This window comes from Ranitomeya imitator, chromosome 2, assembly GCF_032444005.1.
Source record: "Ranitomeya imitator isolate aRanImi1 chromosome 2, aRanImi1.pri, whole genome shotgun sequence".
Taxonomy (NCBI): Eukaryota; Metazoa; Chordata; class Amphibia; order Anura; family Dendrobatidae; genus Ranitomeya; species Ranitomeya imitator.
In genome coordinates, this window is record NC_091283.1 from 366,312,390 (window position 1) to 366,373,337 (window position 60,948).

General features: G+C 44.3%; 1 protein-coding gene and 1 non-coding gene across 2 annotated transcripts; both read right to left on the reverse strand.

The window, feature by feature from the left end:
• Positions 1–3,305: 3,305 nt before the first annotated feature.
• Positions 3,306–3,387, reverse strand: TRNAL-UAG (transfer RNA leucine (anticodon UAG)). Its single transcript has one exon. It is a non-coding gene; the product is annotated as a tRNA-Leu (tRNA).
• Positions 3,388–4,931: 1,544 nt separating this feature from the next.
• On the reverse strand, positions 4,932–60,737 carry LOC138663885 (oocyte zinc finger protein XlCOF22-like). The gene is made up of 8 exons (XM_069750254.1): positions 60,694–60,737; positions 60,308–60,393; positions 17,758–17,901; positions 17,449–17,628; positions 17,243–17,366; positions 17,062–17,159; positions 16,773–16,863; positions 4,932–7,841 (listed from the first exon to the last, which is right to left on the reverse strand). Exons 3-8 carry the CDS (start codon positions 17,833–17,835, stop codon positions 6,799–6,801), a joined length of 1,614 nt encoding a protein of 537 aa, XP_069606355.1. The 5' UTR covers positions 17,836–17,901; positions 60,308–60,393; positions 60,694–60,737; the 3' UTR covers positions 4,932–6,798.
• Positions 60,738–60,948: the final 211 nt, after the last annotated feature.

The following is a 60,948-nucleotide window of genomic DNA, read 5'->3' on the forward strand; positions in this document are numbered from 1 at the left end:
AACCCTAGCCCTAACCCTAACCCTAACCCTAACCCTAGCCCTAACCCTAGCCCTAGCCCTAACCCTAGCCCTAACCCTAGCCCTAACCCTAGCCCTAATGGGAAAATGGAAATAAATACATTTTTTTTATTTTTCCCTAACTAAGGGGGTGATGAAGGGGGGTTTGATTTACTTTTATAGCGGGTTTTTTAGCGGATTTTTATGATTGGCAGCCGTCACACACTGAAAGACCCTTTTTATTGCAAAAAATATTTTTTGCAATACCACATTTTGAGAGCTATAAGTTTTCCATATTTTGGTCCACAGAGTCATGTGAGGTCTTGTTTTTTGCGGGACGAGTTGACGTTTTTATTGAAAACATTTTCGGGCACGTGACATTTTTTGATCGCTTTTTATTCCGATTTTTGTGAGGAAGAATGACCAAAAACCAGCTATTCATGAATTTCTATTGGGGGAGGCGTTTATACCGTTCCGCGTTTGGTAAAATTGATAAATCAATTTTATTCTTCGGGTCAGTACGATTACAGCGACACCTCATTTATATCATTTTTTTATGGTTTGGCGCTTTTATACGATAAAAACTATTTTACAGAAAAAATAATTATTTTTGCATCGCTTTATTCTCAGGACTATAACTTTTTTATTTTTTCGCTGATGATGCTGTGTGGCAGCTCGTTTTTTGCGGGACAAGATGACGCTTTCAGCGGTACCATGGTTATTTATATCTGTCCTTTTGATCGCGTGTTATTCCACTTTTTGTTCGGCGGTATGATAATAAAGCGTTGTTTTTTGCCTCGTTTTTTTTTTTTTCTTACGGTGTTTACTGAAGGGGTTAACTAGTGGGACAGTTTTATAGGTCGGGTCGTTACGGACGCGGCGATACTAAATATGTGTACTTTTATTGTTTTTTTTTTTTATTTAGATGAAGAAATGTATTTATGGGAATAATATTTTTTTTTTTTCATTATTTTGGAATATTTTTTTTTATTTATTTTTTACACATTTGGAAAATTTTTTTTTAACTTTTTTACTTTGTCCCAGGGGGGGACATCACAGATCAGTGATCTGACAGTTTGCACAGCACTCTGTCAGATCACTGATCTGACATGCAGCGCTGCAGGCTTCACAGTGCCTGCTCTGAGCAGGCTCTGTGAAGCCACCTCCCTCCCTGCAGGACCCGGATCCGCGGCCATCTTGGATCCGGGGCTGGAGGGAGCAGGGAGGGAGGTGAGACCCTCGCAGCAACGCGATCACATCGCGTTGCTCCGGGGGTCTCAGGGAAGCCCGCAGGGAGCCCCCTCCCTGCGCGGTGCTTCCCTGCACCGCCGGCACATCGCGATCATCTTTGATCGCGGTGTGCCAGGGGTTAATGTGCCGGGGGCGGTCCGTGACCGCTCCTGGCACATAGTGCCGGATGTCAGCTGCGATAAGCAGCTGACACCCGGCCGCGATCGGCCGCGCTCCCCCCGTGAGCGCGGCCGATCGGCTATGACGTACTATCCCGTCCAGGGTCAGATAAGCCCAGGGCACCTCGACGGGATAGTGCGTCTAAGGTCACAGAGGGGTTAATGCCCACTCACTGCCCGCCATGAGTTATTAGTGCCCACTCACTGCCCGCCATGTGCGGAATTATTAGTGCCCACTCACTGCCCTCCATGTGATGAGTTATTAGTGCCCACTCACTGCCCGCCATGTGCTGAGTTATTAATGCCCACTCACTGCCCGCCATGAGTTATTAGTGCCCACTCACTGCCCGCCATGTGCGGAATTATTATTGCCCACTCACTGCCCTCCATGTGATGAGTTTAGTGCCCACTCACTGCCTGCCATGTGCTGAGCTATTAGTGCCCACTCACTGCCCTCCATGTGATGAGTTATTAGTGCCCACTCACTGCCCGCCATGTGCTGAGTTATTAGTGCCCACTCACTGTCCGCCATGTGCTGAGTTATTAGTGCCCACTCATTGTCCATGTGCGGAGTTATTATTGCCCACTCACTGCCCGCCATGTGCTGAGCTATTAGTGCCCACTCACTGCCCTCCATGTGATGAGTTATTAGTGCCCACTCACTGCCCGCCATGTGCTATTAGTGCCCACTCACTGCCCGCCATGTGCTGAGTTTTTAGTGCCCCACTCACCGCCCGCCATGTGCTGAATTACTCCCCAAATAACTATTCGACATCTGATAAAATATATATAGTAAGGCTCCAATATACAGAAACAGGATGGAGATATCAGGCAGGACAGCATGCAACATAAGAGGACTAAAGGCTGCCATAGCTACAGAGATAAAGCACTGAGCTAGAAGTCACGTATAGATTATATGTGCAGCGAGGAAAATAACCTGGAGACCCGGGATCTTTATACACAGCATGATCCGTATATAGCAGAGTGAGGAGTGATAACATGTACCACAGCTCTGTATCCATGATAAGTATACTGCACAGGGATGGAGCCTTTACACAGATACCACATATATAGTTAGCGTACCCTGGTTACTGGATCTGCACACCCAGCATCAACAGCCTGTAGCATTTATGAGGTCACATACAGTGTGACAACCTCTTGAAGCTCATCAAGAGATTGCCAAGAGTGTGCAAAGCAGTCATCAAAGCAAAAGGTGGCTACTTTGAAGAACCTAGAATATAAGACATAATTTCAGTTGTTTCACACTTTTTTGTTAAGTATATAATTCCACATGTGTTAATTCATAGCTTTGATGCCTTCAGTGTGAATGTACAATTTTCATAGTCATGAAAATACAGAAAAATCTTTAAATGAGAAGGTGTGTCCAAAACTTTTGGTCTGTACTGTACACATATTTGGTTTCGCCACATTCAGTAATTGCCCGATTTATCAATATAAAAAATAGAATTAACCTGGTCGCTAAACAGCGTAACAAGAAAAAAAGTAAATATGGTAGAATTAGTTTTTTTAATCGCCGCAACATTGCATTAAAATGCAATAACTGACAATCAAAAGAACGTATCTGCACCAAAATGGTATCATTAAAAACGTCAGCTAGGCGGGCAAAAAATAAGCCCTCACCCGGCCCAAGATCACGAAAAATGGAGACACTAAGGGTCTTGGACAATGACGCAATTTTTTTTTAAGAAACTTTGGATTTTTTTCACCATTTAGATAAAGAAGTCTATGAACTCATAATGACTTGGAGAATCATAGTGGCAGGTCAGTTTTTTTTTATTTTTTATTATTTTTACCATTTTATGGTATTTTTCTTCAGACTACCTCTCACCTCCAAAATTATAAATATAAGCTGAAAAAATTTTCAAAGCCTCAATACATTGGCAGCAGTGGGATTTGAACCCATGCCTCCAAGGAGACTGGAGCCTAAATCCAGCACCTTAGACCACTCGGCCATGCTACCTTTTTAGTGGCAGGTCAGTTTTAGTATTTGGTGAACATGGGGAAAAAAAACTGTTGTGGAATTGCACTTTTTTTTTTTGCCATTTCACCGCACTTGAAAATTTTCTCCTGTTTTTCAGTATAGAATATGGTAAAACCAATGGGGTTGTTGCAAAGTACAACCAGTCCTGCAAAAAACAAACCCTCACATGGCCATATTGATGGAAAAATAAAAACGTTATGGCTCTGGGAAGAACCTATCTTCTCACCTAAATAAACACTGGCATGATATATTGTATTGCCTGCGTTTTTCCTTTTTTCCCTCCTTTTTTTCTCTTATATACCCTATTTAGGATAATTCACACCTGTGTTCATTCTTGATTCCAGAATACACCTGATTACATGTACTTTATGATTTTTTGCATTGTATTATCTATCATAGCTATCACTAGAGAAGAGAGAGGATTCAAAATAATATAAATAAACTGAAGCAGTGGGCAGCAACTAACAGAATGATTTTTAACAGGGAAAAAAGCAAAGTACTACATCTGGGCAATAAAAATTAAAAAAGCAAATACAGAATGGGAGAAATAAAGCTAAGCAACAGCACATGTGAAAAAGACTTTGGTCTACTAAAAGATCACAAACTGAACATGAGTCAACAGAGTGATGCAGCAGCAAAAAAAGGCAAATGCAATTCTGGGATGTATTAACAGAAGCGTACAGTCTAGATTACGCAAAGTCTTTATTGCCCTCTACTCCTCTTTGGTCAGTCCTCATCTGGAATACTGTGTCCAGTTTTGGGCACCACATTTTAAACAGAAATCAACAAACTGGAGCAAGTTCGGAGAAGAGCGACCAGAATGGTGATCGGTCTGCAAACCATGACCTATGAGGAACGGCTACAAGATTTGGGAATGGAAATCTTCAGACAGAGGCTGGACAGACATGTGTCTGGGATGATTTTGTGAATCCTGCTTTGAGCAGGGGGTTGGACCAGATGACCCAGGAGGTCCCTTCCAACTCTAGCATTCTATGATGCCGTTATGAGTGTTATACATTACATTTTTTCACATGAATTTTTAGCTGTTTCTGTGTTTTTCTTGTTTTTTTTAATATATAGAAATCCTTGAAAAAGGCTCTTTGGGTCAAAACATTGGATATAATTTTGTTTACATATATGTCAGCTGTGAATTTAAAGAATTAAAATTCCAACATAACCATCAATATGAAGTGCCATGTCTTGAGTGCGAAAGGTTCCATATTTTGTGGTTTATAAGATGTACCCAGGGGTGGGATTCGGCACGTTCTCCCCGGTTTGATGAAGCCGCTTGTTAAGAAAAGCAGCCGGTTCCCCGAATCGGGGAGATTCAGAGCCGCGATCCGGTACCACACCTCCCAACATGCAAAAGATTAGGAAGGGGGCAAACACTTTGTCACACAACTGTATGAGTATTAGGGTATAGAAAAGGGAATCAGTTCCTAATGATGGTGAAAACCTACTATACTTTAAAAAAATGTATCCCATCAGATGTTTTTTAGAAAAAAATGGATCATAGATGTAAATAATTGCAACAGGAACATGTTTATTACTGTAATATACACAAACGAAAGACATTTGTTCAGACACGTAGATTGTGGATTTAAATAAAATGTAATGAATGGCAGAGAGGGTGTTAGGAAAAAAGTGAAAGAAATGTTGTTTTGTTTTTTTCAACACTCTTGTCCATATAGTGAATATATAAATACAGGTCCTTCTCAAAAAATTAGCATATAGTGTTAAATTTCATTATTTACCATAATGTAATGATTACAATGAAACTTTCATATATTATAGATTCATTATCCACCAACTGAAATTTGTCACGTCTTTTATTGTTTTAATATTGATGATTTTGGCATACAACTCCTGATAACCCAAAAAACCTGTCTCAATAAATTAGCATATTTCACCCATCCAATCAAATAAAAGTGTTTTTTAATAACAAACAAAAAAACCATCAAATAATAATGTTCAGTTATGCACTCAATACTTGGTCGGGAATCCTTTGGCAGAAATGACTGCTTCAATGCGGCGTGGCATGGAGGCAATCAGCCTGTGACACTGCTGAGATGTTATGGAGGCCCAGGATGCTTCAATAGCGGCCTTAAGCTCATCCAGAGTGTTGGGTCTTGCGTCTCTCAACTTTCTCTTCACAATATCCCACAGATTCTCTATGGGGTTCAGGTCAGGAGAGTTGGCAGGCCAATTGAGCACAGTAATACCATGGTCAGTAAACCATTTACCAGTGGTTTTGGCACTGTGAGCAGGTGCCAGGTCGTGCTGAAAAATGAAATCTTCATCTCCATAAAGCATTTCAGCCGATGGAAGCATGAAGTGCTCCAAAATCTCCTGATAGCTAGCTGCATTGACCCTGCCCTTGATGAAACACAGTGGACCAACACCAGCAGCTGACATGGCACCCCACACCATCACTGACTGTGGGTACTTGACACTGGACTTCAGGCATTTTGGCATTTCCTTCTCCCCAGTCTTCCTCCAGACTCTGGCACCTTGATTTCCGAATGACATGCAAAATTTGCTTTCGTCAGAAAAAAGTACTTGGGACCACTTAGCAACAGTCCAGTGCTGCTTCTCTGTAGCCCATTTCGGCACCTGTAGCCCATTTCCTGCACACGCCTGTGCACGGTGGCTCTGGATGTTTCCACACCAGACTCAGTCCACTGCTTCCTCAGGTTCCCCAAGGTCTGGAATCGGTCCTTCTCCACAATCTTCCTCAGGGTCCGGTGTCCTCTTCTCGTTGTACAGCGTTTTCTGCCACATTGTTTCCTTCCAACAGACTTACCATTGAGGTGCCTTGATACAGCACTCTGGGAACAGCCTATTTGTTGAGAAATTTCTTTCTGGGTCTTACCCTCTTGCTTGAGGGTGTCAATGATGGCCTTCTTGACATCTGTCAGGTCGCTAGTCTTACCCATGATGGGGGTTTTGAGTAATGAACCAGGCAGGGAGTTTATAAAAGCCTCAGGTATCTTTTGCATGTGTTTAGAGTTAATTAGTTGATTCAGAAGATTAGGGTAATAGGTCGTTTAGAGAACCTTTTCTTGATATGCTAATTTATTGAGACAGGTTTTTTGGGTTATCAGGAGTTGTATGCCAAAATCATCAGTATTAAAACAATAAAAGACGTGACAAATTTCAGTTGGTGGATAATGAATCTATAATATATGAAAGTTTAATTGTAATCATTACATTATGGTAAATAATGAAATTTAACACTATATGCTAATTTTTTGAGAAGGACCTGTATATAACAATATGAAATATTTAATGCTAACTTTATATTGCTTTTTAGATAAGAGATGTCTATTAGGAACTGCATACACTTTAATTGTAATGTAAGTACTAAGTTACTTTTCCTTTGTCATTCACTTATTTGTCGATACTGATTGTATGTTTGTATAAATCTGGTTTCTCCCCTGTGTGAGTTCTCACATGTCTCACAAGATGTGATTTCTCTGCAAACCATTTCCCACATTCTAAACATGAATATGACTTCTTCCCTATGTGTAGTATCCGATGTCTAAGAAGACTTGATTTATCTGCAAAATATTTCCCACATTCTGAGCATGAAAAAGGTTTCTCCCCCGTGTGAGTTCTCTGATGGGTAACTAAACTTGATTTCTGATTAAAACATTTCCCACATTCTGAACATAAAAAAGGTTTCTCTCCAGTGTGAGCTCTCTGGTGTGTAACAAGACGTGATTTCCTTGTAAAACATTTCCCACATTCCACACATGAAAAAGGTTTCTCCCCTGTGTGAGTTCGCTGATGTTTGATACAATTTGATTTATCTGCAAAACAATTCCCACATTCTGCACATGAAAAAGGTTTCTCCCCTGTGTGAGTTCTCTGATGGACAGCCAAACCTGATTTCTGTTGAAAACATTTCCCACATTCTGCACAAGAAAAATGTTTCTCGCCTGTGTGAGTTCCCTGATGTTTACCAAAAGTTGATGCATCTGTAAAACATTTCCCACATTCTGAATATGAAAAAGGTTTCTCCCCTGTGTGAACTCTTTCATGTCTAACAAACTCAGATTTGTGGTTAAAACATTTCCCACATTCTGCACAAGAAAATCTTCTCTCCTTTATATGATTTTTTTTATAAGTAACAAAAGACTTTTTGAGGGAAAAATATTTTCTATTTTCTGCAGTTGACAATAGATTCTTTGGTGTAAAAGCAGTCTGATTTTTAATGCCTCTTTTATGACTTTTATTTTTCTTAATAGTTTGTGATGAATCAGAAGGCAGGACCAGTTGAAAAGGATCTGATAATAAATCTTTGATGTGAAGGGGTGATGGAATATCTGTAGTAATGGCATTCACTTCAGTTATAGCTTGTGTGATCGCATGGTCATCTGATTTAGAAATTGCAGATGTCACTTGTCCCTTTGATCTCCTGGTACAGTCATCTGCCAAGAATAAAAAGTATTTTAAAATAAAATATCTTTAAAAAATATATTTATATAACATTTCTAAAATATACATAAAAATTGCAAGTTATATACACAAAAACAGTTGACGATCAAACATTTGACCTCTGTGCATGAACAAGTAGAGCATGATGTTCGTCTCAGTTTGTTCGTTCTGCCTGTAAGATCCTGGAATAATACACCAGCAAAAAATATTATGTAGGCCAAAATGATACTAATACAAACTTACTTGATCAGTAAATGGGTCTTGGAAAATGTGAACACAAAATTAAAAAACATTTTTTGCAATATTCAGACTTTTTTTTTCCATCACTTAAATAGAAAAAAAAACCAAAACAAAAAATAACAAAACTTCATTTTTTTTTTCACAATTTCATCCCAATTAGTATTTTATTCACGTTTTCATTATATTCTTTGGTAAACAGAATGGTTTCATTCAAAACTACAACTTGTCCTACAAAAAACAAGCACTAAGTAGTCAATGTTGACAGAAAAAAAAACAGTTATGGCTCTTGGAAGAAGACAAGGAATAAACAAAAGTGAAAAAAAGAGAAATACTCTTGTCCTTATGGGGTTAGCTTCATTTGCTATTCTGATAATGGAATTTTTTTTTATTTTCTGGCCTCAAACTTAGATGGCTCCTGTACAAGTTATTACATTTTGGACATTTGTAGAATTCTTAATAGAAAAAATATATTTTAGTCTCTTGAAGGTAAAATAATGGATCTTTATATATTAATTACTGTCATTTTTTTTTCTAACACCATTTTGTAAGGAATTTATGAAAGCTCATGTAGGTGGGCTGCCCGGCCCACTGTGGGATAATACTAGTCTCCCTTATTTCTTAAAGTGCCAAACTTTGCATAAAAAAAAAAAGAGGTTACAGATATTAATAGAGGGATTTGTAATACAAGTAGGATTAGAGAATTCAGATTTCTTTCCTTATTTCCAGAAAAGACGTTCTATTCAGTCTTCACCTCGGCTTTTCGTTTTGTGGGAACATATCCTTTCATGGATTATTGTGAAATGAAATCTGTAAAGGCAGAATTAGTTCCTGTTATCCCCAACGGTGGTGCATGTGGATTTTTGGACCCACTGTGCCACAGGGCCGAGCCTGCCAAGGTATTAACTGCAGCTCCTGATGGTGGAGACAGACTGGGCTGTAGGTAGCCGCCAGGTACCACTCCTGGTGAGATCCCAGTACTGCAGACGCCAGTGGTGAGGTTCGCTGACACGGATTAGGGCTAGGGCTATGTTCAAACACACCGGTCTAGGATACTGGATTAGGGATTGGCTGCACATGGACCGGGGAATAATGTTCAGGCACTGGCCTCACTGGGACCAGAACACTTTGGGATGAGGACTGGCCTCTCCAGGACCAGGGGACAGCGTTCAGGCTCAGGACACACCAGGACCAAAACACGTAGAACGCATTGCTTAATGGCAATTCCGCAACTCCCTGCCGCGGGTAAAACGCATGTGGAATTGGCATGCGTTTTCCCTCTAAACACTAGCGTTTTGCAAGCGTAATTAGATTGACAGGTTGTTCACACTTGTCAAACATAGTGTGACCAACTTTTTACTATTGATGCTGTATATGCAGCATCAATAGTAAAAGATCTAATGTTAAAAATAATAAAAAAAATAAAAAATCGTGATATTCTCACCTTCCGGCGGCCACCACAGCCTTCCCGCTCCTCGCGATGCTCCCGTTCCCAGTAATGCCTCGCGGCATTGACCCCCGATGACGTACCATCACGCGAGACCTCTACGTTATCACAGGTCATTGCCGCAAGGCATTACTGAGAACGGGAGAATCCCGAGGAGCGGGAAGGCTGCGGGAAGGTGAGAATATCACGATTTTTTATTTTAATTCTATTTTTTTACAGGTAAATGGTGCCCAGGGCCTGGTGAGTCTCCCCTCCTCCACCCTGGGTACCAACCGAGCATGATCCGCTTACTTCCCGCATGGTGGGCATAGCTACATGCGGAAAGTAAGCGGATCAATGCATTCCTATGTGTGCGGAATCCACGCGATTCCGCACAAAGAATGAACATGCTGCGTTTTTTTCCAGAATGCGATTCCGCTGCGAAAAAACCCAGCATGTGCACAAAAAATGCGGAATGCATTAAAAATGATGGGATGCTTATGTAAGATTTTTTTTTAGCCTTTTTTCTGCGGAAAATGACCAAAAAAACTGCTAAAAAACGCTAAAAATCCTGAACATGTGCACATAGCCTAACTTAATATTTTGTTGTACAACCTATTGTGGCAATCACTGCAACCAAACAATTCCGGTAACTGTCAATGAGACTTCTGCACCTCTCGACAGTTATTTTGGCCCACTCCTCAAGAGAAAACTGCTCCAGTTGTCTTGTGTTTGAAGGTTGCCTTTTCCAGACGGCATGTTTCAGCTCTTTCCAATGATGCTGAATAGGATTTAGGTCAGGGCTCATATAAGGCCATTTCAAAATAGTCCAATGTTTTCCTCTTAGCCATTCTTGGGTGTTTTTACCTGTGTGTTTTGGGTCATTATTCTGTTGCAAGACCAATGACCTGCGACTGAGACCAAGCTCTCTGACACTGGGCAGCACATTTCTCTCTAGAATCCCTTGATAGTTTGGGGATTTCATTGTACAGTGCACACATTCTAGACACCCTAAAAATTCTGCGGAAGCATGGTTGAAAAGCAATGTCTGAGTTTCATTTGTTCATTTTCATAGATTTTTTATTTATTATTACTTTTGTTAGATTCACATTATTTCTGTGACCATTGTGGGTTTTTCTGTCATTAAACGAATTATACAGTATTTAATGGGCTGGTTTTATGTGGGCACCCGCATTGCGGGTGGGAGGGTGCTCACTGTACCCCTTTTCCCTGCAGGACCTGCAGGTGTATGAGGAAATGCAGTAAGGTCATGATCATGTGACCAGTACATGTGTTCGGTCTGGGTGGTGTCTTGGGAGAGGAAGCACTCCCATGTAGCTCCAAGGAGCAGAGGACAGTGTGTGGCATCTTCAGGTTGAAACCTGCAGAGAAAGGACCTTGTTGCTTTGTTTTACCTTTTTGCCAGAAAGGCTTTGTTTGTTTTCATGAACCCTATGAAGGTTTATGCTGTCTAAAATAAACCAGCAGGTGAATTTCTACTTGGACTGTTCCTGTGTCTACCTTTGTGAAGCAGCGGAGCGAGTCAACCCCTCACAATATATATATATATTTATATATTTGGAATGATTTAACTTCTATATAACACTTATACACCATCTACATACACTGTATACTTTCTCTGATGAACTTAATATTTTTATTAACATTTTTTTAAATTTATATAATGTTCAATATTTAACTCGTTGGCACGTTAAGAGCCACTTGCACTTTTGATTTTTCTCACTTGGGTGGTTTACATGTCACATTCACATGTGTTCTGTTTGTCTAATACTTACCTGTGCAATCTAATGTGGCCAATTTACCAGATAAGCAATGTTTCAATAGTGAATGTGCTTTAGATTAGCAGCGATATGTCCATCCTGGACTACCTGTTTCATCCTATGTGCTGAACGCTCACAATGTGTTGTCTCGCCTGATGTCCATGGCAACTCGTCTATCCAGCGTCGTTCTGGACACTACCCTTCAATTTTAGGATGTTTGGGGGTGGAGTTACTCAGAATGGCGTGTGACACTGCTTCCTAGATGCCATTCGGGAGCGTGGCCAAGCACTTACCCATGTGGGGTGTAAACTCCCACTGACATATTCTATTGGCACATTCCCTTTCCTGTGGAGCTGGACACCAGTCACGCATCGAGGGCGTGTCTTACTAGGCATTACACTCAATACCGGGCAAAGGGGGCATGTAAAAGAGGGAGCTATTATAAATAACAGCTATCAATAAGGCAACATGCTAAGCAATTGAGTTACTTACTCTGTAGCCAATACCTGGGATAATCCCCTCTGAAAAGTAACTCCCATTCACCATATGTTCTCAATTAATCCAGGTCTTGTGGTTTATTAGAAACCTATATAAAAACCTCTTTGGAATACTTATTCATAGCCTCTCTGAGGAAGCTGATGCAGCGAAACAAGCGTAAGAGGGACAGTGGTAAATATGTTACCCCAATCTACGGTATGTACTTTTTGTGAGTTTTGTGCAGGATGTTCTAATTTTTTAATGTTATGGCATAGCACTAGCATACACTTGTCCTTGCATGATTGTCTTTTCCTTGAAATATGACTTTGTGATTTTTTTGGTCACTTGCTCTGTGTCCCCATATTTCTCGTTAACTGGTGTGCTACATTTGCTGACTTTCTCTAATTTCTTCAGGCCCTTGAGCCATAATTTATACTTATTAACTTTATAATGTTATGTATATTTTTCCACAAATCAGCAAATGTGACACGCTAATGTTATTCCTATATATATACTGCTCAAAAACATAAAGGGAACACTAAAATCCCACATCCTAGATATCACTGAATGAAATATTCCAGTTGTAAATCTATTCATTACATAGTCGAATATGCTGAAAACAATAAAACCTAAAAATGATCAACGTAAATCACAACTAATATCCCACGGAGTTCTGGAGTTGGGATGATGCTCAAAATCAAAGTGGAAAATGAAGTTACAGGCTGATCCAACTTCAGTGGAAATGCCTCAAGACAAGGAAATGATGCTCAGCAGTGTGTGTGGCCCCCATGTGCCTGTATGATCTCCCTACAACGCCTGGGCATGCTCCCGATGAGGCGGCGGATGGTCTCCCAAGGGATCTCCTCCCAGACCTGGACTAAAGCATCCGTCAACTCCTGGACAGTCTGTGGTGCAACGTGACGTTGGTGGATGATGCGAAACATAATGTCCCAGATGTGTTCAATTGGATTCAGGTCTGGGGAACAGGCGGGCCAGTCCATAGCTTCAATACCTTCATCTTGAGGGACTGCTGACACACTCCAGCCACATGAGGTCTGGCATTGTCCTGCATTAGGAGGAACCCAGGGCCAACCGCACCAGCATATTTTCTCACATGGGGTCTGAGGATCTCATCTCGGTACCTAATGGCAGACAGGCTAAATCTGGCAAGTACATGGAGGGCTGTGCGGCCCTCCAAAGAAATACCACCCCACACTATTACTGACCCACTGCCAAACCGGTCATGCTGAAGGATGTTGCAGGCAGCAGATCGCTCTCCACGGCGTCTCCAGACTCTGTCACACCTGTCACATGTGCTCAGTGTGAACCTGCTTTCATCTGTGAAAAGCACAGGGCGCCAGTGGCGAATTTGCCAATCCTGGTGTTATGTGGCAAACGCCAAGCGTCCTGCACGGTGTTGGGCTGTGAGCACAACCCCCATCTGTGGACGTCAGGCACTCAGACCATCCTCATGAAGTCGGTTTCTAACCGTTTGTGCAGACACATGCACATTTGTGGCCTGCTGGAAGTCATTTTGCAGGACTCTGGCAGTGCTCCTCCTGTTAATCCTTGCACAAAGGCTGAGGTAGCTGTCCTGCTGCTGAGTTGTTGCCCTCCTACGGCCCCCTCCACATCTCTTGGTATACTGGCCTGTCTCCTGTTAATGCCTTCAGCCTCTGTACACTATGCTGACAGACACAGGAAACCTTCTTGCCACAGCTTGCATTGATGTGCCATCCTGGATGAGCTGCACCACCTGAGCCACTTGTGTGGGTTGTAGAGTCCGTCTACCACAAGTGTGAAAGCACAACCAACATTCAAAAGTGACCAAAACATCAGCCAGAAAGCATTGGTACTGAGATGTGGCCTGTGGTCCCCACCTGCAGAACCACTCCTTTATTGAGTGTGTCTTGATAATTGCCAATAATTTCCATCTGTTGTCTATACCATTTGCACAACAGCATGTGAAATTGATTGTCAAACAGTGTTGCTTCCTAAGTGGACAGTTTGATTTCACAGAAGTTTGATTTACTTGGAGTAATATTCTGCTGTTTAAGTGTTCCCTTTATTTTTTTGAGCAGTGTATATTCTTGGGACAGCAGTTCTTACTATATCTACCTTAAGTTTTGCATTTTTGCACATAACTACAAGATGGAACCACAGTACTTGTATTTAATCTGATCACGTTTACACACAAATGATTTATGTAATACTGTATGCGAGTGCTTTTCAAAATTATGGTATATGATTAATTTATATATTAGTGTATTTATTTATTTCTGTTTCCGTAAAATACATTGATTACCACTTTTGTGGAGTCTCTTAGTACAAGTAGACCCCAATCCTTTGGTATTGGGATATACTGAAGATTTAGCTATTATTGACGAACACGGTTTCTCTATTTTTCTTCACATGATTTTCTATGTTGTCAGCACATTCTACTTATGCAGTCATTTGGATTTGCAGTTTAGAAATCTGGGAAGATAAGGGCCATATATAGCGTCTGGATAAAAATTTACCTTTATTTGGTATAATCTAAAAAGCCAGTATGGCACGTAAATCAAAAGAAAAAAAGGGGGACATAAAGGACAAATGGAAACCTTATGTGCTCAGTGCCCTATTACCTACACAGAATGGGGAAACTAGACAAAAACTAACAACAGGTAACAGATACTAAACAGCACTGACTATGTGCCAAATCCCTGCCAATCCTCCTATAGTTACCCTATGATCACAGAAGCAATTATCTCCCTAGGATCACAAAAAATGGGCTAACAATGGTATGCCAAGGTGTAAGTATAAGACTACGGATGTACCCCAAATAGATCTTTACAACCTTGTATATTTGTACCAGGAGTGATGTATTCTTTGCTGCCTTTCTCACAATATTGGAAACAAGAAAGGTGGCTATATTATATGTACAAAGTGTTATCCAAATCACATCAAATCTAAACACATGGTACTTATGGATACTGGATATAGGATTAGCGTCAGTGCAATATAGAAATCTATACTAAAACATTCCTAGATGCCACAAAAACGTCATTATAAATCCCCAACATATTTAACCGGGATACCTATAACTCATTTTGCTATATATGAGTGTTCCCTGCTGGGTTCAGTTGTGGCTGACTACAGGGTTAATGATGGTGCCCAAGGGAGACGCCGCTTTACAGCTTCACATTCCTACACCAGGGTCGGGTATGAGGTGAATGGTGAGAGGAGAACGGCTGGCGATGGCAGAACCAAACAAGCGGTGAGATCCACCCAAATATATGGTTTCCCTATTTACTGAGTTGCATGCATCGCAGCGTTCCGGACCCAATAATTCACCATCATTAACCCTGTAGTCAGCCACAACTGAACCCAGCAGGGAACACTCATATATAGCAAAATGAGTTATAGGTATCCCGGTTAAATATGTTGGGGATTTATAATGACGTTTTTGTGGCATCTAGGAATGTTTTAGTATAGATTTCTATATTGCACTGACGCTAATCCTATATCCAGTATCCATAAGTACCATGTGTTTAGATTTGATGTGATTTGGATAACACTTTGTACATATAATATAGCCACCTTTCTTTCCAATATTGTGAGAAAGGCAGCAAAGAATACATCACTCCTGGTACAAATATACAAGGTTGTAAAGATCTATTTGGGGTACATCCGTAGTCTTAAGGTACCTTCACACATAACGATATTGTTAACGATATCGTTGCCATTTGTGACGTAGCAACGATATCGTTAATGAAATCGTTCTGTGTGACAGCGACCAACAATCAGGCCCCTGCTGGGAGATCGTTGGTAGCTGAATAAAGTCCAGAACTTTATTTCGTCGCTGGACTCCCTGGAGACATCGCTGGATCGGCGTGTGTGACACCGATCCAGCGATGTCTTCACTGGTAACCAGGGTAAACATCGGGTAACTAAGCGCAGGGCCGCGCTTAGTAACCCGATGTTTACCCTGGTTACCATGCTAAAAGTAAAAAAAAACAAACACTAGATACTTACCTACCGCTGTCTGTCCTCCAGCGCTGTGCTCTGCACTCCTCCTGTACTGGCTGTGAGCCGGAAAGCAGAGCGGTGACGTCACCGCTGTGCTTTCCGGCTCACAGCCAGTACAGGAGGAGAGCAGAGAAGCAGAGCGCAGCGCTGGAGGACAGACAGCGGTAGGTAAGTATGTACTGTTTGTTTTTTTTTACTTTTAGCATGGTAACCAGGGTAAACATCGGGTTACTAAGCGCGGCCCTGCGCTTAGTTACCCGATGTTTACCCTGGTTACCGGCATCGTTGGTCGCTGGAGGGCGGTCTGTGTGACAGCTCTCCAGCGACCAAACAGCGACGCTGCAGCGATTCGGATCGTTGTCGGTATCGCTGCAGCGTCGCTAAATGTGAAGGGGCCTTTATACTTACACCTTGGCATACCATTGTTAGCCCATTTTTTGTGATCCTAGGGAGATAATTGCTTCTGTGATCATAGGGTAACTATAGGAGGATTGGCAAGGATTTGGCACATAGTCAGTGCTGTTTAGTATCTGTTACCTGTTGTTAGATTTTGTCTAGTTTCCCCATTCTGTGTAGGTAATAGGGCACTGAGCACATAAGGTTTCCATTTGTCCTTTATGCCCCCCTTTTTTTCTTTTGATTTACGTGCCATACTGGCTTTTTAGATTATACCAAATAAAGGTTAATTTTTATCCAGACGCTATATACGGTATTAAATTTCTATTTGGATAACACACCACGCTTATTATATATGAAGATAAGGGCCAGCATCTTCTAATTCCGGGTAGTAGGGTGCACTCTATTGGGTGTAAGCTATGATCGGGACTCGAACAGAAGAACTTCCAATGCCCGAAGTAATGGGGGCAGTTTTGGTTTACCAGGAGAATGGCGACTGGTTGACTGTGATATGGCCGGACTACACCGAAGGTAAGATAGCCACAGCCAGTGACTGAGAAGAATCTGTGACTTCTCTACATTTAGTGGTTGCTACTCACCTAGGTAGTCATATGTAGGAATCTCCTCCTTACACCGCTCATCACCCCACACATATGTCTCTGTAGTATTAATATCAGTCATATCTTTACCCTGAAACAAATATTGCAAAAGTCACAGACAGATCGAGAAGTCACATCTATGATCAGATCTAATCCTGCCATCTCCACTAATCTCATTACACAAGTATAAAACATATAATTCTGGTAGATAAAACAAGACTGAACACAAGATCTTCACAGCCGTCTACACATCATAGGGGAGATCTCATGACACCTTCTCTCCATCTACCTGATGATCCTGAGGAACATTGGGATTTTCTTGTTTACAGTCCTGTGGAAGAAGAGGACGGGGACATCTCTCTGGTGTTGTCCTCTTACTGGATAGAACTGGAGAAAACATATACAGGGACTGAATTCATTCTTTACATACAGATAATTATACGCCGTGTGTATTTAGTCCTGTCTATTACCTGGTGATGTGAGGGGCTGGGGAACCTCTAAAATGACGTCTTTGTACAGATTTTTGGGTCCTTCTAAATACTCCAACTCCTCCATTGAGAAATAGACAGCGACATCCTGACACCTTATAGGAACCTGACACACACAATGATACTGTCATCACCTTGATCCACTCAAACATTAAAGAATAATGTCCCACCATTCCCAGCAGTGTCACCTCTCCAGTCAGCAGCTCAATCATCTTGTAGGTGAGTTCTAGGATCTTCTGGTCATTCATGTCCTCATTTTTCAGGGGGCAAGGTGGAGGCCCTGTGATTGGGCTCAGGCGTCTTCCCCATCCCTCAGATGCAGGGGCCTGACAGCGCTCACTAGAGGTCTTCTTCACTACTGTGTAATCCTGGTTATGGAGAGACACATTAATAAATCTCTCTACAGACTTTCCCAGAGTCCTCATCTCACCAGTTCTGTCCTTCTGTTATTCCCATAGATAAGAATGATGTAATGTGATGTCATCAGAATCTCTCACCTCTCCAGTAAGCCGGAAGAGGATCTCTAGGGTGAGGTGTAATATCCTCTCCACCATCTTGTCTCTGTCTCTATCCATCCTTGATGGGTCAATCAGAAAAATTCTCTTAAATAGAAGATCTCCACTGAGAGATATCGTAGGGACCTGAATGGGGAGAAGATGACGATGTAATATCATAAATATACAGTGTAATAATTCAATTACTGGAGATAATGCCGGAACATATGAGGAGATATAACATGCAGATGCTGTATTGTTAGTTCGTATATACTGGAACATTAGTTGAATTGGTGACAGTCAGCTTGTAAGCTGTCTATTTTGTTCACAGCTTCAGCTGCTGACTGGCTGTACATACCTTATGTGACCAGCGCTCACAGAAGCTGCTGTATTCTCTTGTTTGTGTATTATGCAGTTATGGCACCTTACTCACACTTGCTTTATCCTATGCAGAGGTGCAGGGTAGTTTTTGTAGTTTACTATTGAACGTTGGTATTGCCTTCATTTCTGACTGAGCATTCCTCCCATCAGTCTAAGACTATATTTAATTAATGCTGGATGCTACTTGCCCTTTCAATTTGTAGGAAATAGCCCCAGAGGGACATGTTGGATAAATGTTAGGTTTAGGGTCCCATTACCCCTTAGCTACCACCGATACACATTAAAACGGCTGCCAATAAGGGTACTTATTCCCTTATTGCCCTTTTAAACGGGCAATCGGGAATAAGGCTGTAGCTCTCCCCCGAAGAACATGATCAAGGCCAAATTTTCCGGTGTCTAATCACAATAAAAAAGTGTGCTGGCTGTTTCAATAATTTCTCTCTCTTTTGACATGATATACATGTCAAAGGAGAGAGAAATGCTGCTCACCGATACCTTCGCCAACCCCCAATTCCTCCTGATCAGTCCCACTGCCAGGTGTCACCTTCCTGGAACCAAAAAATGGTGGGCACATGCATAGTAAGCCTGCCGAGATCTGCCGGCCATTACCCGGCAACAACAGGAAATGTTTCCCCCAGCCTGGCGTCATTTTCCTGGAAAAGAAAAATTGTGGATGCATGTGCAGTACGCCAGCCGAGATCTGCCGGACATTTTCCTGGAAAAAATAGGACATTTTTCATATTGATTCTTTTTAATCACTGTGATAGGCCCTATCAGAGTGATGAAAATAAAAAAAATAGTAAATCAAATCCCCTCTTTGTGACCCTCTTACTTTGAAAAAAAAAATTATAAAAATATATACGGTATATTTTTTCCATACTTTAAGTTGGGCTTCAGGTTAGGTTTAGGGTGTATTAGGGTTAGAATTGATTTTTTTTTTTTAAAGTGAAAAAAAGGGACGCTATGATGGCTAATGTTGAGTGCAAGTGCTCGCTACTGAAGTTTGCATTGGGTGCTCGGGTATGCACAGAGTATCGCGGATCCCCACATGGCAGGCACTCAAGCAATTGCAAAATTCGGTGCATACCCGAGCACCCAAAGCAAGCTTGAGTAGAGAACACTTACGCTCAATACTGATGACGACACATTCAATAAGACGACCTAATGTTATCAAATTTTGTGTCACACCAGTGGATTCTAAATGCTCACTATACCCCTGGATAAAATCCTTGAGGGGTGTGGTTTCTAAAATGGGGTTACAGTGGTTTCCACTGTTTAGGCACATCAGGGACTCTCCAAACACAACATGTCATCCGCTAATTATTCCTGCAAATCTTACATTGAAAATGTCAAATTGTACTCCTTCCCTTTTGAGCCCTGCCGTGCACCTAAACAGTAGATTTCCCCCACAAATAAAGTATCGGCTTATTCAGCAGAAATTGCACAACAAGTTTTGGTGTCCATTTTCTCCTGTTACCCTTGTGAAAATAAAAGTTTGGATCGTAAGTACATTTTTAGTGAAAAAAATGAAATGTTCATTTTTTCCCTTCCACATTGCTTCAGTTCCTCTGAAACACCTTAGGGTTTATAAACTTCTTGAATGTGGTTTTGAGCACCTCGAGAGGTGCAGTTTTTAGAGCCTTATCACTTTTGGGTATTTTTTATCACATAACCCCTCAAAGTCACTTCAAATGTGATGTGGTACCTAAAATGAAGATTTTGGGTACCTACCGTAAAATCTCTTTCTCGAAGCCTTCATTGGGAGACACAGGAAACCATTGGTGTATGCCTCTTCTGCTGCCAATAGGAGGTTGACACTAAAAAACTTTAGCTCCTCCCCAGCAGTATATACAGCAGCGTTTGTGGAAGCGCGGAATTGCCTCAAATCCACAGTGCATTGTGCACACAATGTTAATCAATGGGAAATACAAAAACACTGTGCACATGCTGCGGGAAAAAACGTGTGAAATCGCAGTGTTTTATTTTCCACAGCATGTCAGTTCTTTTTGCGGATCTGCAGCGCTTCTGCACCCATTGACTTCCATTGAATCAGTCAAATCCACAGCAAAACCGCAGATGTAAAAAAGATCTGCGGTTTTGAAACACTGCAGATCGGGAGGAGGGAGTGTTGTGAATTCTGCTTTTGGGTTCCCTCCAGTAGTTGTAGGTGGGAATGCAGTTGTCCCTGAGTTGCAGTCCTGGCCAGGTGTATCTGCTGATTGCAGTTCTGACTGGGATATTTAGGTGTGCAGGATTCATTAGTCCTGGCCAGTTGTCCATGGTTCTGGGAGGTTTTGGATCTTTGTCTGGTTCCTCCTGCCTTGCTGCCAATTCAGCAAAGATAAGTGTCTGGTTTTTGTTTCTGTGGCACACATGCTGTGTGCTTAATAACTCTGTGCTATTCATTTGTTTTCTCTTGTCCAGCTTAGATTGTGTCAGTGTTTTCTCAGTCTTGTTGGATTCTCTGGAGTTGCAGATATACGCTCCACATCTTTAGTTAGATGGTGGAATTTTTTGTATTTTCTGCTGTGGATATTTTTGGAAGGGTTTTAATACTGACCGCTTAGTATTCTGTCCTATCCTTTCCTATTTTAGCTAGAGTGGCCTCTTTTGCTAAATCCTGTTTTCTGCCTGCGTGTGTCTTTTCCTCTACTACTCACAGTCAATATTTGTGGGGGGCTGCCTATCCTTTGGGGTTCTGCTCTGGGGCAAGGTAGATTTCCTATTTCCATCTATAGGGGTATTTAGTCCTCCGGCTGTGTCGAGGTGTCTAGGATTTGTTAGGCACACCCCACGGCTACTTCTAGTTGCGGTGTTAAGTTCAGGATTTGTGGTCAGTAGAGGTTCCACCAACTCAGAGAAAGTTCCATGCGGCTCCAAGGTCACCGGATCATAACAAGGGAGTGTGTGGGCGGAGTGTGGGCGCAGCTATAGGCGTGTATGTTGTGTGCTGGTGTCTGCGTGAATCTGCATCTGTGTGCAAGTCTTTGTGTGTGAGTCCCTGTGTGTGTGCGGGTTAGTGTAAGCAGCCATTGTCTGATGGGATTACTGCTCCGATCCGGCAATGAATGCTCACAGTGACAGCATTGCTGATGATGGGAAAGTAGTCCCATCAGACAATGGATGTTTTCAGTAAAAAAATCAAACATACAGTACATACTTACCAAACAGCTAGTCCCCGAAGCCTAGGATTCTCCTAAAAATAACATAATAAACCAACCTATACTTACATTTCCGCCATAGTCCAGTTAATAACGAGTGTCCCACGACGATCTCCCATGTAGAACAGTGACATCTGGCATGTCAGCGCTCTACAGGGGCCCAGCGGGGGTACTCCTCCGCGATGTATATCCCTCCGCCGCTGCAGGGAGAGAGGTCACTTAAGTTCATTTTCTCGCCAGCAACGCTGTGAGAAAATTCTCACGCAGTATTGCCATAAAGTGCGAGAATGAACTAAAGTAACCTCTTCAGTGATGCACTGCAGGAGCCATTGTCTCCTGTCAGTGTGTCACTGGAGGCCCTGTAGAGCAGTGACATCACCCGATGTCACTGTTCTATAGGGGAGATTGTCGTGGGACACTCGTTATTAATTGGACTGCGTCGGACCAGGGAGTATACGGTTGGTTTATTATTTTTGCAGGTGATCGATGGTGGTTGTAAGTATGGTGAAATTAAGAATATTAAAATACTTTTTTCTGGCTGTGTGTATTTATTAACCATTTCACTACTATAGGATTAGTAATGGATAGGTGTCTTATTGACGCCTCTCCATTACTAACCAGGCTTGATGTCACCTTACAATATAAAGGTGACATTAACCCCTTATTACCCCATATGCCAACGCTACAGGGCAGTGGGAAGAGAGAGGCTAAGTGCCGGAATAACGTTTCTGTGGCGGCTGAGTGCTGGTATTTGTAGCCGAGGGAGGGGGCAATATCCATGGCGCCCTCTAGGCTATGAATATCAGCCCGCAGCTGTCTGCTAGCCTTTCTGGCTAAAAATTATTGGGGACCCCACGTCATTTTTTGGGGGGTCCCTCTATTTTAATAGCCAGTAAAGGCTATGCAGACAGCTGCGAGCTGATATTCATAGCCTGGGAAGATCCATGGGTATTACCCCCTTCCCAGGCTATAAACATCGGCCCCCAGTTGCTGACTTTCCCTCTCTGGACTTGAAAATTGTGCGGGAGCCCACGCAATTTTTTTCCTCCATTTATTTTTTAAATTAAACAGATATTGTGCTTAAGGCCGGGGTCACACTTATCAGAAACTCGCACGAGTCTCGAACCTCAATAACTGGCACTGCCGCCAGCACTCGGGACCGGAGTGTGCGGCTGCATGTATTTCTATGCATCTGAACGCTCCGGTCCGAGTGCTGGTGGCAGTGCCGGGTATTGAGGTGCGACACTCATGTGAGTTTCTCATAAAGTGTGATCCTGGCCTAACACAGATTTTTTTCTATCTATAGATAGATCTATCTATCCCATATCTATCTATCAATCCATCTACCCCATATCTATCTATGTATCTATCCCATATCTATCTATCTATCAGTCTGTGTGTGTAATGGTCTGCGTGTTGGACAAATGTTAAAGAGAAGGTTGGACCAGAAATTACATCACAATTCTTTTTTTTTTTGTTCAATAATAGATCTTTATTTAGCTTTCAAAAACGCATACAAATCTGCATGAAAAAAAGGCATCAAAAAATCCATCACATACCCTGAAGTTTCTGAGTCACAAGCTCTAGACATTTGGGAGGGGGAGGAGGGAGCTCTGCTGCCTTAGGAAAAAAAGGGTGCGGTGAGTTCCCTCACAAGATGAGTTACCGCGCTTCGAGTCATGTTGGGGGGGATGAGGACGGTGGGCGGGGAGAACGAGACAGCCTGCAAAAATGGCAGACTAAATGGCGAGAGCGAGTACCGACCATGGGAGCAGGCCATGGAACCAGCCAGGGACTAAATTTTGAAAACCGTCTGTCAGGAGAGCAGGGTGGCGAGGGGCCGCAGTTGGGTTATAACTGCATCACGATTTTATGTAAAAAAACACCATATCACTATTGCATTTAAGGAGGCCCCCTCCTATCTCCCTGGGACATAAAGGGAATCTGTCACCCCCAAAATCGTGGGTGAGGTAAGCCCACCGGCATCAGGGGCTTATCTACAGCATTCTGTAATGCTGTAGATAAGCCCCCGATGTATCCTAAAAGATGAGAAAAAGAGGTAAGATTATACTCACCCAGGGGCGTTCCCGCTGCTGGTCCGGTGCCTCCTATCTTAATCAGATGACATCCTTTTCTTGTCTTCAGGCTGCGGCTCCGGTGCAGGCATACTTTGTCTGCCCTGTTGAGGGAAAGGTCAGAGAGGCCCAGCGCCTGCGCACTGCTTTACTTTGCTCTGCCCTCAACAGGGCAGACAAAGTACGCCTGCGCCGGTGCCTGATGACAAGAAGAGGACGTCATCTGATGAAGATAGGAGGTACCGGACCGGACCAGCAGCGGGTAACGCCCCTGGGTGAGTATAATATAACCTGTTGTGAATTCTGTTGTCGGGCTCCCTCCTGTGGTCATGAATGGTACTTCGGCTGGTTCTGTCCATGGACTTCCTCTGGTGGGTGTTTCGGAGTTTCCTTCCTCAGGTGACGAGGTTAATTCGTTAGCTGGCTGCTCTATTTAACTCCACTTAGATCTTTGCTCCATGCCACCTGTCAATGTTCCAGTATTGGTCTAGTTCACTCCTGGATCGTTCTTGTGACCTGTCTTCCCAGCAGAAGCTAAGTTCCAGCTTGTATTTCTTTGGTTTGCTATTTTTCTGTCCAGCTTGCTATTTTTATTGTTGTCTTGCTTGCTGGAAGCTCTGGGACACAGAGGGAGCGCCTCTGCACCGTGAGTCGGTGCGGAGGATCTTTTTGCGCCCTCTGCGTGGTCTTTTTGTAGGTTTTTGTGCTGACCGCAAAGTAACCTTTCCTATCCTCGGTCTGTTCAGTAAGTCGGGCCTCCCTTTGCTAAATCTATTTCATCTCTGTGTTTGTATTTTCATCTTTACTCACAGTCATTATATGTGGGGGGCTGCCTTTTCCTTTGGGGAATTTCTCTGAGGCAAGGTAGGCTTTATTTTTCTATTTCTAGGGCTAGCTAGTTCCTTAGGCTGTGCCGAGTTGCATAGGGAGCGTTAGGCGCAATCCACGGCTATTTCTAGTGTGTTTGATAGGATTAGGGATTGCGGTCAGCAGAGTTCCCACGTCCCAGAGCTCGTCCTTTATTATCAGTAACTATCAGGTCATTCCGTGTGCTCTTAACTACCAGGTCCATTATTGTCCTGACCACCAGGTCATAACAGTACAGGTGGCCCAAAGTACTAATGCATCTCAATAGAGGGATAAGAGAAGTTCTGAGACCATTTTTTTTTCTTTGCAGTGTGTTTTGTTTCTCTTTTCCCCTCTACATCTGGGTGGTTCAGAACACAGGTGTAGACATGGACATTCAAGGTCTGTCCTCTTTGATGGATAATCTCACTATAAGTGTACAAAATATTCAAGATTTTGTGGTTCAGAATCCGATGTCAGAGCCTAGGATTCCAATTCCTGATTTGTTTTTTGGTGATCGATCTAAGTTCTTGAATTTCAAAAATAATTGTAAATTGTTTCTTGCCTTGAAACCTCGCTCCTCAGGTGACCCTGTTCAACAAGTAAAGATCATTATTTCTTTGTTACGTGGTGACCCTCAAGACTGGGCATTTTCCCTTGCGCCAGGAGAGCCGGCATTGCGTGATGTTGATGCGTTTTTCCTGGCGCTTGGATTGCTTTATGACGAACCTAATTCAGTGGATCAGGCAGAGAAAATCTTGCTGGCTCTGTGTCAGGGTCAGGATGAAGCGGAGATGTATTGTCAGAAGTTTAGAAAGTGGTCTGTGCTCACTCAGTGGAATGAATGTGCCCTGGCGGCAATCTTCAGAAAGGGTCTCTCTGAAGCCCTTAAGGATGTCATGGTGGGATTTCCCATGCCTGCTGGTCTGAATGAGTCTATGTCTTTGGCCATTCAGATCGATTGACGCTTGCGTGAGCGTAAAGCTGTGCACCATTTGGTGGTACTATCTGAGCATGGGCCTGAGCCTGAGCCTATGCAATGTGATAGGACTTTGACCAGAGCGGAACGGCAAGAACACAGACGTCGGAATGGGCTATGTTTTTACTGTGGTGATTCCACTCATGCTATCTCCGATTGTCCTAAGCGCACTAAGCGGTTCGCTAGGTCTGCCACCATTGGTACGGTACAGACTAAATTTCTATTGTCCGTTACTCTGATTTGCTCTTTGTCACCCTATTCTGTTATGGCATTTGTGGATTCAGGCGCTGCCCTGAATTTGATGGATTTGGAGTTTGCCAGGCGCTATGGTTTTTTCTTGGAGCCCTTGCAGTATCCTATTCCATTGAGAGGAATTGATGCTACGCCTTTGGCCAAGAATAAGCCTCAGTACTGGACCCAATTGACCATGTGCATGGCTCCTGCACATCAGGAGGATATCCGCTTTCTGGTGTTGCATAATCTGCATAATGTGGTCGTTTTGGGGTTGCCATGGCTACAGGTTCATAATCCAGTATTGGACTGGAAATCTATGTCTGTGTCCAGCTGGGGTTGCCAGGGGGTACATGGTGATGTTCCATTTTTGTCTATTTCGTCTTCCACTCCTTCTGAAGTTCCAGAGTTTTTGTCGGATTATCGGGATGTATTTGATGAGCCCAAAGCCAGTGCCCTACCTCCTCATAGGGATTGCGATTGTGCAATTAATTTGATTCCTGGTAGTAAGTTTCCTAAGGGCCGGTTGTTCAATTTATCTGTGCCAGAACACGCCGCTATGCGAAGTTATATAAAGGAATCCTTGGAGAAAGGTCATATTCGCCCGTCGTCATCACCGTTAGGAGCAGGGTTCTTTTTTGTTGCCAAGAAGGATGGTTCTTTGAGACCTTGTATTGATTACCGCCTTCTCAATAAAATTGCAGTCAAATTTCAGTATCCTTTGCCGTTGCTGTCTGATTTGTTTGCTCGTATTAAAGGGGCTAGTTGGTTCACCAAGATAGATCTTCGAGGGGCGTATAATCTTGTGCGTATTAAACAAGGCGATGAATGGAAAACAGCATTTAATACGCCCGAGGGCCATTTTGAGTACCTGGTTATGCCATTCGGGCTTTCCAATGCTCCATCAGTATTTCAGTTCTTTATGCATGACATCTTCCGAGAGTACCTGGATAGATTCAGAATTGTATATTTGGATGACATTTTGGTCTTTTCGGATGATTGGGAGTCTCATGTGAAGCAGGTCAGAATGGTGTTCCAGGTTATTCGTGCAAATTCCTTGTTTGTGAAGGGGTCAAAGTGTCTCTTTGGAGTTCAGAAGGTTTCATTTTTGGGGTTCATTTTTTCCCCTTCTACTATCGAGATGGACCCTGTTAAAGTCCAGGCCATTTACCATTGGACTCAGCCGACATCTGTGAAGAGCCTGCAAAAGTTCCTGGGCTTTGCTAATTTTTATTGGCGCTTCATCGCTAATTTTTCTACTGTTGCTAAACCGTTGACTGATTTGACCAAGAAGGGTGCTGATGTGGTCAATTGGTCTTCTGCAGCTGTAGAGGCTTTTCAGGAGTTGAAGCGTCGTTTTTCTTCTGCCCCTGTGTTGTGCCAGCCAGATGTTTCGCTCCCGTTTCAGGTTGAGGTTGATGCTTCTGAGATTGGAGCAGGGGCTGTTTTGTCGCAAAGAAGTTCTGATGGCTCGGTGATGAAGCCATGTGCTTTCTTTTCTAGAAAGTTTTCGCCTGCTGAGCGTAATTATGATGTTGGTAATCGTGAGTTGTTGGCCATGAAGTGGGCATTCGAGGAGTGGCGTCATTGGCTTGAAGGAGCCAAGCATCGCATGGTGGTCTTGACAGATCACAAGAATTTGACTTATCTTGAGTCTGCTAAACGGTTGAATCCGAGACAGGCTCGATGGTCGTTATTTTTCTCCCGTTTTGATTTTGTGGCTTCGTACCTTCCGGGCTCTAAGAATGTGAAGGCTGATGCCCTGTCAAGGAGTTTTGTGCCTGACTCTCCGGGTGTTCCTGAGCCGGCGGGTATTCTCAAAGAGGGGGTAATTTTGTCTGCCATCTCCCCTGATTTGCGGCGGGTGCTGCAAAAATTTCAGGCTGATAGACCTGACCGTTGCCCAGCGGAAAAACTGTTTGTCCCTGATAGATGGACTAGTAGAGTTATCTCTGAGATTCATTGTTCAGTGTTGGCTGGGCATCCTGGAATCTTTGGTACCAGTGATTTGGTGGCTAGATCCTTTTGGTGGCCGTCTTTGTCACGGGATGTGCGTTCTTTTGTGCAGTCCTGTGGGACTTGTGCTCGGGCTAAGCCCTGCTGTTCTCGTGCCAGTGGGTTGCTTTTGCCCTTGCCGGTCCCGAAGAGGCCCTGGACGCATATTTCTATGGATTTTATTTCGGATCTCCCCGTCTCTCAAAAGATGTCGGTCATTTGGGTGGTTTGTGATCGCTTTTCTAAGATGGTCCATTTGGTACCTTTGTCTAAATTGCCTTCCTCCTCTGATTTGGTGCCATTATTTTTCCAGCATGTGGTTCGTTTACATGGTATCCCGGAGAACATCGTTTCTGACAGAGGTTCCCAGTTTGTTTCGAGGTTTTGGCGATCCTTTTGTGCAAGGATGGGCATTGATTTGTCTTTTTCCTCGGCTTTCCATCCTTAGACAAATGGCCAAACCGAACGAACTAATCGAACTTTGGAAACATATCTGAGATGCTTTGTTTCTGCTGATCAGGATGATTGGGTGTCCTTTTTGCCGTTGGCTGAGTTCGCCCTTAATAATCGGGCCAGCTCGGCTACTTTGGTTTCGCCGTTTTTCTGCAATTCTGGTTTCCATCCTCGTTTCTCTTCGGGGCAGGTTGAGTCTTCGGACTGTCCTGGTGTAGATACTGTGGTGGATAGGTTGCAGCAGATTTGGACTCATGTGGTGGACAATTTGACATTGTCCCAGGAGAAGGCTCAACGTTTCGCTAACCGCCGGCGCTGTGTGGGTCCCCGACTTCGTGTTGGGGATTTGGTTTGGTTGTCGTCTCGTTATGTTCCTATGAAGGTTTCCTCTCCTAAGTTTAAGCCTCGTTTCATTGGTCCGTATAAGATTTCTGAGGTTATCAATCCTGTGTCATTTCGTTTGGCCCTTCCTGCTTCTTTTGCCATCCATAATGTGTTCCATAGGTCGTTATTGCGGAGATACGTGGCGCCTGTGGTTCCATCCGTTGATCCTCCTGCCCCGGTGTTGGTTGAGGGGGAGTTGGAGTATGTGGAGGAGAAGATTTTGGATTCTCGTGTTTCGAGACGGAAACTCCAGTACCTGGTCAAGTGGAAGGGTTATGATCAGGAGGATAATTCCTGGGTTTTTGCCTCTGATGTTCATGCTGCCGATCTGGTTCGTGCCTTTCATTTGGCTCATCCTGGTCGGCCTGGGGGCTCTGGTGAGGGTTCGGTGACCCCTTCTCAAGGGGGGGGGGGTACTGTTGTGAATTCTGTTGTCGGGCTCCCTCCTGTGGTCATGAATGGTACTTCGGCTGGTTCTGTCCATGGACTTCCTCTGGTGGATGTTTCTGAGTTTCCTTCCTCAGGTGACGAGGTTAATTCGTTAGCTGGCTGCTCTATTTAACTCCACTTAGATCTTTGCTCCATGCCACCTGTCAATGTTCCAGTATTGGTCTAGTTCACTCCTGGATCGTTCTTGTGACCTGTCTTCCCAGCAGAAGCTAAGTTCCAGGTTGTATTTCTTTGGTTTGCTATTTTTCTGTCCAGCTTGCTATTTTTATTGTTGTCTTGCTTGCTGGAAGCTCTGGGACGCAGAGGGAGCGCCTCCGCACCGTGAGTCGGTGCAGAGGGTCTTTTTGCGCCCTCTGCGTGGTCTTTTTGTAGGTTTTTGTGCTGACCGCAAAGTAACCTTTCCTATCCTCGGTCTGTTCAGTAAGTCGGGCCTCACTTTGCTAAATCTATTTCATCTCTGTGTTTGTATTTTCATCTTTACTCACAGTCATTATATGTGGGGGGCTGCCTTTTCCTTTGGGGAATTTCTCTGAGGCAAGGTAGGCTTTATTTTTCTATCTTCAGGGCTAGCTAGTTCCTTAGGCTGTGCCGAGTTGCATAGGGAGCGTTAGGCGCAATCCACGGCTATTTCTAGTGTGTTTGATAGGATTAGGGATTGCGGTCAGCAGAGTTCCCACGTCCCAGAGCTCGTCCTTTATTATCAGTAACTATCAGGTCATTCCGTGTGCTCTTAACCACCAGGTCCATTATTGTCCTGACCACCAGGTCATAACAATAACCTCTTTTTCTGCAGCAAGCGGACTAGGGTGTAGTGGCAAGGACCAGTCCGCATCTTCCTCCGCGCGGACGCCCCAAACACTCTTGATGTGAGAGGAGGCATGGGGTCCTGCCTGGTAGACACAAGAGAGTACAATAGTGACGCAATCCCACACTGTGCTCCCGTTCTCTAGGCGGAGAGCGGAGTGATGAATTACACTCTGTCGCCCAGAATCACAAGCTCTATCTGAAAAAGAGAGATCATTAATTAAAAAAGCAAAACCTAAAAAGAAACGGGGCTGAGAGCCCTGTGTTCACCTCCTACTGACACTTAGCTAAAACTGATGAGCTTCCTGACAGTTGGTAAGTATATACTGCTGGGGAAAAGCTAACTTTTTTTTTGCATACCTCCTAGTGGCAGCAGAAGCAGCATACACCCATGGTTTCCTGTGTCCCCAATGAAGCGATAGAGAAGAAAGTTTTGTAAATTTTCTTGGAAAAATGAGAAATTGCTAGTCAACTTTTAACCCTTATAACTTCCAACCTAAAAAAAATGGTGTTTCCAAATTGTGGTGATGAAAAGTACCGTATTTTTCAGACTACAAGACGCACTTTTTCCCCCCAAAAAAAGGGGGGAAAATTGGGGGTGCATCTAATAGTCTCAATGCAGGCTTACCATGGCGGCAGAGGTGCGGGGATGAGGAGGCGAAGTAAGCGGGGTCCCTTTCTCCGGTGAGGTGATGCAGCAGCCCGGTAAGCAGCAGAGCCGGGTGAATCCTGCTGTTATCGGTGGGGGCGGCCATCTTCTTGAAGCCGCGCATGCGCAGATGAAGCGCTCTGCTTCCCGGGGCTTCAGGAAAATGGCCGCCGCGATCTCCAACTGCGCACGCGCGGCCTTCCGCGGCCATTTTCCTGAAGCCCCGGGAAGCAGAGCGCTTCATCTGCGCACGCGCGGCTTCAGGAAGATGGCCGTCCCCACCGATAACAACAGGATTCACCCGGCTCTGCTGCTTACCGGGCTGCTGCATCACCTCACCGGAAAAAGGGACCCCTCTCACGCCATACCTCTCACTGCGCCTCCTCATCCCAGCACCTCCTCATCCCAGCACCTCTGCCGGTAATCACTGCTGCAACCCTCCCATGGACACCAGGCCGTGGCATCGCCCACCTAAGCAGGAAGGGACCCTGCTCAGGTGCACACCACACCGCATCACACCACCTCTGCCGACACCATGCCGCCTGTGACCCTGCTCTGCCACCGCCAGCCCTCAGGTAAGATACTGTACATTCGGACAATAAGACGGACCCCCATCTTATAAAAAATCTTTTTTCTGCAATTTTCACCCCAAATTTGGGGTGCATCTTATGGTCCGGTGCGTCTTATAGTCCGAAAAATACGGTAGACATGTGAAAAATGTTATTTATAAACTATTTTGTGCGATTTAAAAATTAAAAGTTTGAAAATTGTGACATTTTCAATATTTTCATCAAATTTGTGTTTTTCAAAAAATAATCGCAAGTCATATCGAAGAAATTTTACCACTATCATGAAGTACAATAAGTATCAAAAAAATGATCTCAGAATCAGTGGGATTAGAGAAAAGGTCACCTTGCTGTGGTTGATGGTCTCACACGATTTCACCAATTTGTGCGCCAAGAACCTTCATTATAATAAATATATTCTATATTGCAGTTCAAATGTCATATGTTCAATGTTTGCATCTTACATCTCAGCGCTTACAGAGGCGACTGTATTCTCTTGTTTGTATATTATGCAATCATGGCAGCAGCACCTATTCACACTTGTTTTATTCTGCTTAGAGGTGCTGGTCAGTTTTTTGGTTCATAAACCCGTTAACGATCGCAGATATGCCTTTTAACAGTGGTCATTAAGGTTACTTATTAAAAAAAATTAAAAAGTGTTGCTGAGGAGTTAGGGAATAGCGCAGCCGAGCGGCGGCGATTCCCACTGGTGTCAGCTGTACATGACAGCTGACACCCTGCACTTTCGGACCCGACCAGTTTTGCGACAAATAGGAGCCGATTAACCCTTTAAATAACACTATCAATTGCGACAACGTTATTTAAGTTGTTACAAGGGGTCACAAGACCCTCTTAGTAACCATCGGTCCCCCACAATGAAAATCACGAGTACCGATGGCTACCATGGTACCCTGAGGTCATGTGATGACCCCAGAGTACGGTGGCCTGTGAGATCCAGCAATATGTGAAACACTGACTGCTTTCATGCACTGCTGTACATGAGTACAACAGTGTATGAGATCAGTGGTCAAAGGTAAAATTTATACATGTCCCACAGTAAAAGTGTACCAAAGTGAAAAAAATATATATACATGACAAAAAAAAAAAAAAAAGAAGCAAAAATGCACACACAAATCACTTAGGCTATGTTCACACGTTCCTGATTTCCCTCCTTTTTTTTCAGGACTAAAAACCGCAGCTCTTGGCAGAAAACGCAGGTCCTTTTTTTGGTGCTTTTTTGATGTGTTTTTTTATGCGTTTTTTTTATGCAGTTTTCTATGCAGAGTCTGTGTGTTTTCTAGGAAGTGTTTTAGGGTTAAAATGGCTGAAAATACCCTAAACCTACCCCTACCCCTAACCCTACCCCTACCCCTATTCTAACCTTAGTGAAAAAAAAAAAAATTCTTAATTTTTTTATTGTCCCTACCTATGGGGGTGACAAAGGGGGGGGGGGGGGGGGGGTCATTTACTATTTTTTTTATTTTGATCACTGAGATATAACCTATCTCAGTGATCAAAATGCACTTTGGAACGAATCTGCCGGCCGGCAGATTCGGCGGGCGCACTGCGCATGCGCCCGCCATTTTGCAAGATGGCGGCGCCCAGGGAGAAGACGGCCGGACTGACACCGGGAGGCCGGGTAAGTATAAGGGGGGGAGAGGAGGGCACGGGGGGGCGTCGGAGCACGGGGGGGTGGCATCGGAGCATGGGGGGTGGGATTGGGGCACGGGGGGGCAGCCACACTGCAGCGGTTCTGCACCACAAACCGCAGAAAACCCGCAGATATTTTTTTCATCTGCGGGTTTTACTGCGGGTTTGACCTCACAATGGAGGTCTATGGGTGCAGAACCGCTGCAGTTCCGCAAAATGAAGTGACATGGTACTTCTTTTTTACCGCGGCTATTCAGCGCGGCTTTTTTCGCGATTTTCCGCAATGTGGGCACAGCAGTTCCTGTTTTCCATAGGGTACATTGTAATGTACCCTGCATGGAAAACAGCTGCGGACCCGCAGCGGGAAAATCGCGGCGATTCCGCATGAAAAAAAGGATGGTGTGAACATGGCCTAAAATACATTTTGCCACTCAAAAGACAGCTTTTCTGTTAAACAGTAAAAAAAAAAAAAAAGTACACACTGGTATCGGCGCGCCCATAACGACTCGCTCTATAAAACTGACATGTTATTTATTACGTGTACTGAACGCCAAAAAATAAAATAATAAAAAAAAGCCAAAAATGTTGCATTTTCATCATAGTGTCTCACAAAAAAGTGAATAAAAAGTGATCAAAAAGTAAAGTAAATATGATACTAATGAAAACGCCAAACCGTCCCACAAAAAGACAAGCACTAATATGGCTCATTCGGAAAGTTACAGCTATCAGAATAGGACGATGCAAAAACAAAATCATTTGACTAAAATATTGTTTTTAGTGTGTTAAAATAACAAATCAAAAAATACCATATAAATCTGGTACCACTGTAGTCGTACTGACCCAACAAATCGGTCTTATCACTTTTACCACACAGTGAACGGCGCCAAAAAAAAATAAAAACAATAATTGAATTGCTGGTTCTTGTTCATTCTGTGCCTGGAAAATTTGAATAAAAACGATTAAAAAAAATCATGTACCCAAAACTGGTACCAAAAACATCTGCAGTTCGTTTCACAAAAAATAACCCCTCATACAGCTCTGTTTGTCAAAAAATAAAATAGTTACAGCTCTCAAAATATGGCAACAAAAAAAAAGACTTTTTATAAAAAAGCGTTTTTATTGCGTAATAGCAGCAAAACCTAAAAAAAAATACTCAAGCTACTTACCGGTAGCAGTGTTTTTCAGGAGCCCATGACAGCACTAACGAGAGAGGGGATCCGCCCTTCAGGGACAGGAAACCTCCAGAGATATAAGGGCGGCACCTCTCTCCCGCATCAGTTGGATTACAGAGCATGAGAGGACCTCCTTGGTTAGTAGCACATAAATACTTTACACATTTCACCCTGTGACTAAACTTAGAAAATTTATATAAACAAGTGGTGATAAGCCATGTCAGCATAAAAGGAGGGAATATAGGAGTGCTGTCATGGGCTCCTGAAAAACACCTCTACCGGTAAGTAGCTTGAGTATTTATTCAGTCGCCATGACAGCACTAACGAGAGAATTACAGAGAAAAGAGCATTTGGGAGGGACTACTGCTTCCAGCACCCGTCTACCAAACGTGAGATCGTTGGAGCCACCCAGATCTAATCTATAATGTTTAAAGAAAGTAGATGGAGATGACCATGTGGCCGCCTTACATATATCCTCAATCGACACCTCTGATCTCTCTGCCCAGGAAGTCGCAGTGGCCCGAGTGGAATGAGCTCTTATGCCTTCGGGGACTTCTAGGCCACCTGCTGAATAAGCCAAAGAAATCGCATCCCTAATCCATCTACCTAAGGTGTTTTTGGACACCCTAAACTCTTTCCTGACTCCCTGAAAGGATATGAATAAAGAATTATCTTTTTTCCAGGGGTCTGTTAAAGATATATACCTAAGTAGACATCTTTTGACATCTAATGAATGGAGTTTGACTTCTTTTTGTCATAATCCTAAAAATCAAAAAGTCGAGAGATTTATTTCCTGTAGTCTGTGGAACTTTGATGCTACCTTCGGAAGATAAAGGGGATCAGTTCTTAATACTACCCTATCTTCTCTAAACTGAATATATGGAGGCTGTCTAGAGAGGGCTTGTAGATCACTAACTCTCCTTGCTGATATGAGAGCGACCAAAAGAGCTGTTTTCAAGGACAGGACTTTTACAGTGACAGATTCTAAAGGCTCAAAGGGGGCTTCCGTTAAAGCAGTAAAGGCCCCTTCACATTAAGCGACGCTGCAGCGATACCGACAACGATCCGGATCGCTGCAGCGTTGCTGTTTGGTCGCTGGAGAGCTGTCACACAGACAGCTCTCCAGTGACCAACGATGCCGGTAACCAGGGTAAATATCGGGTAACTAAGCGCAGGGCCGCGCTTAGTAACCCGATGTTTACCCTGGTTACCATCCTAAAAGTAAAAAAACAAACAGTACATACTTACCTACCGCTGTCTGTCCTCGGCGCTCTGCTCTGCACTCCTCCTGTACTGTCTGTGTGAGCACAGCGGCCGGAAAGCAGAGCGGTGACGTCACCGCTCTGCTTTCCGGCTGACCGACGCTCACAGTCAGTGCAGGAGGAGAGCAGAGCACAGCGCCGGGGACAGACAGCGTTAGGTAAGTATGTACTGTTTGTTTTTTTACTTTTAGGATGGTAACCAGGGTAAACATCGGGTTACTAAGCGCGGCCCTGCGCTTAGTTACCCGATGTTTACCCTGGTTACCAGTGAAGACATCGCTGGATCGGTGTCACACACGCCGATCCAGCGATGTCCACGGGAGATCCAGCGACGAAATAAAGTTCTGGACTTTGTTCAGCGACCAACGATCTCCCAGCAGGGGCCTGATCGTTGGTCGCTGTCACACATAACGATTTCATTAACGATATCGTTGCTACATCACAAAATGCAACGATATCGTTAACAATATCGTTATGTGTGAAGGTACCTTAAGAACCAAGTTTAAGTCCCACGGGGCTAGATTTCCCTTAACAATGGGTCTTGATCTAGCCGCTGCTTTGATAAACCTAGCAATCCAATAATTGTTAGCCTAATTACAATTTAGCTATATACAATAATGTATAAAGCCCCTAAAGCTGACAAATGGACTCTCAGGGTACTTATAGCTAGCCCCATCTCTAAACCTCTCTGCAGGAACTCCAGAATCTTAGTGATATTGACTTTTTGACCCATATCTGATCCTGACACCGCCAAGAACTTTCTCCAGACCCTAACTTAAATATTTGTCGTGGAAACCTTCCTGCTTTTTAATAAAGTATTAATAAGACCTTGTGAAAAACCCTTTTTCTTTAGTAATGACCCTTCAAATCCCATGCCGTCAGATGTAAATTGGACACTCGTGGATGGAGAATTGGACCCTGGGAGAGAAGGTCTGGGAGTTCTGGGAGAATCCAAGGCTGAGACATGGACATTTTCCTCAGCCATGGAAACCACGGTCTCCTAGGCGCTATCAGGATTACTTGAGCTCTGTCCTCCCGAATCTTTCTCAGAAAAATCAGGATCAAGTTCAATGGGGGAAAGGCATAGGCTATGTTGAAATGCCATGGAATTAGGAGGGCGTCCACCGCGTACGGATTGTCTCTGGGGTTTAGGGAGCAAAACCGGTGACACTTTTTGTTCTCTTTGCTGGCGAAGAGGTCTATATCTGGGCACCCCCAAAGTGTGATCTGGTCGAAGATGGTCTGATTGAGGACCCAATCTCCTTGTCCGAGTTTTCAGCGACTTAGATAATCGGCCATGATGTTGTGTTTTCCCTTTACATGAAGCGATGTGAGTGACAGTAGATGAGTTTCGGCTATCTGCAAGATACGACCCGCCACATCCATTAAAGATCTGGATCAGGTTCCCTCTGATGGTTAATATAAGCTACAGTTACCTGATTGTCTGAGAATAGCCTGACATGATGGCCCTGTAAGGACATAAGGAAATGACTCAGAGCTCGTTCTACTGCCAATAATTCTTTAAGGTTAGAGGACAACTCTTGTTCAGAATTTGACCAAACACCCTAGACCCACAAATCACCCATATGTGCTCCCCATCCCCTGGGGCTAGCATCTGTGGTCACCACTCGAGATATATGGTTTATCCAGCGAACACCTGTATGCAGGTTTGGCGTGTGTAACCACCAACATAAGGACTGAATAGAGACATCAGACAAGGAAAAGGTACTATCTAGGTGACCGTCCAACAGACGAGTATTACACAATACCTCCCATTGTAGGACTCTGGTGTGGTATTAGGCCCAAAGGACCGCCGGGATACACGACGTGAGTGAGCCTAAAAGTGACATCGCCCCTCTTAATGTTACCAATGGATTATTAACAACCTTGAGTATTTGCCGTTGAATTTTTTCTACCTTTGTATCCGGTAGACGGCATTCCTGCAATCTTGAGTCTAATAAGAGACCCAGGAATTCTTGAACCTCTAGAGGTTGTAAGCGAGATTTTTAAAAATTAATAATTCAACCCAAACTTTGTAAGGCTGTAATTACTTTCGCTAGTTGGGCTGAGCAGTGTGACTCTGAGTTCCCTATTATTAATAAATCATCTAGATATGGAACCACTAAAATATCCTGTTCATGAAGATGTGCCATGGCCTGCACCATTATCTTTGTGAACACACGAGGAGCAACTGCAAAACCAAAGGGAAGTGCCCTGTATTGGAAATGTTTAACCATCCCGTCTAGCAAGACTGCTACTCTTAAATACCGCTGGTGGTCTGCGTGTATAGGGACATGATAATAGGCGTCTTTAAGATCTAAGACGATCATAAAACACTTGTCAAACAATAGCTTTATTGCTGTTTTGACAGACTCCATTTTAAATGATTGTACCCATAAGCATCTGTTCAGGCCCTTAAGGTTGATGATGGTGCAAAAAGAATTGTCCGGCTTTTTGATCAAAAGGAGGGAGGAATAAAATCCTTTACCCCCTTTGTGCTTCAGGAACCTCCACCAATACGCCCTTTTGCTGAAGTTCCTGGACCTCAGATTCTAACGCCAGTTGTTTTTCAGATGAAGAACGTACAGGAGTTACCAGAAATTTGTCATTAGGAATGAACTGAAACTCAAACTTTAGACCTGATCTAATTATGCTCAGAATTCATGGTCTGCTGGAAATATTAAGCCAAGCCGGATAGAAGGCCAAAGCCTGCCTCCCACCCGGTCCGGCAGTCATTGTGGCTTTCTGTTATCCCGAAAGGAGTTAAACATGTAGCCTCTACCTTTCTTCCTATTTGCGTCATATCTGGGCTTCTCTCTATTTGACTTCGTGCGGTCAAACCACCTTCTGTTAGTGCCCCATCTGTAGAAGGGTCTTCCTAGGTAGGGGAATCGTTTTTTACTATCCCCTGGTTTTTCTAATAATTCATCCAAGACTGGACCGAATAGGTGCGCCCCGTCACACGGAATGCTGCACAACTTTGATCTGGCCTGCATGTCCCCTTGCCAACATTTCAGCCAGATGGCTCTACGGGCTGAATTAGAAAGTGCAGCTGATCTGGCTGCCAATTTCACAGAATCTGCCGATGCATCAGCAAGGTAAGCTGCAGTCCCCTGAATCATAGGGAGGGAGGGTAAGATTTCATTCCTCGGGGTCTTATTTTTCACCTGATCCTCTAGGCTGTCCAGCCACACCATCATAGAGCGTGCTGTACAAGTGGCTGCAATTTTGGGGGCTTTATCCCACATTGCAGATGCTGTCTCCTCAAACGGATACTTCCTCTTAAAAGATGGAGGAAGAGAGCCTTTTCTTTCTGTTTTTTCCACTCTCGTGAAATGAGGGAGCTTACTTTATCTACTACCGGAAAGCATCTGCGGGATTTAAGATCTAGTCCTCTAAACATAACATCCTGAATAGACTTTTCTGACAAAGTTTCTTCAATCCCTATAGTGTTATTTACTGCCTTGACGAGGCAGTCTATCTGGTAAAAGGAAAAACATGAATGACCGTACTCAGTCTCTGAGGAAGATGACGCGTGGGAAACCTCTGACTTCAGTTCCCCTGAATCACTGTCCTCAAATGAACTTGGGGATCTAGGATCTCTTTCTCTAGATCCCCTACTTTGAGATAGGGATTTTGCTGAACCCCTGATCTCTTGTCTGACCATCTGCCTTAGGCTGGTAGCGAAATCTGACGTCTCCTCTGCTATTAACCGTTGAATACACGGTGCACATAATTTTCTTATATAGTCATCTGGAAGAGGAATTCCACATTGTGCACATTCTTTGTGTTTAGATTTAGAGGATAGTTTTTTTCCCCTGATAGATATGGAGAGAGGGAATATAAGGGGAGATATACATCACTAAGTGAACTTTCTCGGCGTTCATTGACCCCTATAGTGACTGAGTGGTACCGTAGATTGCGGGGGAACCCTCTCCACGGTTGTAACATCCTTACGGCTTGAGGCTTTTATGGCTCTATCACCTCCAGGACGACTACTGCCACTAGATCGCCGCTGGGTGCTCACTGCTTGGGGATTCTCCAGGGATTGACACTGTTGCTCAGACTGCAACGGTTCCCTGTTCCTGAGACTCCATTGTAACAATGGATAGGAAGCATGTGGTAGCCCATGCAAAATCCTTTAATAGCCGGCCCCTCTGTGTACCTCCCCCGGATGGGGTCAGCAGATTAATCCAGGTGAACTGCCTGGTACATTGCATATGGGAGGCCCCTCCCCCAGAAGCCCGCCCGCATATCGGAACATTCCCAGCTGAGCCGTATGAATTTAACAACCTCACCTGCCTCCGGAACCGCCCCCCACCCGCATTCCTCCGCTGTGTGCTGCAGGGCGCCGCCATATTCCCTGCCTTGGTTGAACCGCGCATGTGCTGCGCGTCATCAGCCCTCGCCGGTCACCTGACGCCGCCATCATCACCGCCGCGGCCTTACCGTGCATGCGCCCCACGTCATCAGCCTTCACCGGTCAGCTGACACCGCCATCCTCCCCGCCGCGTGCTTACCGGGCATGCGCTGCGCGTCACTCTTGCCGACCTCATCCATAGGAGGGCACCGTGGTCCTATGCGTCACGCGTTCTCACGCCACGCCGCCTGACGCCGGCCACTCTATCGCGCACACCTGGTGCGGATACTCCCCAGGCTCCTGCCGCTCCCCACCACCGCCAGTTCCGACGCAGGACTTCAGAGACAGGCCTCCCACAGCATACATACCTGTACCTGCGGCGATGGGACACTCCGAAGCCAGCACTCCCCCTGAAGGCTGCTTCCATCTGCTGTTGCCTACCCCCACAGCCTTCTGTAGTGTGGCACCTCCAGCACACCGGACCCGACCGTGGAAGAGGAACCACTGCTTCCAGAACTGGTCTGCTGAGCCTGGGTACTGTCTTCGGTCTTCACCTGTCTTCATAAGGTAAGTCTGTAGGGTCCCTGTCAGGGACAGGAAACCAACTGATGCGGAAGAGAGGTGCCGCCCTTTTATCTCTGTAGGTTTCCTGTCCCTGAAGGGCGGATCTCCTTTCTCATTAGTGCTGTCATGGCGACTGAATAAACTCTATATAAATCTGGTATCGCTGTAATCGCATCGACCCGAACAATAAATCCACCTCATCACTGATATCGCACGTTGAACAGCGCAAAAATAAAAATAAGAATTATCCTTGAACTGCGATCTATTTGCTCATTCTACTTCCCAAAAATCGAAATAAGGCTCAGTTTACCTTTATCCTGCGCTCTCCGCTGAGTGCTTATGTCGGGGTTTCCATTTAAATCCCCCAATCCGCAATTCAGACAAAACCTCAAAACAACTAGCTCATGAGGCACTTTGGACTGTTCTGTGTTCAAGCTGTCATGATCCAGTCCGTAGTTTGTTTTCTGCTTTCCTCTCTCTGGACTGGTCATGCGGGAGTTAACTCCTCCGCATTGTTTTGGAGCTGGCTGGGCTTTTCAGTCCTCTGCAGTCTGCTGACCAGCGTCTGGTGATCCTTTTGCCTCTAACTTCCCGTATTTGTGCGAGACCCGTTCCCTATCCCTGACTTAGTGTTTTTCTGTTGGTTTTCCTTACAGTGTATGACTCGGCCTGATCTCTGAACCCCGCCTTTTAATTTCCGTCTCTGATACCTCATTCCCCGAGCAGCTTTGACTTCTGGCTTTTACCCCGACTTCGTCTTATGTCTCACATTTTGGATACCGCTCTCCTGTTTAGCTCGGACTTCTGGCTTGCCTCCGACTACGTGCATCACTGTGACCTCTGATACCTCTGCTCCTGACAGTTTCTGTCTCTGCTCGTTTGACCACTATTTCGTTACCTGTGACACCTGTGCGGCTGCTCAGTGTTGCTACAGTGTGAGTTTGCACCCTTCCTTCCCTAACCAGTACCCCTTGGTAGAGGTTGTGCTAAACTGCACTGCAGTCGCATCACACAAGTGGTGTCCCATCATTTTAGGAGTCTTTTTAGCACACAAGTGTGGGCGACTACAGATCTGTGCACACCTAAAATGATGGGAGACTGCCAGAGCAAATGCCAAACATAGTATGAAGTGTCTCCATCTGCCTTATTGTGGGTGGTTCCCTCGGGGTTTCATCAACATCGCATTTTTATGGGATTTACACGGAAACCCCCACTTATGTGCTCAGCGTAGAACACAAGAATGTGAATCCAGCCTTATTCTGGAAGCAATCAAATAATATTATGTACCCCAAAATGTTACCAACAAAAACACTAATTTATCCTGCACAAAATTAGCCCCGAATCAGGTCCATCATCTGTCAATGGAACTATAGGGGGTTCCCACGTTACTACTAGAACAAAGACTCTGGAAAAGTGACATGACTCCCGCTCCCTCAAATAAAATCCAGTTAATTCTGCAATCCCAAATACAAATGTCCCCCTCCTGAGCCCCACTGTGCCTAAATTATGTTTGGCATTATTGTAATGGAGAGAAGGCACTTAATTTACAGGTGCGCATCGCCAGACACAGAAACTGGGCACAAAGTGGCGCTACACTGTACTGGGTACTAGACTGGCAGATATGCAATTTTTCAGAATACAGCACAGCGTGGATGTTACAAAATGGTCATTGCCGTGGGAGATTAATTCATTGAGAGGTGTATTTATGGGGCAGCACTGTGTTCATGAGAAATTGCGCAAGAAATTGTGGGGTTTAGTTTCACCTATTAACCCTGCTGTACTGTTTGGGTCAATATGACCCGAAATGATTTTTAAGACCCTGTAGATTTTTTTTATATGAGCATTTGAAACTAGTGGTATCTTGACTTCTCCTCATTTGTGGAGCTCTATATATTTTTTTTGTTTTTGTATTTTTTTTTGTTTACTTTTTGCTACACGCTGATTGTTACACTTGTACTGTTCGGGTCAATATGACCCGATGGCATTTTATACTGTTCTACAGGTCTCTGATTATTTCTGACTATCCTAAATATTATAATACAAATGACAAACATTGAGGGACAAGTAGTTTATGGTGATAAATGGAAAAAGTTAGATGTGACAGCTCTAAATGCTTATATTGGTTTACTTCTTTTAGCGGGAGTATACAAATCTTATGGTGAATCAACTAAAAGTTTGTGGAATTGCAAAACCGGTCGCCACATACTTAGAGCTACAATGTGTCTTGAAAGGTTTCATGAAATTTCTAGAGTACTGCGGTTTGATTCTAAAACAGATAGAATGGAAAGAAGAGCTAAAGATAAACTAGCACCTATTAGAAATGTTTGGAATCAATGGGTAGAGATTCTACCAAAATTGTATAATAGTGGTGAAAATGTAACTGTTGATGAGCAACTGGTGGCATTCCGAGGTAGGTGCCCATTCAGACAATATATACCAAGTAAGCCAGCAAAATACGGCATCAAGATCTGGACACTTTGCGACAGTAAAAGTTCATATGCTCTAAATGTTCAAGTGTATACAGGAAAAACCCCCGGTTAAAGACCTGAAAAAAATCAGGGTATGCGTGTTGTTCTCGATTTGACTCATGGACTAAAAGGACAAAATGTCACGTGACAACTTTTTTACATCCTATCAACTAGGCCAGATGTTGAAGAAAAAAAACAACTTATCATGCTGGGTACTATGAGAAAAAACTAACCTGAACTACCGCAAGGTATCCTTAGCAAGAGAGAGGTGTACAGTTCTACTTTTTTTTTCTGGAAATACAACTGTTGTTTCTTATGCTCCAAAAAAAACCAAGCAGGTAATTCTAATGAGCACAATGCACCATGACAATGCCGTAAGTGATAGAGAAGACAGAAAGCCTGACATTATTTTGGATTATAATGCCACAAAGGGAGCAGTTGATACTTTAGTCCAAGCAATATCAACATATACATGAAAAGGCAAAACCAATCGGTGGCCAGTGATTTTATTTTATAACATACTGGACGTTTCTTCATACAATGCATTTGTCTTATGGAGAGAAATCGACCCCGATTGGAACCGGAATAAGCTGCATAAAAGAAGATAATTTGTTGAGGAATTGGGCAAATCCCTGGTTAGGCCATATATTGAGAGCAGAAAAGTGACCCCCAGAAGTGAAGGAGCAACAGCCATTGTAAAAAGTGTCCAGAATGCTCAAGAAAGAGACTCCACATCCACGGCCTCCACCAGCACAGCTGCCAGCAGCACAGCTACCAGCAAAAAAAGGAAGAGATGTAGCTTCTGTCCATCTTCCTGTGACAATAAGACTAATCTGACATGTGATGGATGTTCAAAATATCTGTGTAAAGGACATGTGTCTTATTATTGTGTTCAATGTAAAAACGCATGAACATGTTCAGTTTTTCTTCCTTCTTTCTAAAAAGGTTGAAATTTTTATGATTTTTCATTTGTTGATTTATAAATATTGTTTTCAAAAAGTTAAATTTCATGTTTTAGTAATAGTAATGTAAAGCTTCTTTGTCATTTGTGTGCAGAATGCCAACAATCAAAGATAATTGTAAAAAGCCTGTGTAACCTATTCATGAAAAAAAATAAATTATTAAGTTTAAATTTAAATTTTTCATTTGTTTATGATCAACCATGTTCACATACAGTATAATAATGAAAAAAGTATTCAAATAAAACACTTAGAGTAGCTAAAAATCAAGAATTAATAGGTCGGGTCATATTGACCCGGGAACAGTACTCTTGTGTACTTGACAAATTTGCAGCAAATACAAAAATTACATTTTTACCACTAAAATCTCATATTTCAACATCTCAATGTCATAAAAATCTGTGAAGCACCTATGGGTTCAAAGTACACATTAAACCCCTAGATCAATTCCTTTAGGGGTCTAGATCCCAAATGGTGTCACTTCTGTGGGGTTTCTCCTGCTTTCACATGTCAGGGGCTCTTCAAATGCAAAATAGCATTCATAATCTATCCCAGGGAAAATAGCGCTCTTTCCTAGCCCTGCCATGTGTCCAAGCAGAAGTTTTTGACCACATATGGGATATAGCTGCGTTTGGGACAAATTGCGCAACAAATTATGGGGTCCGTTTTATCCTATGATCCTTTGTGAAAATTACAAATTTGGGGCTAAAAACATTTTCGTGAAAGAAAAAATGAAATTTTTCAATATGACAAATATAATCAAATTCTGTGCTGTACCTGTGGTTTAAATGCTCAATGTACCCTGGATACAATACTTTAGGGGTGTAGTTTCCAAAATGGGGTCACTTTGTGGGGGTTTTCACTGTTTAGGCACATCAGGGGCTCTCCAAACACAACATAAGGCCGATACTGGAGATATGTGTGTCCGTTTGTCACATCCGTGTGGCATCCGTGTGCTGTCCGTGTATTGAAACAATTTCTTCAAATTTTAAACTTATGACTTTAACCCCTTCATGACCCAGCCTATTTTGACCTTAAAGACCTTGCCGTTTTTTCCAATTCTGACCAGTGTCCCTTTATGAGGTAATAACTCAGGAACGCTTTAACGGATCCTAGCGGTTCTGAGATTGTTTTTTCGTGACATATTGGGCTTCATGTTAGTGGTAAATTTAGGTCAATAAATTCTGCGTTTATTTGTGATAAAAACGGAAATTTGGCGAAAATTTTGAAAATTTCGCAATTTTCACATTTTGAATTTTTATTCTGTTAAACCAGAGAGATATGTGACACAAAATAGTTAATAAATAACATTTCCCACATGTTTACTTTACATCAGCACAATTTTGGAAACAAAATTTTTTTTTGTTAGGAAGTTATAAGGGTTAAAATTTGACCAGCGATTTGTCATTTTTACAACGAAATTTACAAAACCATTTTTTTTAGGGACCACCTCACATTTGAAGTCAGTTTGAGGGGTCTATATGGCTGAAAATACCCAAAAGTGACACCATTCTAAAAACTGCACCCCTCAAGGTACTCAAAACCACATTCAAGAAGTTTATTAACCCTTCAGGTGCTTCACAGCAGCAGAAGCAACATTTAGTCACAAAAATTATCTTTTAGCAACAATTTTTTTATTTTCCCAATGGTAAAAGGAGAAACTGAACCACGAAAGTTGTTGTCCAATTTGTCCTGAGTACGCTGATACCTCATATGTGGGGGTAAACCACTGTTTGGGCGCACGGCAGGGCTTGGAAGGGAAGGAGCGCCATTTGACTTTTTGAATCAAAAATTGACTCCACTCTTTAGCGGACACCATGTCACGTTTGGAGAGCCCCCGTGTGCCTAAAAATTGGAGCTCCCCCACAAGTGACCCCATTTTGGAAACTAGACGCCCCAAGGAACTTATCTAGATGCATAGTGAGCACTTTGAGCCCCCAGGTGCTTCACAAATTGATCCGTAAAAATGAAAAAGTACTTTTTTTTCACAAAATAATTCTTTTAGCCTCAATTTTTTCATTTTCACATGGGCAACAGGATAAAATGGATCCTAAAATGTGTTGGGCAATTTCTCCTGAGTACGCCGATACCTCATATGTGGGGGTAAACCACTGTCTGGGCACATGGTAAGGCTCGGAAGGGAAGGAGCGCCATTTGACTTTTTGAATGAAAAATTATTTCCATCGTTAGCGGACACCATGTCGCGTTTGGAGAGCTCCTGTGTGCCTAAACATTGGCGCTCCCCCACAAGTGACCCCATTTTGGAAACTAGACCCCCCAAGGAACTTATCTAGATGCATATTGAGCACTTTAAACCCCCAGGTGCTTCACAGAAGTTTATAACGCAGAGCCATGAAAATAAAAAATAATTTTTCTTTCCTCAAAAATGATTTCCTATTTTGCCAAGGATAATAGGAGAAATTGGACCCCAAATATTGTTGTCCAGTTTGTTCTGAGTACGCTGATACCCCATATGTGGGGGTAAACCACTGTTTGGGCGCACGGCAGGGCTCGGAAGGGATGGCACGCCATTTGGCTTTTTAAATGGAAAATTAGCTCCAATCATTAGCGGACACCATGTCACGTTTGGAGAGCCCCTGTGTGCCTAAACATTGGAGATCCCCCAGAAATGACCCCATTTTGGAAACTAGACCCCCAAAGGAACTAATCTAGATGTGTGGTGAGGACTTTGAACCCCCAAGTGCTTCACAGAAGTTTATAACGCAGAGCCATGAAAATAAAAATAAAAAATTATTTTCTCAAAAATGATCTTTTAGCCTGCAATTTTTTATTTTACAAAGGGTAACAGGAGAAATTTGACCCCAAAAGTTGTTGTCCAGTTTCTCCTGAGTACGCTGATACCCCATATGTGGGGGTAAACCACTGTTTGGGCACATGCCGGGGCTCGGAAGAGAAGTAGTGACATTTTGAAATGCAGACTTTGATGGAATGCTCTGTGGGCGTCACGTTGCGTTTGCAGAGCCCCTGATGTGGCTTAACAGTAGAAACCCCCCACAAGTGACCCCATTTTGGAAACTAGACCCCGAAAGGAACTTATCTAGATGTGTGGTGAGCACTTTGAACCCCCAAGTGCTTCATAGAAGTTTATAATGCAGAGCCGTGAAAATAATAAATACGTTTTCTTTCCTCAAAAATAATTATTTAGGCCAGAATTTTTTATTTTCCCAAGGGTTACAGGAGAAATTGGACCCCAAAAGTTGTTGTCCAGTTTCTCCTGAGTACGCTGATACCCCATGTGTGGGGGTAAACCACTGTTTGGGCACACGTCGGGGCTCAGAAGGGAAGTAGTGACTTTTGAAATGCAGACTTTGATGGAATGGTCTGCGGGCGTCACATTGCGTTTGCAGAGCCCCTGGTGTGCCTAAACAGTAGAACCCCCCCACAAGTGACCCCATTTTAGAAACTAGACCCCCCAAGGAACTTATCTAGATATGTGGTGAGCACTTTGAACCCCCAAGTGCTTCACAGACGTTTACAACGCAGAGCCGTGAAAATAAAAAATCATTTTTCTTTCCTCAAAAATGATGTTTTAGCAAGTATTTCTTTATTTTCACAAGGGTAACAGGAGAAATTGGACCCCAGTAATTGTTGCGCAGTTTGTCCTGAGTATGCTGGTACCCCATATGTGGGGGTACACCACTGTTTGGGTGCACGTCGGGGCTCGGAAGTGAGGGAGCACCATTTGACTTTTTGAATACAAGATTGGCTGGAATCAATGGTGGCGCCATGTTGCGTTTGGAGACCCCCTGATGTGCCTAAACAGTGGAAACCCCTCAATTCTAACTCCAACACACCCCTAACCCTTATCCCAACTGTAGCCGTAACCCTAATCACAACCCTAACCCCAACACACCCGTAACCCCAACACACCCCTAACCCTAACCACAACCCTAATTCCAACCCAACCCTAGCCCTAAGGCTATGTGCCAACGTTGCGGATTCGTATGAGATTTTTCAGCACCATTTTTGAAAAATTCGCGGGTAAAAGGCACTGCGTTTTACCTGCGGATTTACAGCGGATTTCCAGTGTTTTTTGTCCGGATTTCACCTGCGGATTCCTATTGAGGAACAGGTGTAAATCGCTGCGGAATCCGCACAAAGAATTGACATGCTGCGGAAAATACAACGCAGCGTTCCCGCGCGGTATTTTCCGCACCATGGGCACAGCGGATTTGGCTTTCCATATGTTTACATGGTACTGTAAACCTGATGGAACTCTGCTGCGGATCCGCAGCGGCCAATCCACTGCGGATCCGCAGCCAAATCCGCACCGTGTGCACATAGCCTAATTCTAAAGGTATGTGCACACGCTGCGGAAAACGCTGCGGATCCGCAGCAGTTTCCCATGAGTTTACAGTTCAATGCAAACCTATGGAAAACAAAAAATCGCTGTACACATGCTGCAGAAAAACTGCACGGAAACGCAGCGGTTTACATTCCGCAGCATGTCACTTCTTTCTGCGGATTCCGCAGCGGTTTTACAACTGCTCAAATAGAAAATCGCTGTTGTAAAACCGCATTGAAATACGCAGAAAAAACATGGTAAATCCGCCATAAATCCGCAGCGGTTTAGCACTGCGGATTTATCAAATCCGCAGCGGAAAAATCCGCAGAGGACCAGAATACGTGTGCACATACCGAAACCCTAACCCTAACCCTACCCCTAATTCTTACCCCAACCTTAGTGGAAAAAAATTTTTTTTATTTTTTTTATTGTCCCTACCTATGGGGGTGACAAAGGGGGGGGGTCATTTACTTTTTTTTTTTATTTTGATCACTGAGATATAACCTATCTCAGTGATCAAAATTCACTCTGGAACGAATCTGCCGGCCGGCAGATTCAGCGGGCGCACTGCACATGCGCCCACCATTTTGGAAGATGGCGGCGCCCAGGAAAGAAGATGGACGGTCCCCGGGAGGCCAGGTAAGTATAAGGGGGGGGAGATCAGGGCACGGGGGGGAGATCAGGGCACGGGGTGGGGGGGCGTCGGAGCACGGGGGGGTGGATCGGAACACGGGGGGGTGGATTGGAGCACGGAGTGGGGGATCGCTGTGCGGGCGGGTGGATCGGAGCACGGGGGGGGAAATTGCTGTGCGGGGGGGGATCGCTGTGCGGGGGGGTGGATCGGAGTGCGGGGTGGTTTGATTGGAGCACGGGGGGTGTGATTGGAGTACGGGGGGAGCGGGCAGGAGGACGGGGGAGCGGAGCACAGGACCGAGGGGAGCAGACCACAGATCGGGGGGCTGGGGGGGCGATCGGAGGAGTGGGGTGGGTGCACATTAGTGTGTCCAGCCATGGCCGATGATATTGCAGCATCGGCCATGGCTGGATTGTAATATTTCACCATTTTTTTAGGTGAAATATTACAAATCGCTCTGATTGGCAGTTTCACTTTCAACAGCCAATCAGAGCGATCGTAGCCACGAGGGGGTGAAGCCACCCCCCCTGGGCTAAACTACCACTCCCCCTGTCCCTGCAGATCGGGTGAAATGGGAGTTAACCCTTTCACCCGATCTGCAGGGACGCAATCTTTCCATGACGCATATGCTGCGTCATGGGTCGGAATGGCACCGACTTTCATGACGCAGCGTATGCGTCAAAGGTCGGGAAGGGGTTAAAAAGGCACACGGACAGCATCTGTGTGCGGTACGTGTTTACACAGACCCATTGACTTGTATGGGTCCGTGTGATCCGTGCAGCTGCACAAAAACGGACATGTCAGCGTGTTTTGCACACGGACACACGGTCCATGAAAACATGCTGACATCTGCATAGACCCATTCATTTGAATGGGTCTTCATCTCAGGTACGTGAAAAAACTGTCACTACACGTACCAGAGGCACTGACGTGTGAAACCAGCCTAAGGCTACTAGACCACTCCATCACATTCTATGTTCCAAAACGTCACTCCTTCTTTCCAGCCTAGACAGTGGTTTTCCTCCACATATCGGCATACTTTGTAGAAAGAGCACAACAAATTTTTTGGTCCACTTTCTCCTTTTACCCTTGTGAAAATAAAAAAATTGCACAGCTCTATGTTATAAACTTCTGTGAAGCACCTGGGTATTCAAGGTGCTCATGACACATCTAGATTAGTTCCCTAAGGGGTCTAGTCTCCAAAAGAGTCACTTGTGATGGGTTTTCCACTGTTTAAGCACATCAGAGGCTCTCCATGCGACATAGTGTCCGCTCTCGATTCCAGACATTTTTGCGTTCAAAAAGTCAAATGGTGTTTCTTCCCTTCCGAATCCTGCCATGCGTCTAAACAGTGGATATCCCCTACATGTGGGGTATCGACATACTCAGGGAAAATTGCACAACAAATTTTAGGGTCCATTTCTTCTGCGTCCCTTGGGAAAATAACAAATTTAGAGCTAAAGTAAAATGTTTGTGTCAAAAGCTAAATGTTAACTTTTTCCCTCCACATTGCTTTTTGTTTCCAAAAACACGGTGGACAGGAATTATCTGTAACCTATAGCAATAACTAGTATAAGGTCTACATAGACAATGTTGTGGCATTTTTTTTCCTGGCTTTTTCCCTACAGGCTTCCTGATAGTAAAAGAAAATTGCCAGACAAAAGTAGTGTGTTAAAATGTTGCAAAATGGCATTAACGCATCCACTCAATTGGGTATAGGCAAAATTTTGCATCATACAAGAAAGTGTATTGCTGGGCAATGGCTCTCAAACAGTCCGCCTGGCATTGAACAGGTAATTAGAGACTTGAATAAAGGCCCCGTCACACATAGCGACGCTTGAGCGATTCCGACAACGATACGACCTGTCAGGGATCGCTCAAGCGTCGCTATGTGGTCGCTGGTGAGATGTCAAACAGTGAGATCTCACCAACGACGCAGCAGCGATGCGGCGACCTGTAGAACGATGCTATTTCATGATGATTCAATGGGACGTCCTGTCAGCGAGGTCGTTGGTAAGGTGTCAAACACAGCGATGTGTGCTACCCAGCGGGACCTCAACGATCAAAAAATGGCCCAGGCCATTCCGACACGACCAGCGATCTCACAGCAGGGGCCTGGTCGCTGCTACGTGTCACACATAGCGAGATCGTTACTGAGATCGCTGTTGCGTCACAAAACTTGTGACTCAGCAGCGATCTCGCTGTGTGTGACGGGGGCTTAACACCATTCTAAAATGGAGAAAAAGATATACAGTATATTAAGAGAGGTGCTGTTAAGAAATTTGAGGAACAATGGGGAAAATGCATCAAATGTACCCGGATTGTTCAGAGGCTCTCGCTCGAGATGTGATATTTAATACATTTATGTTAGAGTAGGATATAGAAGGGCATAGGAATTTTATAATCTGAAAAATGAATGCATTAGTGAATATTGAAGAAACAAACACATAGGGAAAAGAAGACATACCAAACAAGGGAAAGGGGGGCGATGTTTTGGGTGAAGAGTTTAATTGGGAGGGAAGGGAAGGTTTTGATAATTGGTTTACAATAAAATTATAAGATTTTTCCATGATACAATACAGGTATGCTTATAATGATGTCATGAAAACGGATGGATTTAAAGTGATATGTAAAACAAGAATGTAATATGTATTGTTGATTGTCATAATAAAAATGGTTTTGATTAAAAAAAATATGTTGCAAAATAAAATTGGCATGAACAATTTTTGTAAAAACCATGGAAAAAGACCCATGGTGCTCCTTTTTATCAATTTTTAACACGACATCTGTCGTAAATGTATGGCGCGAGTTGGTAACAGGTGTATGGAGCCGATTCACGCAGCGAGCCAGCATCATATCCAGCAGGTGATGGCTGTGTATTACAACCAGGACCTGGCATTAACAAATCACAAATGTAGCAGTGTTCCGCCCACGATTGTTAACCTGTTAAATGCTACTGCAAATCTATGACAGCGGCAATTAACACGTGTCGGCATGCATGTGCGTAATTCTCATAGCCGCGCTTGTGATCGTGGGTCGCCATGACAGTCTGGGGTCAGTTAATGATCCCCTTGCCTCAGTATGGAGCTCCATTGGTACCCTGCTTGTGGCTGGGCTTCAAATGAGACTGATTTTTGTTTTTGCTATATGCAGTGACGCATTGGCATCACTGTACACAGCACAAGCAATCAGACAATTGCAGCTTCAAGTCACCTAAGACGGTTAACAATAACAGTGAAATGTAATAAAAAGAAATTTCCTCAACAAAACCGGACTTTTTCTGCAGGAAATCCACATGCGATTTTTGCGCGTTTTTTGTGCGGATTTTTTGCACTTTTTTCCGGAGCTTCCCAATGCATTAAATAGCGGGAAATCCGCAAAATTAATGAACATGCTGCGTTTTTTACCGCGATGCATTTTTTTCGCGGAAAAAAACACAACATGTGCACAAAAATTGCGGATTGCATTCTATTAATAGGATGCTTCGTTGATGCGTTTTTTTGCGGTTTTATTGTGGTTTTATAGAGAAAAAACGTGCAAAAAATCCGTAACGTGTGCACACAGCCTAAAATTTCATTTTTTGGAAGCCACATTTCCACAAAAAGGCTGAAAGAAAAAAAAGTCACATCTATCCCAAAATGGTACTAATAAAAAAGTTGTCTCGTCCTGCAAAAAAAATAAGCCATCATACAGCTTCAACAGAAAAAAAATAAAAATGTTACGGGTCTCAAAAAATTGTGACAACGCAAAAAAAAGCATTTTTTTTTTTCACCCATAAAATAATTAAAAAAAAATGGACGTGTTGGGTGTTGCTGTAATCGTATTGAAAACAGAATCATATTCCAGTCACTTTTACCATAAAATGTGCAGCGCAAAAACAATTCCCAAAAACAATTGCAAAATTGCATTTTTTTTCACAAATTCACAGCACTTGTAATTTTTTCCCCAAATTTCCAGTACATTATTTGGTAAAATGAATGGTGTCATTCAAAAATACAACATGTCCCGCAAAAAAAACTCTAATATATCTATGTGGACAGAAAAATAGAGTTTTGGCTCTGAGAAGAAGGGGAGGAATAAACAAAAATGGAAATTGATCCAATTGTGAAGGGGTTAAAAATTAGATTAAAAATATATTAACCCTTTAAGGCACCATAATGTTCATGTTTGTCACATGCATCTTATGGGCTTGGCTGAAAAGATAATTTTGGCTATTTAATTATCGTATTTGTTTTTTTCCGAAAACAACCATAGAATTAAAGAAGTTTGTCAGAGTTATGTGGCTCATTCGCTCGGTCCAATGTCCCCCGTCACTACTCGGTCATGGTCGATGGCTGAGTTGCTATGCTACCAGGAGGCCTAAAAATGTCCTCTGGGCCTGCAACATATAAAAGTCTATTAGGCCCTGCCAGAGGCAGAGTATAAGGGCTCATGCCCATTTGCGAGAAAAAAAAACGGTCCAATTCCCGAACTGAAAAAAAGGACGAGTGCTATGCGAGAGTCATGCACGTGTAATGCGATTTCCATATGATTTTTCCACGGAACATCCATATGACATGCGTATGCAATGCGATTTTAAAATGAGGTTTTACATATAGCAGTTCTCTGTATGTAAAAGCTCATGTTCAAGAAATACTGTATATATATATATATATATATATATATATATATATATATATATCTTTCATAGTGACATAGATAGCAGAATAGCCGACAATTCATTTGTCGGCTTCTGCAAAATCACGGCAAAAGCCGACAGGATAGGAGGCATGGTTTACATACAGTAAACCATTGCAAAACAGTTAGATTTATATATACTGCTCAAAAAAATTTAAAAAAACAAATGGTTCCTTAATTACCCAACAGTCCCAATACATGAGATCTGCCACCTCTGAGTTACAATTGAGACATTTAGATTTTTTTTTATTTAAATCAGAAGTTTTTTATTGAAAGATTTTGAATATAAACATTATAATACACACAAGTGCCCCACAAGTTCCTGATCTCTCCCACCTCAACAAAATACACTTCTCAAAAAAATAAAGGGAACACTTAAACAACAGAATATAACTCCAAGTAAATCAAACTTCTGTGAAATCAAACTGTCCACTTAGGAATCAACACTGATTGACAATCAATTTCACATGCTGTTGTGCAAATGAAATAGACAACAGATAGAAATTATTGGCAATTATCAAGACACCCTCAATAAAGGAGTGCTTCTGCAGGTGGGGACCACAGACCACATCTCAGTACCAATGCTTTCTGGCTGATATTTTGGTCACTTTTGAATGTTGGTTGTGCTTTCACACTCGTGGTAGACGGACTCTACAACCCACACAAGTGGCTCAGGTAGTGCAGCTCATCCAGGATGGCACATCAATGCGAGCTGTGGAAAGGTTTGCTATCTGTCAGCGTAGTGTCCAGAGGGTGAAGGCGCTACTAGTAGACAGGACGGTACACCAGGAGAGGTGGAGGGGGCTGTAGAAGGGCAACAACCCAGCAGCAGGACCGCTACCTCAGCCTTTGTGCAAGGAGGGTTAGGAGGAGCACTGCCAGAGTCCTGCAAAATGACCTCCAGCAGGCCACAAATGTGCATGTGTCTGCACAAACGTTTAGAAACCGACTCCATGAGGATGGTCTGAGTACCCGATGTCCACAGATGGGGGTTGTGCTCACAGCCTAACACTGTGCAGGACGATTGGCAAATTTGACACTGGCGCCATGTGCTCTTCACAGATGAAAGCAGGTTCACACTGAGCACATGTAACAGACGTGACAGAATCTGGAGACGCCGTGGAGAGCGATCTGCTGCCTGAAACATCCTTCAGCATTACCGGTTTGACAGTGCATCAGTAATGGTGTGGGGTGACATTTCTTTGGAGGGCCACACAGCCCTCCATGTGCTCGCCAGAGGTAGCCTGACTGCCATTAGGTACCGAGATGAGATCCTCAGACCCCTTGTGAGACCGTATGCTGGTGCGATTGGCCCTGGGTTCCTCCTAATGCAGGACAATGCCTGACCTCATGTGGATTGAGTATGTTAGCAGTTCCTATAAGATGAAGGTATTGAATCTATGGACTTGCTCGCCCATTCCCCAGACCTGAATCTGATTGAACACATCTGGGACATCATGTCTCAAACCATCCACCAACGTCACGATGCACCACAGACTGTCCAGGAGTTGGCGGATGCTTTAGTCCAGGTCTGGCAGGAGATCCCTCAGGAGACCATCCACCGCCTCATCAGGAGCATACCCAGGCATTGTAGGGAGGTCATATAGGCACATGGAGGCAACACACACAACTGAACATCATTTCCTTGTCTTGAGGCATTTCCACTGAAGTTGGATCAGCCTGTAATTTGATTTTCCACTTTGATTTTGAGCGTCATTCCAAATCCAGACCTCCGTGGGATATTTATTTTGAATTACATTGATCCTTTTATGTTTTATTGTTCTCAATACATTCCACTATGTAATAAATAAAGATTTGCAACTGAAAAATTTCATTCAGTGATATCTAGGATGTGGTATCTTAGTGTTCCCTTTATTTTTTCAGCAGTGTATATCAGTGTCTTATACTGTTAGTAGTATGTGTGTGCATATTTTGGGACCTGTATGTATTAATAAAAGAATGTTTTCACAGAAAAAACTGACGTGGGCTCCCATGCAATTTTCTGCACCAGAGAGGGAAAGACAGTGACTGAGGGCATATATTAATAGCCTAGAAAGGGACCATGGTTATTGCCCCCCCTGGCTAAAAACATCTGCCCCAAGCCACCCCAGAAAAGGTGCCAAGATGTGCCAATTCCGGCACTTAGCCTCTCTCTTTCCACTGCTCTATAGCAGTGGCATATGGAGTAATAAGGGGATAATGTCACCTTTGTATTGTGACATTAAGACACCTGTCCATTAGTAATCCTACAGTTTGTGAAGCGTTAAATAAACACACACGCAGAATAAAGTATTAATGAAATAAAACAATAAACATTGTTTGACCATTTTATTGTTACTGGTAATCCATGTGAAGCCCTTGATCTCCTGTAAAAAATGGAAAATTAAAAAAACAACAATATACCCATACCTGTCCGGTGTATAGTCAGTCCCACACCGTAATCCATATCTGGGGTATATACAGTTTACAACCGGGAGCGGTGCTAATGCAATCGTCCCGGTTGCAAACTACTGGGGAATGAATGAAATGCTGGAAGCGGAGCTTCAGTGACTAGCGGTGACGTCACCAAAGCTGCGCTCCCTGCCAGCATGAACTCAGATGAACTCTTCAGCGTGGGAAAATGCCAGCCGATTTTCCCATGCTGAAGAGTTTATACGAGTTACTGCTGGCAGGGAGCGCAGCTTTGATGAAGCCACCGCTAGTGAATTATCGGCTATTCTGCTATCTCTCTCTGTGTGAAATATAAAGGTATATACAGTATATATATATATCTATAATATAACGCTGGGAGCGTCACTCTGTCCGAAGCCTTTATAGACTGCGCAGGCGCAAGCGCCGGCGCAGTCTGGGCCTCACAGAGTGACGCTCCTGGGAGATCGCGGTGTGCGTTCACACTGAACGCACACCGCGATCTCCAATAGAGAAGCAGGGACCGCCAGGAGGGTGAGTATCGCCTATATTCACCTGTCCTGCGTTCCATCGCTGAGCGCCGCCATCTTCCCGGTCTTCGGCCTGTAACCTTCAGTTCAGAGGGCGCGATGACGCGCTTAATGCGCGCCGGCGCCGCCCTCTGACTGAACAGTCACGGCCAGGAGACCGGGAAGATGGCGGCGCCCAGCGCTGGAACGCAGGACAGGTGAATATAGTAAGTGCTGGGGGGCCTGAGCTGGCGGCGATATCGGCACCTGACCCCCACAGCGCGCCGGTGTCCCCGCCTGCTCAGGCCCCCCAGCACTCGGCGCCGAGCGGGTCAGAGGCAGTATGGGGACGCAGGATGGAGCAGCACATAAGGATGGGGACGCAAGATGGAGCAGCACATAAGGATGGGGACGCAGGATGGAGCAGCACATAAGGATGGGGACGCAGGATGGGAGCAGCGCATCACAGGATGGGAGCAGCGCATCACAGGATGGGGACGCAGGATGGGAGCAGCGCATGACAGGATGGGGACGCAGGATGGGAGCAGCGCATGACAGGATGGGGACGCAGGATGGGAGCAGCGCATGACAGGATGGGGACGCAGGATGGGAGCAGCACATGACAGGATGGGGACGCAGGATGGGAGCAGCGCATGACAGGATGGGGACGCAGGATGGGAGCAGCGCATGGCAGGATGGGGACGCAGGATGGGAGCAGCGCATGACAGGATGGGGACGCAGGATGGGAGCAGCACATGACAGGATGGGGACGCAGGATGGAGCAGCGCATGACAAGATGGGGACGCAGGATGGAGCAGCACATGACAGGATGGGGACGCAGGATGGAGCAGCACATGACAGGATGGGGACGCAGGATGGGAGCAGTGCATCACAGGGTGGGAGCAGGGCATCACAGGATGGGGACGCAGGATGGGAGCAGCGCATGACAGGATGGGGACGCAGGATGGGAGCAGCGCATGACAGGATGGGGACGCAGGATGGAGCAGCACATGACAGGATGGGGACGCAGGATGGAGCAGCGCATGACAGGATGGGGACGCAGGATGGAGCAGCACATGACTGGATGGGGACGCAGGATGGAGCAGCACATACCAGGATGGAGACCATATACCAATATAAATGCTCGCCACCCGGGCGTAGAACGGGTTCAATAGCTAATATATATATATATATATATATATATATATATATATATATATATATATATATATATATATATATTCTATGTATATATCTATCCTATCTTTTCTATTCTTAACATGTCAGTGTGATTTTACTGTGTGCCGGACACGAATTGCCGGCTTTTCTAAGGAGAAACGATACTTCTTGGATCCCGGCTTTTCTAATGACATCGGTGAGTAAAAATCGGACAGCGCTTGCATGGTGCGAGTGCTGTGCAATTTTTTTTTCGCACCCATTGACTTACATTGGTGAGTCTCGTCCGAGGTACGCAGCAATATGCAGCATGCTGCGATTTTTTTCTCAGTCCGATTTCAGTTGAGAAAAAAATCACAAATGAGATGTAATTCATTGAATAACATTGGTCCGAGTGCAGTCCGATTTTTTATCGGATTGCACTCGTCCGTATTTCTCACAAGTGAGTATGAGCCCTAATAAGATATCTCTTAGGCCCCGCACACATTAGATTAAAATCAGGTAAAACTGCTGATCTGAACAAGATCGGCTGCTGCCTAATGTATACGGAGGCCTCCTATAAGATGATAGGTGAGTAACGGATCAGTTATGGTAAATTACAGAGGTCGATACTTTCGTTCCTCCTGAAAATAATCTTCTGCCACAGGAATCTGCCTGCAGCTCTTTCATACAGACTATAGGATGTTTCGGGCAACCAGAGTGTTCATGTGTATGGGGGAGTTGGGCGAGATCGCCATCAGCCGCATGATCATTTGGCCGACAGCCATCTAATGTGTATGAGGCCATTAGTATTACACTGACAGGCAGGGATAATACACCGCACTACAGTAGTACAGGGCATCACCGGAGCAATCAGAGGCTTGTATGTTGTATGATCGCACTAATGAGGGTAGTGGAAAAAAGCTTAAAAATTGTAAATTAAGAAAATACACAAATATCAGAGTTTCAGCAATAAGAAATATACATCACTGTAGGGAAAACAATCTTCCTGCACAATGTTGGGGAAATCAGGTCCACAACGACTTTATTACACTCTATTATCCTATACAACTATCATGTGATGATTATCTTATGTCCTGGATTCAGCTGTACTGAAATTAATAATGGGGCTATAGTAGTCTATAGTATCATACTGTGTGTAGGGGATGGCGGTACTGTGGGAACATTATACTGTGTGGGGGAGATGGCGGTACTGTGGGAACATTACACTGTGTGTGTGGGGATGGTGTCACTGTGGGGAACATTATAATATGTGTAGGGGATGGTGGTACTGTGTGAACATTATACTGTGTGGGGGAGATGGCGGTACTGTGGGAACATTACACTGTGTGTGTGGGGATGGTGTCACTGTGGGGAACATTATAATATGTGTAGGGGATGGTGGTACTGTGTGAACATTATACTGTGTGGGGGAGATGGCGGTACTGTGGGAACATTACACTGTGTGTGTGGGGATGGTGTCACTGTGGGGAACATTATAATGTGTGTAGGTGATGGCGGTACTGTGTGAACATTATACTGTGTGTGGGGGATGGCGTTACTGGGGGAACATTATACTGTGTGGGGGGCATGGCGGTACTGTGGGAACATTATACTATGTGTGGGGGATGGCGGTACTGAGGGAACATTACACTGTGTGTGGGAGATGGCGTTACTGGGGGAACATTATACTGTGTGGGGGGCATGACGGTACTGTGGGAACATTATACTGTGTGTGGGGCGATGGCAGTACTGTGGGAACATTATACTATGTGTGGGGGGATGGCAGTACTGTGGGAACATTATACTGTGTGTGGGGGATGGCAGTACTGAGGGAACATTATACTGTGTGTGGGGGATGGCGTTACTGGGGGAACATTATACTGTGTGGGGGGCATGGTGGTACTGTGGGAATAGTACCACCTTTGGGAACATTATACTGTATGTGGGGGATGACGGTAATGTGGGAACAATATACTTACTGTATGTGGGAGGATGGTAGTACTGTGGGAACATTATACTGTGTGTGGGGGAATGGCGGTACTGTGGGAACATTATACTGTCTGTGGGGGGGATGGTGGTACTGAGGGAACATTATACTGTGTGTGGGGGAATGGCGGTACTGTGGGAACATTATACTGTGTGTGGGGGAATGGCGGTACTGTGGGAACATTATACTGTGTGTGGGGGGGATGGTGGTACTGAGGGAACATTATACTGTGTGTGGGGGGGATGGTGGTACTGAGGGAACATTATACTGTGTGTGGGGGATGGCGGTACTGTGGGAACATTATACTGTGTGGGGGGCATGGTGGTACTGTGGGAACATTACATTGTATGTAGGGAATGGCGGTACTGTGGGAATAGTACCACTTGTGGGAACTTTATACTGTATGTGGGGGATGGTGGTACTGTGGGAACTTTATATTGTATGTGGGGGATGGCGGTACTGTGGGAACATTATACTGACTGTATGTGGGAGGATGGTGGTACCTTGGGAACATTATACTGTGTGTGGGGCGATGGCGGTACTGTCGGAACATTATACTGTGTAGGGAGGGATGGCGGTACTGGGGGGGGAAACATTATACTGTGTGGGGGGGATGGCGGTACTGTGGGAACTTTATACTGTATGTGGGGGATGGCGGTACTGTGGCAACATTATACTGACTGTATGTGGGAGGATGGTGGTACCTTGGGAACATTATACTGTGTGTGGGGCGATGGCGGTACTGTCGGAACATTATACTGTGTAGGGAGGGATGGCGGTACTGGGGGGGGAAACATTATACTGTGTGGGGGGGATGGCGGTACTGTGGGAATGTAAGGAGGAGAACTGGGCTGTGGGTACCTGTCTACCTGTCCTATGCTGGGTCCGGAACTGTCTCCTCTGTTGTCTGGGGGAAGAGTAAGAGACCGGAAAGACCTTTGCACTCGGAAGCTGGGGGGGTTAAGAGGCAACAGCCACAGCGCGCACGGAAGCAGTCAGTCTTGGCGGGAATAGGTAGAGTGCAGCACAGACAGAGGAGTGCTCCATCCCTGGAGCACCGAGACTGCACTGGCCAGCAGCCGTGTACTCCCGCCGTCACCAGAAGGAATTCCAGATAGAAAAGTGCAGTGCGCCTGGTAACTGGCAGAGAGCGAGGTGCCATGTGCTTCGTGACTGTGAGTACAGCGCATGTGCTGCAAAGAGGGAACCGGGTACTGGACAGACAGACATTTGACCCTGATAGTGTTGCGGCCTTGTTTGTTCCGGCCGCATATACTCATGGACTAGGGGCTCAGCAGAAGGTGACGGAGACTGACCACTGCCACCAGAACAAGGACCGCCATTACTTACAGAACCTGCTTGGACCAGCACCGTGCCAGCAGTTGTTGGCGCTACTAACCCCCAAGTAGTATCTGCAGTCTGAGGAACTTCTGACACTAAGTGTACAAAAAGAACTGCCATTACCTTGTTCAGTAATTCTGCATATCCTTTGCAATTTGACTGTTTATCCCCTTGCTTAACTCTTCATCTTCTTGTGAGGAGTTCACCCCCTGGTCAATTAAAACAGAAATAAAAATTGTTAACTCTTGCTCCGCCTCCTGTCTGTCACTGACCCTGCTCACAGTAACATTATACTGTGTAGGGTCCAATAAAAGGGCAGCGTACTGTGTGAGCAAAATGTGTTTCCATGTTATAATCTTCTAGATTTAGGTCGTATAAATCTATTAGTGGAAAATGAATACAAATTCTGTAATTCTTAGAAAGCGACAATGAAAAATCACCAAAATAGTCTCAGCACTGAAGGGGTTACTGCCCCTCCTGCCCAGTAATGGGGAATCTCCAGCACCTACCTCCACCTGCAGAGCCGCACACCACATATATGGCTGTTCTGTGCGCACAGGACCTGTGATGAGGTCACAGGAGGGGAGGAGTCAGGGGTCACATGATCAGGGGCCTCAGTGTATGCAGGACTCTGCTGTGCTGGTTGTCATGGTGCTGGATGAGGGGAAGTTTATGTGTTGGGTCAGGAGGGGTTTACAGGGTGGATGTAGCAGAGCCGTGTGTGTACGGAGCGGAGCCGTGTGTGTACGAGGTGTACGGAGCAG

Excerpts from the sequence above, each read along its gene's own strand:
- LOC138663885 (XM_069750254.1), bottom strand. The coding sequence starts at position 17,835 with ATGGATAGAGACAGAGACAAGATGGTGGAGAGGATATTACACCTCACC. Across the intron at positions 17,160-17,242 it reads CCAGCCCCTCACATCACCAG|TTCTATCCAGTAAGAGGACA; the intron begins GTAATAGACAGG and ends TGTTTTCTCCAG. Across the intron at positions 7,842-16,772 it reads TCCTACATATGACTACCTAG|ATGACTGTACCAGGAGATCA; the intron begins GTGAGTAGCAAC and ends TATTCTTGGCAG.